At 36.9% G+C, this 72,089-nt stretch overlaps 2 protein-coding genes across 3 annotated transcripts; both read right to left on the bottom strand.

The window, feature by feature from the left end:
* Positions 1–706: 706 nt before the first annotated feature.
* On the bottom strand, positions 707–27,757 carry LOC123563692 (decapping and exoribonuclease protein-like). Its single transcript, XM_045356643.2, has 9 exons — positions 27,259–27,757; positions 22,402–22,468; positions 21,954–22,093; positions 21,077–21,363; positions 20,672–20,767; positions 16,276–16,390; positions 15,202–15,337; positions 14,729–14,823; positions 707–3,256 (listed from the first exon to the last, which is right to left on the bottom strand). Exons 1-9 carry the CDS (start codon positions 27,594–27,596, stop codon positions 3,145–3,147), a joined length of 1,386 nt encoding a protein of 461 aa, XP_045212578.2. The 5' UTR covers positions 27,597–27,757; the 3' UTR covers positions 707–3,144.
* An 8,781-nt stretch (positions 27,758–36,538) lies between these two features.
* On the bottom strand, positions 36,539–51,420 carry LOC123563693 (decapping and exoribonuclease protein-like). 2 transcript variants are annotated; one of them, XM_045356646.2, is made up of 9 exons: positions 50,848–51,415; positions 46,144–46,210; positions 45,722–45,861; positions 45,099–45,319; positions 44,698–44,793; positions 42,304–42,418; positions 40,191–40,326; positions 39,725–39,819; positions 36,539–39,323 (listed from the first exon to the last, which is right to left on the bottom strand). In XM_045356646.2, the coding sequence occupies exons 1-9, from the start codon at positions 51,180–51,182 to the stop codon at positions 39,212–39,214; spliced, it is 1,317 nt and encodes a 438-aa protein (XP_045212581.2). In that variant the 5' UTR covers positions 51,183–51,415; the 3' UTR covers positions 36,539–39,211. The 2 variants fall into 2 exon arrangements, with proteins under 2 accessions (XP_045212581.2, XP_053390820.1); XM_053534845.1 differs by lacking the exon at positions 44,698–44,793 and having other exon boundaries at positions 50,848–51,420.
* Between the last annotated feature and the right edge of the window lie 20,669 nt (positions 51,421–72,089).

Consider the following 72,089-nt stretch of genomic DNA (forward strand, 5'->3'; position numbering starts at 1 on the left):
AATAGAAGAAAACAAGAAAGATGTATGTTTCAAATTTTGGTTAGCTTACTTTAAAAGTAACCAAATATGTAAACAATATGACCTATGTATTGAAAATGACACGTTTCACGTTATTTTTTGGGTATATCAATTCATTCCTGACTAATAAAAAACAAAACCAATAAATACGATTAACAAATAGTTGTGTTGGAATTATTCATTTTAAATAATCACTCTACGAGGTTTGGATATCTACATGAAGGTGTAAAATGTCGTGTAATAAATGCATTATTCATTGCAAATATTTATGCAAAATATAGTAATTTTTCAAATGAATAACTTTCAGTTATTCTAAATGGCGTTTCATAATTTCTTTTATTTGCAAAACAACGTGCTTTTTTCCTAATGCATAGCTGTTTTTTTTTATTTATGCCCTGAAATATCAAGGTCAGTAATAACTGCTTATGACGTTAGCAGAAGCAGATAGTTTAAAGTGTCATACGCAGGAAATTGCATGTGTAGGCTTTTTGTTTAATTTCTAATTACGGGCAAATAATTTCCCATTCCCCGCAAAAATACAAGACAGGGCTTGAAATATGATAATGTATTTATTAAGCATTAACATTTTTTGTACTATATCCCATAGTCTTATCACACTTCTTTTGGAATTATTTGGCAGAATTTGCCTTTGGTGGAAAAGATGGTCAGATTTCATTTTCAATATAAATTGTATTTGGGATATTCTGACCTATAAATGTTAAAATTCATTTTCCGAAAAAAGTTTACCATTGGTTTTTCGACAACACATACTAAGACAATGTAGAGAAGTATATAGGTTTTTCATCTGTTGTCCAAAATAAGTTTCTCTTTATATTGTTTTTTAAGGTGTTTTTTAAGGTTTATGAGGGAAATACAGGTGCAAACTACATGTTCTTTGTACATGTATATACTTTTCCCGGACAGGTGTTGGGGTCTGAAAACGAACAGTCGCAATCACAATGTTAATATCAGGACCATTCCATTTATTTTCCAAAAGACAATTACATGTACTTCAAAATAATAAACAGCATTATACCTTATTTTAATTTTTCAATTTTTTAGACTATCAGATAAATCAGAAAAAAATGCACCTACGAGGTAACCGCGAAATATATAACTGAAAAGAAAATTTTATTGGCTATCAGAAAATGAGCATGAAAAAAGAAGAATCATAAAAGGAACTTTTTTGTACAATGACCTGCTTTTCAATTTAGTATGACAATACATTTGCTATGTAGAGCATCAATATGTCCTATATGACCTTCAGTGTTACCTGCATGCCTATGTTTTACGGTAGCCTAGTGGTAGAGCGTCCACTTTGAGTGCGGGAGGTCGTGGGTTCGATCCCCGGCCGCGTCATACCAAAGACGTACACAATGGTACTAGGGCGCTCAGCCCGGTGTCTGTATAATGTGACTGGGTGGGGTATCATGTCACGTGCCTACGGCGTGCTATTCCAGCGAGGCAGCACTATAAAGTTGGGCATTGTGCTCACTGCTACAAGTAGACACCGTCGTTTACATGACTGAAAAATTGTTGAAAAAGACGTTAAACCCGAACACACATATGTTTCACGTAACCAATAGCGAAATGACACACCTTTTGATAAAATAATATGCTATAATAAAATCAGGATAAAATCACTTGAATCGGATGACTTTAAAAAGAAGCATAATTCACTGTAAAATTGACATTGTTAATAAGCTCAGGAAAGGACATGAATTTGCAGAATCGGAATTTAAAACTATATACAATAGTTGGCTTGTGTTAAATGCATAATTCACACAATTGTAAATACGATAAACAATATAAAAACGGATGGAATACCAACCAGATAGTACATAATATACATGGGTAGTGAATTCTAATGACATGAAATTTTCTAAATGATACAGCTACGTTAGTATTTCACACAATACATATATTTCTATCATATACCGTTCATGATATTATCAATAAATATTCAAATATGTTTGTAGTTTCATGCTTGACAATTCTGATATATAGGCCACAACGCTTTCTTATATTGACGTAATCATTTTCACCTCTACGGCAATTCATTCCCTATATAAACTTTTAAAATTTTCATTAAAGGTACTGGACCCGTAATAGAGTACCTCCTTTTTGAAAAGAATTCAATTCCTACCATAAACCTACCATAAACCTACTTTGACTCCAATTTTCAGGGAGGCGTAGGTTCAAGCCCCATTGAGACCAATTTTTTTCAAAATTTCCTTTTTTTCAAGCAAGTTTTTACTTTTTTCAAGACTAATTATAGATGTATTGTACAAAAGAGGAAAATCTTCATTTTATAAGCGATTTCTTGCTGTTCAAAGTGAGTTACATGCGGTAAAAGTTATCTATTTTGCCTTCATTCTTTAGATTACATATTGTGAAAGAAATGCAGGTAGGTTTCACTTCTGCCCCAAGGTTTTTTTGAATGAGGCGAGCAAAATTCAAAACACAGGATTCGACCTTAGTTTTTCAATCTTGGAGTTAGAATTCTGTCTCATTTAATCTGTTTACTTGAGGCACCCTTGAAAAAAAAGGTATATAACAGTTTTATTTTGTGTTTTATAATCGTTTAACAATAGTTTAATGTTTCTTTTATCAAAATTATGGTGTAATGAATTCCCTGCAAACGTTTTAGATAGCGGCCTTCACATTGAAATTTGTCTCTCTTTGGGCTTGAGGAAATACCATAAATTATACAAGATTTACAAAAAATACGGCACGATAAATGTTATTTAAAATTTGCAACACAGTGCGAAACATGGTCATCTTTAAGAATATACCAAACAAAAGCCATGTGTTAAACATTACTATTAGGGTTCCAATACCTTAAAGCAAACGTGGGAATCTATTTAGTATATGTAGTTTATCATATATTTTTAAAATTCTGAAACTATAAGATAAAAGAATCAAACAACAAAACAACAACAACAACAGCAACACCAACAACCAAAAAACAATAACACAAATCCCGCTACAACAACTACAGTAAAATATTTTTTAAAAGATGTAACTATAAGCTAAATTTCTATTCAAAGTTAACTTAAGCATTAAGGAAAGCTCTGATTATAAACAATCTGAGTTTCGAATGTTAAACACTGAAACGTTATTTTTTTATTTCAAAGCGTCTGTGTACCAGTCAGGAAGGAAATTGTACTCCGAGTCCACTAGCGGTTGACTGCACCGGACTGGTCCACCTGGAGACCACTTTAGTATATGTACTTTTCTGAAAGAGAATTTAATTTTGTTGATAAAATGGCGCTTCTTTCGAAGATTGTTCTGTAACATAAATATGAGTAAACACTTTGCAAGTTTCTACCGCAGTTTTAGAATTGCCAGTTTAAACTTTTATTCCATGTCGGCTGCTGATATGTAGAGTTATTGTCCAATCACACAGAAGACAAAACCCTTAAATAAAATGTACGTGCATAGCTCATATCTGCAAGTGTGGCAAGCAGGAAAATCACGAAAAAAAACCCACATAAAAAATTACATTTACATATTTCAATGCAACTTCATCTAAAACGGAGATGCAACCTCAACCCTTGCATCTCGGTTACACCCATGACTTCTAAAATATATTTCAATGAAAATAGATGCAATTACGACCTTAATATTGTTACGGTCCAGCTATGTTTCAACTCGATTAATGTGCGTATCTGTGGTAACGTGTCAACGGCTGCTGGACTCGTACAGTTGATCTGTTATCAGGACGGACTAATATTCGATCACAATAATTACAAAATACTATATCCTAGTATCTGTAATGATCCTGCGAGCTCGTAGAGGTGATCTTTTACCCAGACAGACAAAGACTTGATCACAAAATTACAGAACACTCAAAATTCAAGCATTTGTAATGGTTCTGTAAAGCTTCTGTAATATTGGTGCAGGTATGCTGAGGGTAGAAGATAAATGCTTAGGCTACTTAAGTGGGTCTGTACCCAGTTACCAATAGAAAGAAGAGCAATACTGTTCCAATTTTACTGATTTTAATAGATGCCTATACTCTGGCTTTACGACTTGATGATTTCCAACATGTACGGAAAATATATTCGTGAACGTATAATTTATGCTTCGAAACGGCGCACACTTCTGACGTTCAAAATCCCCCGTAGAAATAGACGAAGTTTGGTTAATAAATATTATAATAGGCTTTTCTATATAAAGATCGAGTTTGAGTCAGTGACCAGTATTAAATGCGAAAATAATTATAAAATAGATCATCTACGTTTCGAAAAATGCGTATCAAATTCTAGATATTGCAGACCAGTTATGTAGTGTTCTAGCTTTAGTCCAAAGAGGTAAATGGAAAGTCAAACTGGTTTAAGTACCATTTAATTTCGTAAATTACTGTTCTTTAGCCGTAACGTATGCTAGAAAGCTGTTGTAAAAACTGACTGCAGTCGAACATTTCCAGCCCTATTTATACTAAATCTAAGGAAACGAACAAGAACTTGTTCGGAAAATGTTCGACGGTTCGTTTTAGTTGACGTCCAGTGTTCGACGTTCGAAAATCGCTCGATTGACGTTCGGAAACGATCAATTTTTGTACGGACGAACGCTGTCAACCAACCAAACCAACCAGAGAAAATACGATCTCAAGCTAAAACTGAATGAAACTTTGATAGAAAATTACTGTTACAAAGAGAAAAGGCTTTCTTAAAATGATTAATACCATGGGATTTCCACCGAAATAAGTCTTTTGCCGAAACATAGTGATTTACAGTAATGTAAACAGAACACTGGAAGCAGTTGCTAATGACAACGGAAGTTATACAATCCCATCATGCATCAATGATCATGGCTGACGTAAACATGAAACATACATGTGAAATAACAATAAATGCAGCTTTTTGCAAAGTGTGCGCCGTTTACGAGTTAAAAACACTGGTAATCATTAGATATAATAACATATTTCATAACCCTAACTGTTTATAGCGTGACATTAAAGATTGTTGGCAAAATAACCATCATTTGCATCACAACAACAACAATAACAACATGTTACAATACGAAGGCAATGGTAGGGTATATCATTACCCCCCTCTTACAAAGGCAAAGCTCCTGCTGCCTTACCTACAGACTTTAAATTTAAATTAGATTTTCTGACTAGAAAGTTTAAAACAGAGTAAATAACAATTAACACCAACGACTTAAGCACCCGGTAAAAGTTTTCTGTAACATCAATAGCGTCATAACATTCAACTAATGTCATTTCCTCGAAAGGTTTGAAATTCAATACGCAATACACAGTAAGAGTTCAATCAGTTCCAACTTTTGAGTAAACCATACGCGCTGTATAAAAGTTGCTTTAAAATAACCGTGAAATCTCCTTAAAGTCAGAGTTTATTTATTCGCTGTTTAAATAAGTTTATATATCACTGCTCAAATTCATTTAAGTTAAACTAACACTTTTTGACTGTCTGAATTCAAAATTTTTCAGAGTTTTATACGTAAGGTTTCTTTAGGAATTTGATATCAGTTTGTTGTAAATGATGCGCTATTGTTTAATTTAAAGTTTTTTCACAACACTTTTTAAGGGCTTTGCGTTTTCTTTGCCCTTGGTTACTTTAGTATCGGTGGCGCGATCCTGAGGCTGTTGTGCTCGCTCCATCATTGCGATTTTCCTCTCAATCCTCGAGAGCTCGCCAACCACTCTATCAAGGGTCTTGTCCTGGCATCTTATGGCGCGAGTGTTGCTATCTATGGCATCCACTACACGTTTGGTGCCATCGTTTATTGCTGCAACAATGGCGTTCAGAGCAGCATTCATTAGTTTCGTCTCGTCCTCCGTCTTCCTCTTCTTAGGTGCAGGTTCATCTGCAGAGCTTCCTCTTTCTGGCACCACTTGTGCAGACGTTGTGGTCAGTGGTGTTACGTTGCTGGCTTCTTGCATCAGCGGGTCCTCCTGGTTTATATCTATCAGGGTATGTAGAATATGCTCTGTTCCCTTCTCGTCCAGACATGGGGTGTTCAAACTTGCGTTTGGCGTCCTGGTTGGCATGACTGGAGTGTACAGAGCAGGTGCAATGCTTGTAGTTGGAGGCTGGCTCCCCACCCCACTAAAGGCTGGAATGCGCAAGGAAGGTACTACGTTACTGGTTGGAGGCTGGTTCTCCATCCTTTCGAAGACACTTGCAAGGTCCCTTGCATTGATGGTGATCAGATCACTCTCTTTCTGGGATCGTGCTGTGCCCTGTGCACCAAAAGGTTGTTCTGTTGACACAACCGGGTAATCACTCGAGCCAACCAGAGTATTTGATGGCACAGTACAGGTAGCCGGGATATAACTGTGGCCAATATTTGTTGGGCAATTTGATGGCCTCGTTGACGCTGTAACGTTAGGTGAGACCCTACTACGAGAACCAGTGGGACTAAACACCGGTCCCTGCTTAACACCAGCCATCCAACCCGGCAGCACTAAACCATCTGCCGTTGTTACGGTATCATCCTCCTCCTCCTCGAAGAGGCCATCAGTTTCTTCTAGAGGGTCTTCTTGGGAGATCATATGCCTTGCGTGCCACCTGTATGAGTCCTCTCGGCTAATGATGACCATGTCCTTGTCGCTGACGTATATTGGATGCGGTGCCTTTTTCAGGACTTGATTGTAGTCTGGAGTGCCCCTCTTGGATTCTTCATCGCGGTGTCTGGCATATTTCTTGATGTGAGCCAGCAGGGTATCCTTATCTTCGCACCGGAAAGAACATAGTGTGCAGTAGTACGGCACCCGATCCATCGGTATATGGGTTTTCAGAATGTGCCCCACCATCCTACTCTTCCGTTCGATCTTACTGCAGTGGCGGCACCGGTATGCTCGTCCCCTGTTCTGGAATTGTGGTAACATCGTGTTCTGAAATTAGATTGGAAGGGCCTTTTGAATTATATGCATTCTTAACTTAAAGACACCTGGCCACTGACTCTTATAAGTGTTTTAACTACCGCGCACGTGTATCTTGTTCTGCAACGTCTGGCCACGTAGCTAACTTCCACGGATTTGTTCATTCTCGTTAAAATATCGCAATATTTTATACAGTTAAAGGATTTTATACCTTTTAGTTTTTCGTTATACAACAATGCTTTGTACACTTTATCATTTTGCACTGTGAATGTATGAAACCATTTACACCATTTATTTTAGTAGCTTTATTTATGCCATCAGTTTATGAGTCCTTTACATACTCCAGGTTTATATAAATACTCTTACAACCTTCACCTTTCACAGTATTTACATAAGTTTTATCCAAGTTTCCCTTTTTATTGTTTGTAAAAATACATTCCTTTAAAAGAACAAATTTAAGCACAAACACAGTTTACACCATAAGTTTATTCACAATGTTTTTTTATACATAGTCTTCCAAAAATATTCAGAGGCATTATTTACTTTGTAGTATATACATAAAAACTTATAATACAGTTTTACACTTTTACATAGACATTGAATGTCACTGAAAATATCATATTTAGACATGTTTCTGTTTAAGAAAAGTAGCAGTGCGAGCTACCCATGCAGGAGGACTAGTTCCATCATACGCCTTCAGCTTGTCGTGATGAACGGTCCTTGTTGTTCTGTTATCGTCCAGCTGAATAATGAAATTGACAAGAGAGAGCTTTTCCTTGACGACAAAAGGGCCATCGTAAGCCTTCTCTAGTTTCGGAGAAATTCCAGGTCTTCGCGTCTCATGCAGACACCAGAATACATCACCTACTTCGTAGCGGTGGAAAGACAACTTAGCATCATAGATATCTTTGCTTCTTTTTCCACTGGCTGCAAGATGCTTCCTCGCTACATCATGGGCGTGCAGCATTTTGTTTCTCAAATGCCGGACATACTCACTTTCATTTTGGAGTGATGCAGTCACTGCCTCAGGGTGGTTGAACATTAGGTCGGCTGGCAATCGGATTTCGCGGCCAATGCATAAAAGATTTGGCGAAAGACCTGTAGCTTCATTTGGCGTACATCGGTATGCCCCAGCTAAGCATCCTAAGTTAAGGTCCCACTCTTCTTGCTCACCTGCTAGAAACGCCCTAACCATCTTTAGAAGTGTCCGGTTGAACCTTTCGCACTGACCATTTGCCCTCGGATTTCTGGCGCTTGTCCTTGATTTTCTGATATCCAGCATCTTGCAGAGGTCTTTAAACAGCTTGCTTTCAAAAGCGGAGCCCTGGTCGCTATGGATGGAAAGCGGACACCCCCAGTGCGAGACAAAATCATTCAATATCCTTGAGGCACAGGTTTCTGCTGTTTGGTCTGGGACTGCTAACACTTCTACATACTTAGTGAAGTGGTCCGTCAATACAAGAATATACTTATTCCCTCTGGGTGTAATTGGAAACGGGCCGGTGTAGTCAATTGCCAAGATATCCCAAGGAGCACCTGCCTTTAGGGATCCCAATGGAGCTCTCGGATTTCTGGGCGGTTTCTTATCTGCCGCACATGTATCACAGCTTCGAACATATAACTTTATGTCATCTCTCATCTGATGCCAGTGGTAGTGCTGTGATATTTTAGCCTTAGTCTTTCTAACCCCAAGATGGCCGGCAATAACCGGGTTGTGCATCTGGAACATGACCTCATCTTTCAGCTGCTTTGGTACTATAAGCTGTAAGGTCTCACTGCCAGTATCAGCTTTATTGAATAGCCTGTAAATGACATCATCCTTTACTACTAGAGAGTCCCACAGTGTTAGGTAGTACCTGGCAGCATGACTTTTACCAACCATAGTCTCTCTCCCTGGCAATTGCTGTTCCTTCCGTGCATTTATCAGGAAACCTATATCGGGATCATTGTGCTGATAATAGGCTATCTTATCAGGTAGACTGGAGCCCAGCCATGTTTGGACTTTCGGTCGAGTCACAGTGCCACTTCCGGCATTCGATGTGCTTGGCCGCGATTCACTTGTAATTGCCCTTACACTTGAAACATTACCCTCCTCCAGTTCACTTTTTTCCCTGTTTTGTAAGTTCGCCCTCAGCTTGACCTTTGAACTCGAGTGACATGTTGGATGCTCTCTGTACACATTTACGACAAGGCCCACACTTGAGAGGTTCGGTCATGTCCACTTCGTGGCAGGTACAATCTCGGGGCGTCTGACAACGTGACAAAGCGTCGCAATGACCTTGCTTGTTACCTTGTCTGTACTGGATCTCAAAATCATACTGAGCTAGTATCTCTATCCAGCGTGCAATCTTACCGTTTGGCTCGCGAAGGCTGAACAGCCAAACTAAAGCTTGGTGATCGGTGCGGACCAAGAATTTCCTACCGAGAAGGTACTGCCTAAAGTACTGTATAAAGTAGACTACAGCTAGAAGCTCTTTCTCCGTAATGCAGTAATTCCTTTCTGCTTTATTGAGCGCACGGCTGGCGTAAGCTATTACTCTTTCGCGGTCCTGTTGTATCTGTGCCAACACCCCTCCGATACCTACACCTGACGCGTCTACATCTAGAATGAACTCGCCTCCATCGTTCATAGGATAGCCCATTATGTCTGGACTTGTAAGTGCCATCTTTAGGTCGTTGAATGCCTGTTCACATTCCGAGTCCCATTTGAATGTTGCATCTTTCCTGGTGAGCTCTATTAACGGACGGGCACGCCTTGCGAAATTTTTCACAAACCGTCTATAATAGGATCCTGTCGCGACAAACTGTTTAGCTTGCTTGCAAGTTATAGGTCTTGGCCACTGTACTATTTTTGCGACGTTTGTTGGGTCAGGACTCACACCATTTGCAGACACTACATGTCCAAGGAATACCACTCGAGTTTGGAGCATGTTACACTTGTCGGGCCTTAGTTTAAGTCCAGCTTCTTTGATCCTGTTCAAGACTTCATCGACTCTGAGCATGTGTTGTTCAAAGTCAACGCCATATACAATGATGTCGTCTATATAGACCAAGCAGGTGACCCACTGTAGTCCTTGCAACGCAAGCTCCATAGTGCGCTGAAATGTGCTAGCACTATTGTTCAGGCCGAAAGGTAACCGTGTCATTTCGTAGTGTCCAAATTTGCAGCAAAATGCACTTTTTGGTATATCGGCCTTTTTAAGGGGAATCTGAAAGTATCCGCTAGTCAAATCAAAACAACTGAACAGGCTCGATCCAGCAACTGCGTCCAAGCAATCCTGTACCCTGGGTAGTGGAAAACCATCAGGTGTAACAAGGCTGTTGACCTTCCTGTAATCCACGCAAGGCCTGGTAGCTCCTGATTTCTTTTTGACCAACACAATTGGACTTGCCCATGGCGATGTACTTTTCTGGATGACACCCTTTCGGAGCAGTTCTTCAATTGCATTCTTCTCAGTTTCAGCATGGGCAAGCGGAACTCTTCTTGGCCTTTGTTTGATCGGTTGGGCATCACCTGTATTAATAGCATGCTCTGTCAAATCAGTAAGACCTATGTCCCATTCATTTTTAGAGAAGGTGTCCTTGTATTTCACCAGAAGACCAGCCACTGCTCTTTTCTCAACTTCAGATTTATCTTTCGTTGACCTTTCAAAGAGCCCTCTAAGATGGTCAGGGACATCTTCACTAGAAGCTTCGACGCACGTTTCTGAGACAGATGATTCTTTCTTGTTACCGGTATTGATACATCTTATTCTGCACATATTGGCTTCTTCATTTTCATTTTCTTCTTGTACTACCACACTTAACACCCTGTCAATCTTCTCCGCCCTGCCTATTTCTGCATCTTGCCTTAACACTGCATTGACTGAGAAAGGGTTCAGTACCCTGACCTTGCATGTTGCTCCACTATTGATGTTCACCAAAGAGGTTGCCATCATTAATCGGTGACGCTCCTTAAACATATCGGTCGGCTCGATTATGTATTCAGCAAGTTGGTCTTCATCATCAAACTCTGAGCGTGACACAAAGACGTCAACAAGAGCTTCTGACTGACCTGGGATGGTTAGGTTTTCTGCCACAACTACCTTTCGTGCCGCTTCAGGCCTCCCTACTTGAAAGCATGGAATCTCTACCCCATCTAGAACTATTTTATTTTGGCTCAGCAAAATATCCGCTGCCCCGTTTTCACCACATCCTAAGACATCATATCCTAGCAGGACGTCATCCTCAATTTCAGCTACTCTAGCCGCCTTGACGACCTCTAGGGTACCTATTGTCATGGTGAATAAGGCCTCTCCCCAGTCTCTGATTGGCTTTCCATTTGCTCCTCTCAAGCTGGTAGTTTTCTTCAGTTTTGGCCTAACTTCTTCCTTGATTTTGTTATACACTCGCGATGAAATAAGAGTTCTAGAAGCCCCTGTATCAGCCGTGTATACCACCGGAACATCTTCTATTTGTCCTTTAAGATACACCCCGTCATACAAGCGCTTCACCTTGTGGGTACCAAGCCCTGAGCTCTCTTCACCCGACTCTCCATTAATATGTCCTTGGCCTACAACTTCTACTGGGACCTCCCTTTGGCCGCAAGAGTTGGTCCGTTGGAGTTTAAAGGACTCTTCTGCTGCCCTTGATTTCTTTCATTTTGTCGTCTGCTTCCCCCTTCTGATTCTATTCTATCCGGACACTCACGCGCAAAGTGCCCCAACTTGTGACATTGAAAGCACTCAACCTCCTTGCTTCTTCGGTTTTGGTTACTTTGCCTATGGTAGGAGGGTTTGCTTTTCTCTAACTTATCGAGCCTTTGCAAAATTTTTGTAAGGGTATCGTTACTTACACTCTCATCTTTGCCCTCTGGACCTTGGCTATGACTATGGCTTCTATCCTTTTCACATTTTCCTATTTTCTGAAAGTGTGGCTCATTCCTAGCATCTCTCTTTTCGTCACTTTCATAATACTCAGGCTTCTTATGCATGAATGCATCATCATGTGCCCTTCTGGTGCTGTTCCGGTTTCTTCTCATACTTCTTGTCTGTTCCAGGTTCACTACGTGGAATACAGCGGCGTCAATAGTCTCAGGCTCCTTATGATATTCAACCTCGTAACATACCTCATCATCGCGTAAGCCATCTAAAAACCTGCGTACTAGGTCCTCGTCCCTTGTCTTCCTATCGCGAAAACCATGTGCCTTGTCATATAGGACCTTAAGTTCAGCCGCAAACTCCTCGGCCGTTTCCCCTACCCTCTGGTTTCTTTTGCTGAACTTTGCAGCGAAAGATCTAGGTGTTTCTATTACCCTATACCTATTGTGCATTTCACCTACCAACGCCCTATAGTCTGTCAAGATAGTTGGATGAAGCTGCGAAAACACGAACTGAGCCGCTTGGCCGTCAATGCGAGGTAATATTTGATCCAGCCTTTCATCATCCGACCAACCATATCTCTGTGCAATGGCTTCAAATCTGGTTATCCATACTTTCCATTCTTCCTTTCCAGTGAAAGGTGCAATTTTAATGTGACTGCCGTCTCGTTTATTGTGGCCATAGTACCTAGTGTTTGTATCAAAAGGACCTTCATAGCTACGCTGTCTGTTGAGGTACTGTGCTTGTACATTGACCCTTGGATGGAAATCACTAAGCTCATTAAAATTGCGGGTTGTACGGGGTGATGGATGATATCCCGCATACCCATTCTCGCAGGTACCAGTTATACCGGGTGGTGATCGGTGATCACCATTCTGATCACTTCTGTAACCAGTTGCACTGGGTGGCAAACCCTCACTATGCATGCCCCTAACATTACCGGTTGCATAGGGTGGAACTTCGCTAGCATACTGTGAAAATCTCGCATGGTAAGGAATAGTTCCAGAAACAGAGTGCTGCTGTTGGCGGCTTCTATATGTATTAGTTGGCCTCCCTTCGGGAGGAGTATCAGTGGGCCTACAGGTATTTTGACTTACATCTGTTTCCCTGTTTAATTCTCTATGTGTATCTGTACAGCTGGGACTGTAATTATTGTTGTTAGAACTATGTTGTACCCCCTGGGACTGCTTTATACTTTTTAGCTCATTTACTACATCTTTCAAGACACCAGTTATACTACTAAGGACACCATTCATGTCATTGTTTTCAAGACCGGGCATGTCCGGGCAATCGCGTAAAGTGTTGACACCTACGTCTTCCCGTTCGGTCGTCATATATGAATCTACAGACTGGCTATCTTCAGTACCGTCTTGACTACATGCATCCATATCCTTATGATTAAAGAATACTTCCTGTTCACTGTCATTCGCCTCTAGCGTGTTCATCCTCTGAGTTGAAATTAAGACTATCAAAAAACTTGGATTCGTATCTCAGGATCCGATTTTAAATTATCAGATCCCACCGCTGCCACCAAAAATGTTACGGTCCAGCTATGTTTCAACTCGATTAATGTGCGTATCTGTGGTAACGTGTCAACGGCTGCTGGACTCGTACAGTTGATCTGTTATCAGGACGGACTAATATTCGATCACAATAATTACAAAATACTATATCCTAGTATCTGTAATGATCCTGCGAGCTCGTAGAGGTGATCTTTTACCCAGACAGACAAAGACTTGATCACAAAATTACAGAACACTCAAAATTCAAGCATTTGTAATGGTTCTGTAAGCTTCTGTAATATTGGTGCAGGTATGCTGAGGGTAGAAGATAAATGCTTAGGCTACTTAAGTGGGTCTGTACCCAGTTACCAATAGAAAGAAGAGCAATACTGTTCCAATTTTACTGATTTTAATAGATGCCTATACTCTGGCTTTACGACTTGATGATTTCCAACATGTACGGAAAATATATTCGTGAACGTATAATTTATGCTTCGAAACGGCGCACACTTCTGACGTTCAAAATCCCCGTAGAAATAGACGAAGTTTGGTTAATAAATATTATATAGGCTTTTCTATATAAAGATCGAGTTTGAGTCAGTGACCAGTATTAAATGCGAAAATAATTATAAAATAGATCATCTACGTTTCGAAAAATGCGTATCAAATTCTAGATATTGCAGACCAGTTATGTAGTGTTCTAGCTTTAGTCCAAAGAGGTAAATGGAAAGTCAAACTGGTTTAAGTACCATTTAATTTCGTAAATTACTGTTCTTTAGCCGTAACGTATGCTAGAAAGCTGTTGTAAAAACTGACTGCAGTCGAACATTTCCAGCCCTATTTATACTAAATCTAAGGAAACGAACAAGAACTTGTTCGGAAAATGTTCGACGGTTCGTTTTAGTTGACGTCCAGTGTTCGACGTTCGAAAATCGCTCGATTGACGTTCGGAAACGATCAATTTTTGTACGGACGAACGCTGTCAACCAACCAAACCAACCAGAGAAAATACGATCTCAAGCTAAAATTGAATGAAACTTTGATAGAAAATTACTGTTACAAAGAGAAAAGGCTTTCTTAAAATGATTAATACCATGGGATTTCCACCGAAATAAGTCTTTTGCCGAAACATAGTGATTTACAGTAATGTAAACAAAACACTGGAAGCAGTTGCTAATGACAACGGAAGTTATACAATCCCATCATGCATCAATGATCATGGCTGACGTAAACATGAAACATACATGTGAAATAACAATAAATGCAGCTTTCTTGCAAAGTGTGCGCCGTTTACGAGTTAAAACACTGGTAATCATTAGATATAATAACATATTTCATAACCCTAACTGTTTATAGCGTGACATTAAAGATTGTTGGCAAAATAACCATCATTTGCATCACAACAACAACAATAACAACATGTTACAATACGAAGGCAATGGTAGGGTATATCAATATCTTGCAAATTTAAACAAATTGTTACAGAAAAAACTTACTTGTGGTCGTCTGTTGTTATGGCGGATTTGATAAACGACAGAAACTGATCCAAGAAATTGAAGCACACGTTGGGTTTCCATGGATTATATAAATCCTGAAACATACAAGGGATATTCAATAAATACGTAGTACCATAGAATTTGTTGTATCAACTAAGTTTTGAGTGCTAAAATCTGTAATATTATTGACAACTTTATAGTATTAACCTGTTGAATGAAACATGTTTCATGCAGTGAAATTCCGAAATCAATTTCTGAAATTGGTATAGAAGTAATAGCTATTTAGAAATACACCCGAACTTCTGATTAAAAAATTTACTTTTATTGCAGTGTTGTTGACTTTGGAAATCCTGTATAATGATTTTACTCTTTAACCACAATGTTGCGGCTCTTTTTAAGCGAGTTAGTGAGTACTGATAGCATAAATTGTCAAAAGTAATTGTTTAACTAGTTAAATGGATCATTATCATTACCTTTGCAAGGTTTGGCAAGTCTTTAGTTTTGTAGAACTCCAGTCTGTGTACAATTCCTTTATCGTCCCTAAAGCCGCAGACTATTTCTTGCACACCTATGATATAATTCTGTGTCCACCAATTCCTTACCTTGAACCTAAATCAAAAAAAAAAAATGATAAAAACAGTATTACATTTGTAAATTAGGTCTTTGTACTTCTAAAATGCAGATTTCCGTATACAAGATTTTAAATGTTTTTACATCTGTGAATTGTAAAAAATCAGTGACAAATAGCCACATTCTAAGAAAACATATGTATAGGCGATAGGCTTATTCATAAAAACATTTACCCGAAAAGCAGAATAAATAGACACAACGAAAACCAACCATATCAAGAAATACAGAGAGATGCGGATTTGAACGGTCAGTGACAAAACACCACTGGGGAACTAAAACCAATTAAATGCGAATAATCTCTATGATGTTCCAAAAGTACATAACAGTGTCTTTAAACGTAAATGACATATACGTGCTGTCGTTGCGTTTGGTAAATGTGATTAGCATGCCCCCGGGCATATAGCGACTGAACTGTCCGTGTATAAATGTGTCAGAAATCCTTGTATGAAAACGACTAAACTCTTTTAAAAGACATTAGATCAAAATCTTTTGAATATAACATAACACGGTTTGTTGAAAATAAATGTTTTGTTCAATTGTGAAACAAAATAAAGCAATAATGTTTTATGTTACAGTAAAAATATGCAACAAAATGCCTCCAAAACGGTTTGAATTTTAATGAGAGCAGACAGATTTTCTTTTACTAATAATTTATTTTGATATATGAGCCGTGCCATGGGAAAACCAACATAGTGGGTGTGCGACCAGCATGGATCCAGACCAGCCTGCGCATCCGCGCAGTCTGGTCAGGCTCCATGCTGTTCGCTTTTAAAGCCTATTGGAATTGGAGAAACTGTTAGCGAACAGCATGGATCCTGACCAGACTGCGCAGATGCGCAGGCTGGTCTGGATCCATGCTGGTCGCACACCCACTATGTTGGTTTTCCCATGGCGTGGCTCATATTATATCTGCGAACCTCTTAAACGTTTTAACGTGACCTTGATGGACGAATTCCCTATTTGTTTTGAACTGCACGTAGTAGCTTCCTTTTTCTTTATCAGTATTTAGAGCGTCTACTTCACCGGAAAACACTGGAAAGATAAAGTATGCACACTCTACGTAAGGACCATTGATAAGGAAGAAACACAAGTAAAATAACAATCGCAAAGAACAAGAGTAATGAAACCAAGGTAAAAGAGGTAAAAGATATACATATTAAACGGTGTAAAGGTGCAGATTAGGTATAAATTAGATAATTCCCCTCTAAGGCACCAGCTAAAATAAGCTACCAATTATCCGATTGTATGGAACAAACACGATGTAACACAATGACAGTGTTCTCAATAACTTATCTGAAGCGAGAACAAAATTAGTTTAACATTTAATGGTTCGACCAGACAAGCTGGAGCTGGAGTAACTTGCCTGTTCGTTATTCATAAGGCATCAATGATCGAAAAAATGGAAACTACTAAGGCTGTCTACGTTTTAACACGATGAAAGTGAAAATGTTCCAGGCTGGGTTGTTAATGGACGTAGTGGAAAAAAAGCTACCGCCCACGCGCGCTAGACAGAACGTACAGAGCTTAATATCTGCACGTGTTACAAGTACAAAAACAAATTTGAGACATCTGGAGCTGTGTTTGTAATTCGGTTTACATGGAACCTTTAATGACACACAGGCCCGTCCGCTAAGCTCAGTATGGAGAGGAGCGCAGATCTACGGACCGTGGGGTCGTGAGTTTGATCCCTGGGCGAAAAGTGTGTTTTCCGTGGTGATTTTATAAAAGGCAGGGTGCCTGAAATCGTCCTCCACTTCTTATTCATACATGTGAGGAAGTTGAACAGAACAGAAAAGTACTGGTACAGAATCCAGGAACATTGGTTAATGTAACTACCTGCCATTACATAACTGAAATACTGTTGAAAAACGGGGTTAAAAACAAATTAATGATACACGGAGTGCAATTCCATAGAATGGAAAAGCGGTGTATGGTCCCTAGTTAAACATATGGGATTGCCCTAAAAAAGAAAACAATGGGAAGAACTAAACAAACTGGAATTTAGAGAGGAGATCTTCTGAAATGGAGCTTACATATAATAATTACAGATTTCCAAAAGACAAAATATTATATCCAATGGGTGCTTTAACAATACACAAAGGTACAAAAACAGGGGTATTGGAATCACCCAAGCCGAAATGTTCAAGCTGAAAAACTAAACAGTACCAGCATATTTCATTGTATTATCATCATATAATGCACATTTCAATAACATAGTATGAACAATAGTAAGTGCAAAAAGAGTTGGGTAATATGTTCTCACATTTTTAATATCCTCTCCGTCAGTAGAATAGTAATTACCTGTAGAGCGATCAGTCATTAACTATATTTGCCTCGTTTAATAATCCTTTAACTAGTTTAAAACTTATTCCATCAAGAACATACATCTGTTTGATTTTGCACCCCATAGTGTACCTAGTGTGTACGATTAAGTTCAAGATCTTTTGTAAGGATTGTGTTTTATTTTAACAAACTTCGGATGACCTGTGATGACAAAACCTTTTGAAGACTTTCCGTAATTTGTGATAGCGGTAATCTTGTTGTAGCCACATTTTGCGGTATAAAAGATTTATATTAAAGCAAGCAAACAAACTCTTGAACAAGAAATAAGTTGTGATGTAAAATGTAAATTTTAAATCAAATGTATTAGCTTTATTAAGCAGTTACTCTTTTGGGTAAATGTATTTCACTTTTTGTCTGTTCATGCTTATAATGCCATTAAAGTACCAGCACGTATCATTAAAAGCTTCAATCATGCCAAACAAACTGAAACTGAAAATGGATAATTTGATTAAACACCTACTTTTTTATACAATGATATATTTACTGGCGTTATATATAATAATAATAATAATAATAATAATAATAATAATAATAGTTATTATAACAATATTAATAATAATAATAATAATAATAATAATAATAACAGCCTTATTGTAACAACTAGAATGTGTCTGTAGGACACAGGGTGTGCCCCCACTGGTACATTTGTCACAAATAAGGGGCAATAATTCAAGTTTTAAAGTCTTATGGGGGTATAGCCTCAACAAACATATTATGAAAAGGATTCATTATTCTAGGCCATATACTTTTTGAGATATGGGCATCACAAACAAAAAATCCACTATTTTGTCTATTTCCAGGACCATAACTCTGTAATAAGTGCTAAGATTCTCAAGAAGAATGTCAAGTATGCAAGGTCACATCATGATGAAGACTCAAGCAAGGTTTCATGAATTTACATCAAATACTTTTTTAGCTAGGCAGCATAATTAGGTGAAAAAGTACATTTTTGACTATTTCAGAGGCCATAACTTTAATTATAGGGGATGGAGCCAGCCAAAAAATAAGAGGTGTGCATGTTTATATCATGATAAAGACTCATGCAAGTTTTCATTCATTTATATCATATACTTTTTGAGCTAGGTGTGTCACAAGGTGAAAATGTGCGTTTTTAACTATTTAAGGGGCTATAACTCTGCAAATATGGGATGGAGGCAGACAAAAAATAGAAGGTGCGCAAGTTCATATCATGATAATGACTCATGCAAGGTTTAATCAATTTAAATGTAATACTTTTTAGTGAGGCACGTCACAAGGTGAAAGTGTGCATTTTGGACTATTTCAGGGGACATAACTCTGGAACTAAGGGGCGGACCTAGATGAAAAATAGGAGGTGCGCCAGTTCATATCATAATAAAGACTCATGCAAGGTTTAACAAATTAATATTAAATACTTCTTGACCTAGGCGCGTAACAAGGTGAAAATGAGAATTTTTGGCTATTTCAGGGGCCATTACTCTATAAATCGGGGGCGGACCAAGATGAAAAATAGAAGGTGCGCAAGTTCGTATCATGATTAAGACTCATGGGAGGTTTCATGTATCTATATCAAATACTTTTTGAGCTAGGCGTGTCACAAGGTAAAAATGTGCATTCTTTTTACTATTTCAGGGGCCATAACTCTGGAAATAGGGGGTGGAACCACACGAAAAATAAGAGGCACGCAAGTTCATTTCATGGTAAAAACTCATGCAAGGTTTCATCAATTTATATCAAATACTTTTTGAGCTAGGCGCGAACTTCGGACGGACACACGGACGCACGGGCAAGACCAAATCTATATGCCCCACCACTCAAGGGGGCACAAACAGTCATGACCGCACCTCTCCCCTTGAGGTCATTTTACCCCTATTGCCAATACCAGTGCTTAAAGCATCTTGTTCGCCCAGACGAGCTGCATATACAGTTTCACCCGCACCCCTCCCCCCGTTAATGGTGCCACCATGTAATATTTAAGAAAGAAATACTACACACTTCCCTACCCATAGGGCCTTACCAACAAGTGCGTTTATTAAACAAAGCTTGGAAATATAAATGTTGAAATGTAAAACCTTTTAAAACAATGTTGCATTGGACAATCAAAGCATAATCTCGTGCATAAAAGTATAAAAGTAAATCTGTAGTTAGTTATGCATAATTAGCCCAAGTTGATTCACCAATTATAAAGAACTTGAATATTTACGAAATTAGTCTGGGTACAGGCAAGATGTGAAATCACATTTCCATTCAGTAGGACATTGCTTTCGTATATATTTGTGAAGCAAAATCCGTATTATTGGAATGAATTTAAATGTACTCAATTTTTCTCTTTATTTGTAGGTTTTTACATCATATGATATATGTTCTGATTATTATTATGTTTTAGATAGTGAGTTTCCGTTGATTCAGTTCTTTCATATTCCTGTAACTTGATAATCCTATTTAGGACAGTAACTTATTATTGGTGAATCATAGAATCCCATCAGGCTTGCCACTTACGCTGAATTAACATACGAGTATAAACACAATATTGCATACAATAAAGAATGTGAACATTAGCGAAGTCAGAAATATGAAGACAGTAGGTAACATTTTAACATTTTATAGACACCAAGTATAAAAAAGAATTGTGCTACGAGTAGCACGTTAAAATGCTACCACTCTCCACGATTATCTTAATAATGAAACGATCGTCATAGACACATTAAATACTGTTAACACAACAATCATATATTACGTTCCGCAAAAAACATTACACAAAACCATAAACAACAAAAGTTATTCTGTTAGCTCAGAATTGAACAGGAATAAATCATCCGATGATAAGATAGACCCTGCAATGGTTTTAGATCATTCTTAAATCGAGACGTTGCATGATTATTTTCCAAATCAGGCTTTAATATAAATGAAAGAAAATCCAATTAACGTAAGAATCTACACATTATGTTGCAAAATATTTTTACAACACCGTTTCACATATTTTATACTTACCTAGAGAATGATTGTTCAATTGTGTCCTGACAACAGTATAGAATGCTTCACAGTTATTGTATTGTGCGTCTGGATCCGGTACTCCATCTTTGGAATCTATGAAGAACAAATGAAATTAAGGCGGTTCGCTTTGTAAGTGTAACTGTAATCAATATTAAAATTTAAACGGTCCAATGCTGTGCGAGGAGAGATTGCTATACGAGAAAGTCTTAGTTATCAGTATTATTATGCAAATATAAAAAAAAATCTGCTTTCATCGGCACATCAGTCAAAACAAAATTTCTTCCTGAGAAAATGTTCTATCATGCAAAAGATTATTTTTTTCATGTTTCAACACTATTTGACTCTGATAATGCTTATCATAGTAATGTCCTTGCTACCTGTCTTAAGCATTTAAAATCAAACCTGATTTCAGATATTGTTCAAACTTCGAACCCCAGCAACACATTTCGTCATCTGTAATTCTTGCTTCGTCCTGTTTTTTCTGTTCCGTCATTCTTGCTTCGTTCTGTTTTTTCTGTTCCGCCATTTTTGCTTTGTCCTGTTTTTTCTGTTCCGTCTCAATCTCGTTTAGATAATAAGTCCCGTTATGAAGTACAACTGCTATGATCCAGTCTTCCCTTTCCTCATATGGTGTACACATTACTTTTGCTAGTAATCCTCGCCGACAAACAAAATTTGTGTTAAGGGTTCTGGAAAAACGAAGTTTTTCCTACTTACTATAAAACTATTGTAAAATGAGTAAAAAATAACACGATATACACACAACAGATATAACATATCAAGCAGTACATGTATGAACAAAAGACAAATTGCAAAACAGGGAAACATCCTTAGAACGGTCGGTAGCATATATTAAGTGAACTAGAGTTTTGTTTAAATTGTAATTGTATTATAATATTACAGTTACAAACACATATGTTTACTATAAATTTTGCAAGTAACTTCAAAAGGAATGAGCCGCTCCAACGAGAGTTACTTGCCTTTAATCATAACGCAGATTTGTATATAAACAGATCTAATGAACAAATTAGTCTCATTGAGTAGCACTGGGTAAAATTACGTACGATTAATGTACAAGCATTTTCCAACAAACACTTTAAACTTCTTACATATCGTTGCCATATATAGATATACCGTGGGTCGATCGTGAAACCATTGTAACAGTATCAAGAAAAAGAAAAGGGTACAATAGTTTTGCTCACAGCCCTCGATAATTATGTATTAGAAGAAAAATACAATTTGATAAAAAAATCATTTATTTAAATGAACACTTTAGTACCTTGGTTCTCCGTCAGCTGACATATCTGATGGAGCACTTGCTTCTGAATCACCTTCTTTAGAAATCTTCATGTCACTTAACCCAGTTTGTACATCAGCAAGTTCTCGGTCAATCTGACTCTGGTCATCCGAGTGTTGGCTCTAATTATTTGTGCAAATAGAATTTAATGAAATAGAAAAAGAGGAAATAACATGATAAACAAATTCTTGTTAATTTGTACATGAATGACCATTTACATTTTAATGCTGCGTCATATATATTTTATACAATTGTTTTTAAATTGATGAGTCTATCATATACAGTAAACAATATACTTATACATTAACATTTTATTGTCATACGTTCCCGGTTACATACGTATATTCGTTCGTTTCAACTTTATTCTATTTCATTAAGGGTACTTATTTTTCAAATTGTATAATTCGTGTCAATTAAAACTGTAACTTACAAAAGAAGAAGCAGAATTGCCTTTGTCCTTCTTTGGTATATCTCGCCCTGAGGCTCCTTTGTTCGGTCTGAAAAGAATATATTAGCTATAATATGAATATAGAAGGTATAAAACGAACATGCGTCCTTAATTATATCACAAATAACTTACTTTTGCTGAAAACTTTTATCGGATAAACTTTCATACATTTTAATAAACTTGTGTTCGACAATTAATCATTTGATGCATTTAATGTTCCGATAAAGGTACCAGATAAATATGAACTTCTCAGTTGCCTCTTTTTCTGATTAGTTCTGAAATAAAATAATTAAGCATGATGGTTTGCTTTATGTTTTGTTTCTTTGACGAAATTGCTCAAGATATGTTATAGTTTGCCTTTGGAAAGTCTGTAGGTATCATTTGGAATTTTTTAAATAATTAAAGAGACGAGAATCTTTTAAGGACCTTAATAAAGACTTCACTCAGTTTCTAATTTTAATGTTCGTCGTGGTCAGGTTGATGGATCCATCGGTAAAAAAATGGTATCGTGGTGAGAATGTTGATACTAACTCTTTAGAAACATGGATAAACCTGTCTCGATTCTAACATAAAATTTTGCAATTCTAACGAACACCTTCTTCCCCGAAAACATGATTACTTTAACACATCTTAAGAAGGAATCCAGGTATGGTTTAGTTCCGACAGACAAGACAATCAATTAATTTTCAATTGACACATATACTACATAAATGTTTAAGTAACGAAATTAATAGTATTGAAGAATACAAACTGATAAAATCTACCAGAAATTCCTTTGAAAACATGAAATGCAACCAAAGGAACTGAAAACTAACTCGGTTTTATAATATGTAATGAAATGTAGATTCCCATGAAACCACCTAGCATCGGCTTTAACGGAACTCTATTATACAGTTTATAAAATAATTTATTTTGGGCCGACTGTGAAGGAATTCTACAATTTATATTAATCTCTCTATACACCTCATTCTTGATGGAATCCATCACCACTAGGGTATGAATGAAGAGGCCAGTTTTCCTTTCAAATATGAAAAGGTTGAATGGACACTATGATCTGAAAAGACCAGAAAATTTATTAACACTAATGCTGTATTCACATGTATACTAGATCTGAGACATATATGCTATATCATATTATATCACTTCTATGCCGATTGCCTCTCTGATACATAAAGTAGTCGCCTGGCTTTAGTCGTATTAAAAGCATGGAATACAAACGGTATGAAATAATATATAATACTTTAAAAGTACAATGGCTACGAGGATGGAATTCTCGGTACGTTCCTTGTACTGAACACGAAACTCGTATTCAACTAGTCTTAGTATCCATATTTCTAACCTCTGTGGTTGGTTAGCTTTTGGGTTGTTGAAAATTGCTTCGAGACATTTCGCGTCATTGATTGAATTGAACGGTTTTTCCAAACAAGTACATCTTGAAATGTTCAACAGAATTACTCAAGTGTAGTAATCTCTTTTACTTGAGTAGCAATAATCTTGTTTTCCTACGTTTTCCTGAGTCCAGATACTAGCAACTCCAACACCTGATGCGTCCTCTGTAAGTTCGAGTTCTTTCTTTGGGTCATAATAAGAGATCATTGATCAATGCATATTTTAGTTTCACAAAGGCAATTTCTTCTGTTTCTCTCCATTGCCATTTTACTCCTTTCTGAGTCATCTTACGTAATGATTCAGTCAGTGTGGAATAGTCATGAATGAATCTCGATTCATAGTTCGTCATTCCAAGAAAACTTTGTAGTTCTGTCACACTTGTGGGACTGCTGCCTTTTCCAGGTCCGGGGTAATTCCTTGATCAGACAGTATGTATCCATAGAACTTAATCTGGTTTACTTTGAAGATACATTTCTTTCGATTCACAGTCAAAGTTTTCTCTTTCAGGCTCTGAAACACGCTTTAAGGAATATATCATGCATTTCTTCATCTTCTGCATACAGACAAATGTCACCCGCAATGTTCATCACGTGTTGTAACCCATCTAATGCTTTTCTTATTTCATTCTGAAAACATTCGGGCCCTGCTGACACACCAAAGTTTGACTTCTTATATCGCCACAGTACAATGTGTGTAGGGAATGTCGTGACATACTGGATTCCTCTGCAAGGGTTATTTGGTGGAATCAAACACGCAACACAAACATTCTGTCCTAGAACAAAACTAAATTTGCACCATTTTTCGTCAAGATTATCACACATACGGAGGTATTTATGATGAACAAAATGTCACAAGTATTTCGATATTTATGTTAGACCAGTACAAGCTTTAACCAAGAAACATTCAAAACCAAACGATTAAATTTCAAAACTCAGAGCAAAATATATATTCGAAACAATACACAACCAAACTGCAGAAAATCAATTTACACACCTCTAAAACTCAAAACAACTCATCAATACACAAATTGAAACAAGCAATCAAATTATATACTTTAAATTCTCAAAAGAACTAACAATTCCGACCGCCAACAACCAAAGTATCAATTTCAAAACAAAACCACAATTAAACAACCAAACAACCAAAATATTCGCCGAGCAGACCAACAATTATGTACAATGAAACGTACTCCACCAATTTCCAACAAAAGTCTTTCCTTCAAATATCGATCCACCGATTGACTCTAACCAACAATAAACTGCATTTTTATCATGCGACTTTCTATCAAAACTGATAAACTCTCATAAAATTGTGTAACCTTATTTGGCCCATTCTCTCTACTGCAGTGGTTATTTTATCAGCAAGATAAACAATCCATACAGTATAGCGACACGTAAATTGATATGATAAACTTTTGTTGACTAGTTTACAGCATAATATTTACAATTTATGGTTTAGCGCCGTTTCGAAACAAGCAGCGACATATATTACCATGCTGTTGGGCCCGTTAGCCGTATTCAAAGCATGAAATGCAAACGGTGTTGCTTACTGTGGGAAAGAATCAATAATAGTACAACTGTGGACAGGCTTTTGTGCAGGTCTCACTGCACATAAAAACTGCTTTTGGGATAGTCGATAAATTGTGTAAGAAGATCCTTTGAAAGCAAATACTTCAACCAAGCGAAATAATTGCAGAATTTTTGCCGAAGCTGCAAGGTCACATTACAAGGTATCTTACCAAGTAAACCTATGTTTTCCATGTCAATTTTCTGGTTACATCACAATTAAACGCGTTCCTGGATATATCAAAAAGCCTGATATATCTTGTTAACACAGATCCTCGCAGATGAGATTTTTTGATCATTTTTTTTGTTTTATAGCTGTATTTTGATGGTGAAGGCTTTAACTTAGTAATCTTAACAGTCGTTTTTACGTACTAAATAATAGATTGATGTTTCGGAGTGTATTTCAACCTGTATAAATACATGAAAAGAGAGCATCTATTATGTATATTTAGAAAATCGCGACTTTCACAATGAATTTCCGAACAATGAATAAGTAATGACACACGCTTCAACATGATTATAACAGTATTTCTCGTTACAAGTCGATGAATATTTCACACTTACTCTTATACTGCAGTTTATGATATATCTTTTATCGTGATACTTACTCCGGGCCCCATCTCGGAAATGGTAGCGGACTCCACCCTTCTATTTAAAGGGTAAAACACTTGTTTATAATCATAATGTATGTGTACAGATATGTTATGCATTAGAAAACGACTGCAGACGCTCTTGGATAATTTTAAACGACATGATAATTTCTGTTTTTCTACACCTTTTAGAAATTCTTTTGATACAAGACTTGTAAGATTTTGACTGAAACGAGATCACAGACGCCATGATCTGACCATGGGAACCATTACAGGAATTTAAAGAATAGAGAAAAGTGGAAACTTCACAGGTCGCTCAACACGACAGAAACGAAAATGTTGCAGGCTCGGTTTGATTGAGCCTGTTCACGGACGGTAGTGGACATGCATGCTACCGTCCACGCCCTCTAGCCCCGGGTTGAGCAGAACTCAACATTTACACATGCTAAAAGTACAAAAAGTAATTTAGAGACATCCGCAGATGTATTCAAACGGCGGTGAATATGAACTTAATGATACCTTTGAGGCTTATTCATAAAGACGCGTTGTCCAATAATAAAGGTTTGCTCACGAGAACAATGGGTAGAACTAAACAAACTGGAATTTAGGAAGGGGATCACAGGTTATGGAGCATGCGTATCACAGGAACTGTCAAAAGACAAAACTTAAAAAGCAGGCACCATATCCAAGGGGTGATTAAACAATAACCAATGCTATGAAAGCTGGTGTATTGGAACCACCCGGGCCGAAATGGTCATGTTGATAAACTAAACAGTACCAATAACACGACATAAAAGTCGTGCTGAACGATCTGAGAAGATCGAAATATAACAGCCCTGATTGAATGTACGGGGAGACTTTTTACGGCCGCCACACGGCACAAACAACGCTGCTGTGATGATAAAATAGAGAAAAGTGGAAACTTCACAGGTCGCTCAACACGACAAAAACGAAAATGTTGCAGGCTCGGTTTGATTGAGCCTGTTCATGGAGGTAATGGACATGCATGCTACCACATATTACCAAGGAAATTGTGATCCTACTGAAAAGAAAACAACTTTTGACGGCGGCTATATTACATGATACTAGTATTATCATTGTTATTCTACAGCGTATAGTAAGCTGTACCTTTGGATGTTGTTTATCCTTCTGAATTTCTGCACGTTTATTTTTCTTTGTTGTTTTGATGTTAGATACTGTCATCCTGTTTAGATGCCTAAAAGTCAAATATAAAGGAGAACCTGCTTAAGCGAATAAAATTCATAGAAAATTAAACAATAATAGTGTATACATACCCTTTTGTGCACTTTCTTCCTTTTGTTGGAAATTTTTCTAGGTTTTCAACAATCCAATGTAGAATATTAAGGATATGAGACTCCCTTCCCTTCTCATTTTTTATCATTGTATCGTATCCTTTACGTAAGTCGAAATTCACTCGTTTTGGATTTGGAGGTTTGATGAAATACCTCATAGACTTTTTAGAGTTCTCAAACTCCGTCTTGATGTCTAACGAAAACGACCCTATTTCAACAGGAGTTTCGAACTTTGGAGAACCAATGCCGAAGTTGCCATTTGTTTCAAAACGTGCTGGCACATTTTCTGTAGCCGAACCATGTTGACGATTTCCGCTCATTTTAAATATAATGTTGTAGTCCTTAAACTATTTTGGTATTTTCCTTGCATATGTTGAACTTCCTCCGAATTTTACAGTCAAACAGAAAGAAAAATGTTTTTGTATTCGAGTGAATGCAACGATATAAAGTAAACTATAAAGCGTCTCTATAGTGTTGAATGTCTCCGCTTGTCTAGGTATTTTGAACAAAATCAATACACGGTTATTTTAAACAAAAACAATACACGGTTATGTCATTTTCGAAAAATGTGTTTTTCAAAAGACATTAAATATTCAGTAGTACTGACAGGTGAAAAAATACAAGATGGAATTACGGACATGGCTACATTTTAACCAAACTGTTCGAGGAATGTACAGAGTAATTAATCTATCATACCAAGTATGTTATATTCATAACCAAAGCTAATTTCCGATTATGATAAATAAACTTAACAAAACGGTTACTGGACATTTCAGTTGAGACATATTTCATATGTTCGTCGTCCGTCCGTCCACACTTTTCACATCACATTACATTTCCCAGGGGCGTAACTGTACACCAGATATAAGCAGCATAGCTACGAACCAGTGGGTAGGTGACATAGGGGGGTCTCTATCTCCTGGTGGATTGGGTTTTTAGGGCATCCCTTTAAAAATGCTGAATCTTTTTCGGCAAGAGATGCGTTCTCTTGCTATATTCCAGGGTTAAAGTATTTTGCTTATCACATTTGTACAACATATTACAAAGATAATCATTTGAATTCATAGTTTATTACACCGCTCATGCATACTGGCAGTGATCATGGCAGTGTCTAAAATTGCAACTGGAGCAGCCCGGATATTTTGAGGAATATAACCATTTTTCCTGTAGAGTTTTATGTAACTGTACTATGGAAAGTATGTGCTTTAGTAGCTCGATCACTCTGGCATGAAACACTATGCATGTCATTCTGTGATATATTCTATTGTGCAACTGCACGCCACCCGCGCAGGCATATTGCGCATCACCAAAGAGACCTAACAATGTGTCTGTTAGCGTAACTGCATCTGAACTTTTACCTATTTCCAACTGCTACACGTGAGATAATCGCATATTCGAACCATGTGCAACTAGATTTTTGTTTGTACCGTTTTTGAAATCCTCTTCAATGTTTGATTTAATTCATGACTTCTGCATTCGCATTTTGACAGGCTTTTCACAAATGAATCTACACACACACATAGGAAATATTTTAACACTGATTCATACTGCATAATTTGCTAAATGGTATTTCGGTATCCAGATTTAGATATAGATTGATAAATTTAATTGCAACCATTAATAGATCTTTACTATCACACCAAGAGTATTATATTTAGCGTAACTTGTTTTCTTACCCGAGACACCGGCTGATCATTTTTGTTCTCTTAATGCTCTCTTGATTTACCAATAAAGCACATGTCATTTGAAACTTAAACAGCAGAGTGAGACAGGTGTCCTGTTTTGGTGCATTGAAACAAAATTTTTCGACACGCACAAATTGAGTACATAGAAGTTCAATGGACATAGTGTTATGTTGGTATGTTTGTAGAAAACGAACCTATAAATGGTTAAACTTTTCCCGTTAAATGACTTCTTCTTATTAACTACTTGATTGATATTCATCAAACTTGGTCTGTTGCATCGTTATAAGGTTCTTTCCCTATTTTGTTCGATTGGGTCCGCGTCAACCGTTTTAGGGTTCGGAACAGTTAAAAATAGAAATATCTTTGAAAAAATCTTCTTCTTTAGAATCGCATAGTAGATATTCAGCAAGCTTGATCTGTAGCACCATTTGTTCAAATGATGGAGTTAAGCCCTTTTAGGGGCCATTACAGATACCTTTAGGTAACATGTTTTGCGAATAGCTCTTCATCGATCTTTGTCTTAAATATCATCAAAAGGCGCTCTCCTACTTTGTTCTAATAGATCAGTTTCCCCTTTTTGGGCCCGCTAGAACTAAAATTAGAAACAAATTCTTCTCTTGGACTGCTTGATGGTACTTTAGTCAACTTAATCTGTACCATCGTTGAAAAATGATACGTTCCAAAATTTTTTATGAGGCCGCTTTGTCCTATTAAGGGGTCGCTAGAGCTAAAAATAGAAATACATTTTATAGACTTCTGCTCACGTACGCATAGACGGATCTTTTCCAAATTTGGCCCGTGGGATTTTAAGAGCTATTCTTATGTTTGTTCAAATGGGGACGCTTGGCTTCTTTCAGGGGCTAGTAGAGTTTAGAATTGAAATACCTGTGAATGACTTAGCCTCAAGTGAAGCCTGATAGATCTTAATCTAACTTGATCTATAATGTCCTTTCCCTCTCTTAGGGCTGCTAGAACTAAAAATAGATATACTTTTAAACAACTTCCTCTCATGAACTACTTAATGGATCTTCAGTAAATTGGTCTGTACCATTGGAAGGTCTGCTCCCAAATTTGTTCAAATGGGGGCACAAGATCCCGCTTAGGGGCCGCTAGAGCTACAAAAAGAAATATCTATAAACGACTTCTTCACATTAATATCTGAATAGTTCTTTACCAAACTTGGCTTGTAGCATTATTATAAGGTCTTCTGCCCAATTTGTTCAAATGGGAAAGCTTGGTCCCTTGTAAGGGCCGCTCAGGCTTAAATGGAAATATATCTGTGACTCGTTCTAATAGCATACTAACCAGTTTCTCTAATCTTCATTCTAACATGTGTCAGCTATCACGTCTTCATACTAGACACTGATTAAATGTACTATCACTATGAGCTAGGTATATAGATTTTGCTTTATCTGTTTGTCCTTCTGTATTGTTTCTCAATATGTACATCTATTATGTACTGTACAAACAATAAGGAATGTTACATTTATATATTTTCCCCATGAGTTTATTTTTAATCCAGAGATAAAATCTTAAATGTCCGTAATGCTTAAACATTTTATCTTTATCTATTTTAGGAAACAGCTTTTCAATTAGTTTTTATGCGTATTTACATGGTTAGAGAGATACTACTTTACAATATGCACATGAACTGTTATATTTTTAGCCATAAAAGAAAATAGTAAAAGGCTATACGAGGACTTGGTCAAGTAAGAGGAGAATATGTGTCAGACAGCCATTTAACTCGGTCGGTAGAGTAGTCGCCCTGTAAGCGAGGGTACTCGGGTTCGAGCCCCGGACTGACTGCACATTTTTCTCACCCTTTGACATTTGGCGCCAAATGGGGGACCGTGGCATGCTTGCTTGGTAAGTCTTACGACGCTTGCAATGTTATGTACCTCTGGAATTCGAGGACGAAGGGTCCCGGGTTCTCGAGCGCAGGACTGACTGCATATTTTTCTCACCCTGTGACACAATAAGTCATTTTAGTATATTCATCAATGTTAAAAAAAAATCCAAATATCTACAAGTGACAACAAGTATTTTTCTCTGCAACCAGTTGTTTATGGTGCTAAGGTGCGTGAGAGGTGCTGCACATTTCATTACCTTTCACAAACAGACTCAGTCAAACCGTGCCAGCTATTACTTTGCTTGGTTGCATTCTGTACTTCCAAAGAATCTTTTAACAGCTTTTACGTATTAATGATTTTCGTGATTGTCCTGCTCCCCAGACTCGCAGATATGCGATATGCATGTATATTTGTATTTGAGTGTATTGTCTACGGTGTGATTGGCCAGCTACTCTACATAACAGCAGCGAACATGGAATCAATGTTAAAACCGGCAATTTTAAAACTGGGGTAGAAGTTTGCATAGTGTTTATACTTATGCATTTATTTCACAGAACATACCTTACAAGAAGCGTCTTTTGATCAACATAATTAAGTCTGTTTCAGAAAAGTTCATTTACTAAAGTGGTCCCAATGTGAACAAGTCGGGTGCAGTCAACCGGAAGTGGACTCGGAATACAGATTCCTTCCAGACTGGTACAAGATGTTGTGAAATAAAAAATGTATTAATGTTTAACATTCGATTCTCAGAATGTTTAAATTCAGAGTAGCTCTTTTTAATGCTAATAGTCTTTTAGCTTATATTTATCTTGAAAGAAAATGCCCTAGAGTTTTTTGTAAACCTTTTAGTGTTATGAATTATATAACAGACCTACATACACTAGATAAACTAAAAGTGGATTTCTCGTATGTTTATGGTTTCTCTAAAGAATATCTGGCTAAAGTCCCACCCACGTTCCCCTTTAAATGTAGACTTTTAAAAGTTCATTTTATATTTTAATTATTAAATATAAAGAAAAGATATAACATAACCTTTTATGCATCAGACCATTCATGAATATTATTGTTTAATACCAACAAACAAGGAGTAATAAATATTTTTAACAATTTTACTTTGAAACTCAGAAATATATTATTCACAATACTCTTTTCAATGAAATTATTTTGAAGAATATATAGTTGTCAACAGAGATAAAGAACGGGTATGAAAAATGTTACTACCAAATTAAAATGTTTTTTTTCTATGTGCTTGATTAAAAAAGTAAGGATTAATTAGAAGTCTGCTCATAAAATGTAATGAAATGTAAAGCACCCCACATGCCCCATTAGAAATGACTTGAGGAAATATAGTACACAGTCCAGTTTCGAGGAGATATTTACAGTCACGACAGTTAGTGAGTGAGTTGGGTTTTACGGCGGATCGACACAAAATGATCATATATCGCCGAGAAGAAGTCATATTGCAAACGCCAACTGTAAAGCATAAACATTGATGTAAGAATGTAAAGCATACCTAAAACATCCATGTAAAATGTAAAGAACACTATGAATAATGTAAAACATATCTAAAAAACATCCATGTAAAAATGTAAAGCATATCTAAAATTAGTTATGTAAAAATGTATATGAGTGTGTGTTAAAATATCAGCTGCAAACATAGTAATATTGCAAAATGTAAATAAAAATATGAAATGTTAGATTTTTTATATATCCATATCTGCTTTAGAAACGATAAAATATTTCCGACTGAAACGTTTTCAAGTAACTCTTTCAAAGATTGAACATCATAATATGTACAACGTTGTGTAGCAAAATCCACACAGTCGATTAGAATATGTTTAAAAGTTAGCAGTGTTGATATGGTACACATTCAGGTTGATCTTCTTTATTCAAAAGATAAGAATGAGTCAAATGGGTATGACCTATTCGACAGCGAGAAAGAACAACTTCCTCCCTGCGAACGGATCTGTTCCATTGGTGCCATTCCCCTAGAGTAGGTTTAATATCATGAAGTTTTTGAATGAAGGTTCCATGGCGATTGCCATTTAGATCAAATGTATTTGTTTATATTGGGCCTAAAATCGGTATGTGGAAATTTCAAATTAGATAGTGATAATAAAAGAGATTTCTTTGCTGCAATATCAACATCCTCGTCATGCAAGGATCCAGAGGGGGTGGGGGTCCAGGGGTCCGGACCCCCACGGGAAAATCATAAAAATAGGAAAGAAGAGAAGAAAGGAAAAAAGGTTTTTTGAAAAGGCAACTTTAGGACTGCATTCAAAGTGTATGTGGCAACTGCTACATACGACCCTGACGTAATTCATATTTATGTTAATCATAGCAAAGAAACTAAGAATTTTACCTTTAAGAAAACTTAATTTTATAATTTTTCCCACACTTTACAGGTTAGTTCTTAAAACTGTGAAAATAAGGAGTATATTGTATATAAAATTGCAGCGGAAAAGGTGTCCTTAAATGCTCCTAAAATGCCCCAGAATGCAGGAAATGAAGCGCTGGATTTCAAAATTTTCCAGGGGGGAATCCAACAAAATATGAGAGACTATTTTAAAGATAGTTCATGAAACCTGAGAAGAATATTTTGAATGAATGGATTTTTCATTTTTCGGTTATGAATTTACTGTAAAACAGAAAGCGAGTCGGAAAAAATAATTTTTTTTTTCGTCACTATTTTTTTATATAAAATTTAGAGCTAAATCAATAGCTTTGGCCTCGGCTGAAAATATTGTTGCATTATTTGGCAAACATTATTTTGAAAATTTTTGATTGATGAAGGAGGCTGACAGCAGCACAGCGAACCTTTGATTCATCTTTTGAACCGTCTGTGTAAATTGCAAAATAGTGTTTACAAAGGCTGAAACAAACCCTGAAATATTCAAGTCCAAATATCATGAAATCAAATCAACTTACAAGGACAGTCACGACAGGGTACGTACAGACTGTGTAAAGACAGCTATTGCAATAACCTCAAATAATAGAATGCATAAAGGACTCGATTTGATTTAAAGCAAGCGAGACGCATGTTTTGCACTTTTTTTGGTTACTTTAAAAGTAACCGAAATATGTAAACTTCAATATTGTAAAGACACGTTTCAAATTTATCTTTTTGTTGCCTGGCTAATAACACAAAATCTGAACCATTATGAGTTAACTATGTGCCTTGATCCATGTAAGTGATACGAAAATGTTATTGTTTTCTGTCTGAAACAACTTAAATAAATCTAGTATTTTTCTGTCTGAAAACAACTTTAATAAATCTAGTATTATTTTTTCTTATTTTTTTCCAACAAAACCAAATGGTGCCGCTCTTATATCGTTTGCACACCGATTAATCACTTTAAACAAAAATTTGACGAAAATTTAGATACACAACAAAATGTATAATGTCTTTTAACAAATTTCATGCAGATTCTAATACAAAAATGTCGTTAACTTTTCCTATCAATTACACTCTAACAATCTAAAATGACGTTTTCCCTAGTTTCTTTTATTTGCGATACAACTTAGGTTCAAATGTCGATACTCTCAACATAATAGTTTTATTCTTGCACTGAAATGTCAAGGTCAGTAATGTTTATGAATTTATCCTTAAACAGATAGTTAAGTGTCACACACTGACAAACGCATGTGTGTGTTTAGCTTTAAGATCGCACCGGCCTCCCATATAAACAAAGAATCGGCTGAAAAAATGTAAAAAATAAAAGGATTTGTTGTCAAATAATGTATTTATTTAATAGTAGAATGTCTTTCTCTATATCTCATTTCTTGGTGTTGATAGTCTATAATTTTCTTCTTTTGGGATCACTTTGCCAGAAGTTAGATCTATATGTTTTGTGCGGGACACATTGGTCAAATTTCATTTCAAATATAATTTATGCTGACACTTGATAATGCTTTTGGGATATTCTGACTTGAAAACCCAAGTTCATTTGTTGAAACTAATTTTTCGAAAATAGTTTTATATCGATTTTCCGAAAATGCAAACTAAGTAAAAAATCTGAATATAGGAAAAGCCTGTGTACATGTAGGACAATCGATATATTCATGCGCGAGTTAATATGATATTTGATCTTGTTGTTGCATTGTCTGATTTTGAAATAACGAAAGGCCTCCGAAACGTTACAGAATCGGGAGTTTCAAAAATGCTTCTGCCATGAATTTCCTTTTTGTGCTGTGAAAATTTAGATATCAAATTTACAATTAAGATCCTTTCAACGCAATCAAGCGAAATGAGCATTTAATGGGCGGCAAATTAATGACCAAAAAACCTTGCATCCAAGTCGATATTTCTGTTGACCAATATTAATTTTTTGAAATGTATAAAGCTGGTAATAGTAGTGATTTCAATGTGATTTCAATGAACTGAGCTTTTGTATTCGTGGGCAAATATCTTGATTATGGACTTATAGTGACATATATCATATGCAGATGTGATTAAAACCGGATTCTTGATGGGTAGGTGTGTTTGAGAGAATACAAAGGTAGAAAACAGATTCGCACCAACCCCACCCACAAACCATAACAAACCGTAAACGGATCAATATATGAACGATATCCATTTATTCACCAGAATATGATACTTATATAATGTAACAAGATGCATGGAAGAGGTAAATCAAAACGAAAGCGATACAAATCCTCTCCAAAACATCCTCATAGTGTATTCTTAAAGAGACACAAAAGTCAAACTCAAACCCAAATATATTTCGAGTCAGAGAGTGAAGCTTGTAGTGATTCATTCTATACACCGGCCACCTCGGAAATATCAGACTCAGAACCAGAATCAGAAAGCAGAACTCACAGTACCACTATGTGTTCTAAACAAGACTTAGAGGAGGTTGTGGCAAGGCTCAAAATTGATCTAATACACAATCTAAAAGCTGAATTCGGGCTTATAGTAGAAGCCAGAACTAAAGCATAACGAGAAGAGGTATCGCAACTACGAGAGGAGGTAAATCAGTTACGTAATTGTGTGAAAACGGCTAACAATGCCATATTATTATTATTATTATTATTATTAATATACCAGATTTATATAGCGCCCTTTTCATGATCAATTTCACGTTCAAAGGCGCTTTACATAGTTCAAATGAAGCCACACAGCGCGCATAAATTCACCCTCTACTAGTACAGACACAGGGCGATCTGACCAGAGGGACAGAGTGAGACAAAGCCCCCACGACAGAGAGATCAGAAATCAGATACAGGCTTGTCCGGCTAACTTAGCCTAGCTCGTTGCGAATAGACAGCCTAGTTCTTTAACGTGCCCAGTGTATAGCACTGATACACGCAAGGATTGCCTGGGTTCCTGACCAGTACACCTCCAGTTGGGTGGGAAACGCTGAAAAGCGTTTCTGAAAATTCCCGAGTAGCTGGCGGGGATAGAATCCCCGACCTCAGGACTGGAAGGCCAGTTTTTCAAACCACTGAGCTATCCGTCAACCCATTAGGTATATATATATATATGCTGTTACTTAAAGACACTGATTCTGGTATGCAAGGTATGTGGCTTATGGTCTGCGAATTGGCGGTAAGTGCCAATATACAAGAATGGACTATAGACAAACTTGCTTCTGTTTATCACAATAAGCTACCGTATAGCTACTGTGAAATTGCATGTGATATTTTTCACCTTTATAGAAAACCAGTTTTCACCTTTATAATGAATTCAGAAAGACTGATTAAATTAGGGCAAAAGAAACAACGTAATAGATAAAACAGTATTTTTATTTGGTGATAAATCAGTTTTTATTACAATAATGTCTCGACTGTTGGATTTCTATTAGAAATAAAAGCAAATGCATTCAGACATCTTTTATAAATAATAAATCATTGTGTATTTTGAACAGTGATATTTCATTATTGCTGGATTTCATTATAAATAAAAGAAAATGTATTTACGCAAGGGAGCTATATATTCCCAAATGCATTTTAAATATATAAATTCCTTCTGTCTATATTTCTTTTTTATTCATAAAAAATGCAACAGAATTCTTCTTCAATTTCTAATAAAATCCAGCAATGATAATTTTTTCTTGTTTTATTAAAAGATCATAATAATTGAATAAAAACTGATTTCTCTTATTAAGTTTTAAATAATTTTTTTCTTCTTTAATAGATAAAGGCGAGAGCTTTCTAAAACGGTGAGAATCGCTTTCCTGTACAGTTATAATTTAATTGCTCAGAACATTACCCAACATGACTGTCTGAGCAGTTATGAGTAGTATATTGTCATGTAAAATAATTTTGCCTATATTCTGAAAAAGCTGCATTTCAGTCAATGAAATGCAAAACACAGGAAATAACGAATTACCTTTACATATCAATAAAATTTATGATCCTGTGACATAGACTACATGTCAAGTCTACATGGGTTTTACGGACCTTATCAGACTGGACCAGACAGGATCCTGTTTATTTGGGATTAAAATGTCTGGCATTTGGTGGGTGGGGGTGGTGTGGGGGAGGGGGTCACTTATATGGGAGACTTTCTTTGCCTTTAAAGACCCATCACATCCTAATCACCTACTTTTTCCTCCAACATGAACTTCGTAAAAATCATTTATTTAATATTTAATAGTATAATACAGCTATCTATGGACAATTTAGTTGCTTCTTGGATAAATTCATCCGCAAACTTATTCAGCTATTCTGTTTTCGGTATGTCTTTAAAAACTTACATAAATAGCTATCTTAGATCTACCTGTAGAATTGAAGTGTGTTCTAAACTCAGCTTAATAACCAAATACTACAAATATTGCTAAATTCAATCAATAAAATGTAAAGCTATCAAACACATAATCTTGGCCTGATATATATCACTGTCAGTTTGTAAAAATATACCTGTATTTCGCAATTTTCTCATGCAAATAATGTAAAATTACCATCATGTAAATAGGGCGTCTTTAATAATGACTTTTGGATGTTCTGACTTACAAATATTAAAACAGATTTTCCGAAAATAAGGTAACTTTGGTTTTCCGAAAAGATATACTATGTAGATTGCTTCCCTTGTGTGAAGAGAGCTAATGAAAAGTCTCTATACAATGGTCTTCTTCACAGTTACTTCATCTGTTTTTCAAAGAAAGTATCTTTTATATATTGTTTTCAAAGTTCCTGATGTAAATATAGGAATATACTTTTCCTGGACTAGTGATTTAGGTCTGAGAACACAACGATTCTTTTAAGACCATTTCTTTCATTAACTTCATACACAGTACAAAACGTAATTTGAACAATTTTATACCGTTAGATGAATCAGAAAAATGTATTTGCACCTACAAGGTAACCGCAGAAAAAAGGCAGAGAAAAGGATATGTTGTTGGCTGTCAGAAAATGAGCATAAAAATGCTGAATCTTACGCAGAAACGGTTTTCACTCGGCTGTCGTTTTTGATAACACCTTACAGATAACGTAGATATGACACTAGACAAGATCTTTTTACTGCATATCAATCCATAAGTAAAACATTGTTTAGAGCAAGATTTTAGTGTACAATTTGCGCACAGATGTCATTTAATACAATGTTTGATAATTTTAAGAAAATAAAAATTGTTTCCGAGGCTCTTTTAAATGCTGAGTTAAATGTAAACAAGAGAACAGTGACACACCTTCGGTTCTATTTAAACGATATGCTTCATTTTAACAATATTATGATAAAATAATTTGAAACAGATGACTTAAGAAAAAAGCATAAATCACTGTAAAAGCGGCATTCTTCATCTGCTCAAAACAAGACAATGATTTGAAGAAACAATATAACTACTGAAACACAATTAATGACTTGTTTTAGACATAATTCACACAATTACACATACAATAACCATATATAAAAAGTACAAGAGTAACAGCCATAAAGGAAAACATCAGAGTATATAATATATATAATATACATGTGTAGTGAATTCTAAAGACATGAAGTTTTCTAAATAGTACAGCTGCAACATAAGTTCACTTAAGACATATTTTAACACATACCGTTACCAATAAATATTTACAATATATTTGTTGTTTCATGCTTGACAAGTCTGATATATAGGTCACAACACAAAGACTGCATTCTATGCTCGATTATAGTATAATTATTTTCACCTCTACTACAATACATTCCTAACATGAACTTTTAACATTCTACATCGAAAGAGTATCCTTTAGAGAAAATATAAAAATATGAGAAATCCACTTCTAGTTTATCGTGTGTATGTAGGTCTATTTATTTTCAAAATTCCAAAACTCAAAATAATAAAGTCAACTGGTATAATAACTCTAAAGCAGTTTTCAAGAAACTGTCAGCTAAAGGACTATTGAAAAACTAACTTTAGCATCTAGAAGAACTCTGATTAAGAACACTCTGAGAATCGAATGTTAAACAATAACACCTTTTTATTTCACAGCGTCTGTGTACCACTCTGGAAGAAAATTGTATTCCGAGTCCACTAGCGGTTGACTGCACCTGACTGGTTCGCCTGGAGACCACTTTAGTGTATGAACTATTCTGAAAGAGAATTTAATTATGTTGATGAAACGACGCTTCTTGCATGGTATATTCTGTGAATTAAATACAGAAAAGTAAACACCATCTAACCTTCTACCCCAGTTTTAAAATTTTCGTTTAAAACATTGATTTCATGTTGGCTGCTGTTATGTAGAATACCTGGTCAATCACACAGATATTATATATATCCATGTCGCATATCTGCGAGTCTGACGAGTAGGAAAATCATGAAAAGCATTAAAACGTAAAATCTATTAAAAGATCCTTTGAAAGCACAGACTGCAACCAAGCAAAGTAATAGCAGACTCGGTTTGATTGAGTATGTTCATGAAAAGTAATGAAATGTGCAACACCTCTCACGTCCCCTAGCACCTCAAACAACTGATTGCTGAAAATCTTACCTTTTGTCATCTGTAGTTATTGTGGATTTGATAAACGAAAGGAACTGGTCCAAGAAATTGAGGCACACGTTTGGTTTCCATGGATTATATAAATCCTGAAATACAGCAGCATATATCTTTTATAACAAGTAAGTTTACGAGTTTTGAATTGAGTGTTGAAATATGTAAGACTATTAAAATTTTAGTATTAACCTGTTGAAAGAAATATATTTCATGCAGCAAACTCCTGAAATTATTTCTGTAATTGGTATTGAAGTAAGGTGTTTGCAAAAGTGTGTTTGTAAAAACACATCCGATCTTTTCTATTAACAAATTACAATAACCATTGTCACAATTTCGTTGACTTTAGAAATCCCGTAAAATGACTTTACTCTTAAAAACCACTGCGGTGGTTCTCTTTAAGTAAGAACAGATAGCAAATACAGTCAAAAGTAATACTTTAATTAGCTCACTGGATCATTTTTACCTCTGCAAGGTTTGGTAAGTCGTTAGTATTGTAGAATTCCAGTTTGTGTACAACTCCGTTTTCGTCCCTAAAGCCACAGACTATTTCTTGCACGCCCATGATATAACTCTGTGACCACCACTTCTTTATCTTTAACCTAAATCAAATAAAACTGAAGTGCATTTGTAAATTACGAGTTTGTTTTTATATTTCTAAAATGTAGAATTCCGTGTGGAAGTTATTCAATGTTTCCACTTCTGTGAATTGTAGAAAAAACGATGACAAAGATTTCATAGAAATAGCCACGTTCCAAAAACGCAGTCTTTCTGAAATATCTGTATAGACGATATGCTTATTTACAAAAACACATGTCCGAAAAACAAAATAAATAGACACCAACTTTAGGAAATACAGAGAGACATTACTTTGAACGATCAGTGACAAAAATATCAACTTGGGAACTAGAAGTGGTTAAACGCGAGCACAGTTTCACTCTTTACCCTTATCATAATCCAAAATAGTTCCGTTTGGAAAACTCCATTTCCAAGCAATGAAGTTTTTTTATCTTTCATTGTAAATAAGATATCCAACTGTAAATCGCTCCAGTAATGCAAAAAGGTACGAAGTTCTGATAATTAAAGACGGTTATCACATTTTACATTACTAGGACTTAGTGTTGCAATATTGATTGTGATTATCTATTTCTAGCTGTCGGATAATATGCACTTAATCATATTCGGTTTGAAAATCAATGGAATCTTATGTAGTCACAATCTAAACATTTTTTTAGAATTTTATATATTCAAAGCAATACACAAATTTCAATATTCTACACATGTTTGTACATTGCTGAACAAGATGAGACTGGTATCTTAATCTTATTATTTGACAGAAAAATATTGAAATCGTCATTGCTTACAGAGTATAGAAAAAAAGTAATACAAGAATTAGGAAAGGAGAATAGAAGAGTGGTGGCTTTTATGTGAATTTCTAATTTGAGCGTTGTTAATGTGTTTCGAAACGAGTATTTATATGTATATATTCTCTGTGAAATATTTATATCGCTCCATTTAGCATTATGTGTAGCCAGTTTATTCTTAGTTTGCTATTTTCAGTTTGTTTTCCTTGTTTTATTTCTGATAGGAAATTTGCAATATGTGGCCACAATCAAAACATAACATATAACAAATTTGTTCCTTGGATGCACTGTAAAGAAAAACTTCTCAACACCTGAATAAATCATAACACGTTTTTCTAATCGTAAATCAGAGGTAGAAACTCCAAAGTTTGCCCAACATGACAAAAATTACAATGTTGCAAGCTCGCTTTGATTGAGCTGTTCGTGAACAGTAGTCGAAATCTATGCTGCCGTCCATGCCCTCTAGGCATTGATTGAGCAGAACGAGACATCCGCAACTGTGTCCATTCGGCGGTGTACATGGAATCTTCAGGTATGTGTGATTCCCGGCTAAGATAATGCGCTTGCTTAGAGCAAGTAATTGGCAGACAACTACGAGAAAACAATGGGCAAAACTAAACAAACTAGAATTTAGAAAGGGGATCTGAGGTTATGGAGCCTGCAAATCACAGAAACTATCAAAAGACAATATTAAAATGTAGGCACCATATCCAAGGGGTGATTAGACAAGACAATACCAAAAGCTATGAAAGCGGGAGTACTGGAACCGACGGAAGTCGAAATGTTCAAGCTGAAATTCTAAACAGTACCACTCACATAACATAAATGTCGTGTGGAACGAAATAAAATCGTTCTGACTGAATGTGCGGGGAGACGTTTTTACGGCCGCCACCCGGCACAAACAATGCTGCTGTGATAATGAAACTGAACTGAAAACTCGAACACGATAAAATGAAAATGTAAGTCACATTGCTATTGGCACTGATGACAGTAGATCAGAGGCTTTAAAAGATATTAGATCAAACTCATTTGAACACAATAAAAAACGGGTTGTTCAAAATAAATGTTTTGTTCATTTGAGAAACAAAATAAAGTAATAGTGTTTTTATATTATAGTAAAATACGCAAGGAAAATGCCTAACAACGATATGAATTTTTAAGATGACATATATTTTTTTTACTAATGATTTATTTTGATATCTCATATCTGCAAACCTCTTAAACGTTTTCTCGTGTCCTGGATGGGTGATTTCCCTATTTGTTTTGAACTCCACGTAGTAGCTACCTTTTTCTTTATCAACATTTAGAGCGTCAACTTCGCCGAAAAACACTGGAAAAATAAAGTATACACTAAATACTATGTACTTAGAGACCTTTGACAAGAAAGAAACACAAGTGGAATAATTATCTTCTTAAGTCGCAAAAACTAGGATTAAACAGTACAAAAGAGTTACATAAGGTCTGTTTAGTGAAGATACATTTCCGAAATAAAACAAAATATATCATTAAAATTTCTAACTGCATGTAGCACTACAAACGCAACAAGTGCCACATACAACAATACCAGAATGACAATGTAATGGCAAAAGTGTAGCAGAAGGATCTGCTATCAAAAAACATTATTATTATTACTATGAATTTAAGGTAGAAGGTGGTTAAAGTAACAGTTAGTAACAGTATAAATTAAACAATTCCCCTCTGAGGCACCATCTAACATAAACTACCAGTTACACGATGAAAGTAAAACAAACACGAGGTATCGGAACAACAATGTACCCCAAATCCATTTTTAAAGGTTTGATCAGTCAAGTTGCTTCACCGATTATTTGTAAGGCATCAAAGATAGAAAAGTTTGAAACTTTATAGGTGGCGCAATACGATAAAGTTAAAATATTGTAGAGCCTGTTCATGAACGGCAGCGGAAATTCATGTTACCGTCGCCCTCTAGCAACTTAACATTTGTACATGCCACAATTAGCTGAATCAAGTAAGAGATATCTGCAGCTGTGTTCACACGGCGTTGTACACTGAACCATATAAGATACACAAAGTGCAATGGGAAAAAGTGACGTAAGGTATTGAAATCACCCTACCCGAAATGTTCACACTAGAAACTAAACAGTACCAGCATATTCTATTGCATCATCATCATGAAATGCACAGTTCAGTAACATAGTATGAACAACAGTAAATGCAAAAGGGTTGGTAAACAAATGACAATATTATGAATATCCATCCCTTAAGTAGTAATTTACTATAGAAGGTACCGTCACCCATATGCATTTTGCTTTACGGTATTTTGCCTCAATAAACCTTTTAACAGTTTTAAAATTGTTCTATGGAAATAATGCGTATGTTTAATTTTGCATCCCCCTTATCTTGTGCGTAAGATTAAGTTAATATATGTTTTAAGGTTTGTGTTTTACTTTGTTACACTTCCGGATGACCTGTGATGACAAAATCTAGTGAAGACCCTCCTTAGTGCTAGCGGCAACTTTGTTGTAACACATTTTTGTGCTATAAAAAAAATTCTGTTACTGCAGTTTGTGTTCCAATTGCCAAATCTAATTAACATGTTTGTCAAATAAACTTCAATGCTTCGCAACCTTAAACAGTTGTCCACAAAGTAAACTTCAAAATTAGTGTTTGACATCTAATAATCGACAGTACTTGCAAAACAATGAAAATAGTCTTCTTAATTTAGGGATTTTTGTACAGATTTTGTTTCTTAATTAAAGCTATTGTTTTTTCATTGATATGATTATGAGGTAAGTTTAAAAGCTTTGTTTTGAAAGAAAACGGTGTACCACATATTGTGTACTAATAAAGTATTTAGATATCAAAATACGAGCCATACAAGCGCCCTTGTCAAGTCTACGAGAGCCAGATACATCCAAACCAAGCTGTTGTTACAATTACTTCCACCTGCTGTTAAATAAACTGTTAATTCTTACTAAGCAAGTACTGTTTATTTACCATGTCAAAAATATCAGTTAGATCAGTCCAGGTATGGGCAAAATGCGGATTTTGATTTTAACCCAGTCATGCTAACTCAATACGGATTTTGATTTCGTATCTATTCACAAAATAAAATTTGCATTTTATGAAGATATTTATGGGAATATAAGTATATGCAATCGCTTAATTTTTACTATTAATCTCAATAACAAAATAACTAACCTATATTGAATAACTGAAAGTATAGATCTATTTTTTGCTAATTTTTAGATTGTATGAAACATATTCAGATTCTCATTATGTTTTTGGATAGTATTGTTCCATTGCTACAGTTATTTCAAATACTAATAGATTGACAATTAAGTTTATTTCAGGACAGTAACTTATCATTTGCGAATCAGAGGATTCCATCAGGCTGGGGCTGGTCAGTTTGGCGGAATGTTGAACTGCCGATCCCAAAGTAATAGGGGTTTTCTACTGACAAAATCATCCTACGAAGAAAATTCTTAAATCTGGACGGTGTGTGATCATTTGAGAAATTAAGCTTTGATTCTAATGAAGTAATATCCAGTTATAACGCTTAAATATACATATTACGACTATATTGCAATATATTCTCACAGCTCTGTTTTTTTTTCTTTTTAACATTACCTAGAGAATGATTGTTCAGTTGTGCTTCAACAACTGTGTAGAATGCTTCACAGTTATTGTATTGTGCGTCTGGATCCGGTACTCCATCTTTTGAATCTTTAAACACAAGATATATGATTCTTAAGCTGAATATAAGCTTATATATAGTAAACGGTCCAATGTTGTACAAAGAGAGATTTTTATAAGAGAAAGTCGTAGTTAACAGTATCATTTTGCAAATATATCAAATAATGATTTCATCATAACTTGCTCTCTACTCCTTTGAAACAAAATTTCTCCCGGGGATAATATTCTATCATGCAAAAGATTTTTTTTCCATAATCATATTACTTTGACCCTGATAAAGCTCAGTTTGTTTTAAGTAATGACGTGTTATCACTTTGAAGCATTTTAAACCAAACCTGATGTAAGATATTGTTCAAACTTCCAACCCCAGGCACACATTTCGTCATTTTTGATTCTTTCTTCGTTCTCTTTTCTCTCTTCAGTCTCAACCTCGTCCAAATAATAAGTCCCGTTATGAAGTGTCACAGCTATGAGCCAATTTTCCATTTTCTCGTATGGTGTACACATTATTTTTGCCAGTAATCCTCGCCGACAAACAAAATCTGTGTTAAGGTTTCTGGAAATACGAAGTTTTTCCAAGTAACTATAAAAGAGTTGTAAATGGTTAAAAATAACACGATTTACTGACATCATACATAACATATCAAACAGTATATATATGAAACAAAGTCTAGTTGCAAAATAATAACATAGCCTAGGAACAGTCCGTAGCCTACGTAGTAAACTGAAGTTTATTTACACTAATGAATATGTTTATAGTAAGTTTTGCAGAAATTTTAAAATAATGAACAGCTCCAACGCAAGTTACTTGCCCAAAATCATGCCTCATATTTGCATATAAACAGAATTCTTTAATTGATGCATAGAAACAAATAAGTTTTATTGAATAGCATTGGATACAACGGTTTCTTTGTAGACTATATGTCCAATTCCGCTGTTTAAGTGAACCCTTTAGTACCTTAGTTTTCCGACGGCTGACATATTTGCTGGAGCACATCTTTTTAAATCATCTTCTTTAGAAATCATCATTTTACTTAACCCAGTTTGTACATCAGTTAGTTCTTTGTCACCCTTACTCTTGCCTTTCGAATGTTGGCTCTGGTCATTTGTGCAATTAGAATTTAATGAAAGTCTCATATCAATTTGTACATGAATTATCATTTACATTTTTAATGCTACAGCATATACTTATGTTTTATATGGTATGTTTGTAAATTGATAAGCCTATAATGTGCAGTAAACAATATTCGTAAATATGAACAAGATTTGTCGTACGTCTCCGGTTACATTCATTCGTTTAAGCTTTATTTTATCGCATTTAAAGTGAAAATAATTATTTTCCATGTTGTGTAATTCATGTCATTTAAAATTGTAACTTACCAAAGAAGAAGCAGAATTTTTTTGGTCCTTCTTTGGTCTGTCTCGCCCTGAAACTCCAAAATTCTGCCTGAAAAGAAAGCATTTACTAGTGGTATGAAACGAACACCCTAGAAAATATAAATAAATTCACTTTTGGTGAAATCTTTTACCAAACAAATTTCCAAAATACCTTTGAATAAGCCTGTATTGGACAGATATGCATACTTTTTGACGTTTCAATAAAGGGAATTGCATGATTGCCTTTTTTCCTTCTGATTAATTAAGAAATAACGAGTGTATTAACACTTATCTATGCACGATGGTTTTATGTCCGGCGTAATAATTTCACGAGGGCGCAGCACGAGTGAAATTATTTGTACGACGTATTACCGCCCGAGTGTATATAAAGTGTTAAAATACGGTTTTGGTATAAACTATTTCGGTTCTAGTATGCCCTTCATCTAAAACAGTAGATAAAATAGTAGTAACGCTCTTTCTTGGTCCCAACAAAAACACTGACGCCACCGCACGTTAACGTGACGTCATTCTAGCGTAAGCGTGTTCTAACAGAGAAAAGCATATTAGAACTCGAAAATCAAATAATATTAAGCGTAATTTTTATTACCAAGAATGAAATAAGTTGGAAACCAAAATTCACAAGTAACAGGTATTGAATACGGGAGGTTAATGATATTTTATAGACCATTTTACCCAAGCCACGGTAACTATGCAAATTCCACGGATGTTTTGATTTTAACGCGCATGCGCTCTTTACGTGTGGCAAAAAAACTTTCAACGATAAGAAAACCTACATAAAATCACTATTTTATTACGAATTGTTTTGCCGCTATAAGGTTGATTTCAGTCAAGTAATTTATTATACAGTATGCTTTGCTTAAAGACATGTATGTTTTTTAATCATATCTTACCTGAAAAGCCTGCTTTATTCATATTTTCGTCAGAAAAGAACAAGCATTTCCAGTCCATTTCCACACTTCATACACACATAAAACTTGTTTCTCACATTTAAAAAATGTTATATTTTTCATTATATCTAGCTATTTTCTCACAGCTTCAAATAGTTGTTGTATACATGTTTCTCCGGCCTGGATTATATCTACATACTTAGGGGTCGTGGCTCCATGTCACTGAGGTTGCTGTTTTAAGTGATCTACCAGAAATCGTTACGTAACTTTTATGCAAATGACATGATAAAACATAGGACACCGGATCCTTTCAGAGGTGTCCCCTAATTAGAGCGGATCATAAAATTTACTGAAGCATATAAGGTGGCTTTGATGTGATGTACTTTACAAAAGCATCCGGTCATCAATTAATGCCATAAGAACGCACCCGGATTAATATATCACGTGGCGGAGCCGTTTTGTGAATCAAAAATAAACATTTTACGAGGTACCTGGTATTTTAAGTTCAATAAGAATAACTTTAATGGACATTTTCATCTAAAACTATAAAAGTGTATAGTTACAAAAAAAAATCTAAGTTCGTATTCAGTTATAAAAAGAATTATGTTTGTTGTAGATTTATTACAGAATTTTCTAAAATCTGATAGACGCTGTATGATACCATAACTATTTATGTTAGGGTCTCGAAAATTGTTTTATTTATTAAGTAAATAGTGTATACCACTTTAAAGCATTAAAGCATAGAAGGAAAAACGAATGAAACTTAAGAAACTTGAGTGTTCTAATAACAACCGTGCCTAATATATTGTTAGTCGCCATTTGCGATTTTTTTAGTAGAAATATGTATTTTATTTGATTTGTCCCCCCTTGGCGTGACTATTTAAGTAAGGAAGCGATTTTTCTTTCTGAGCTAAGCGGGCGGGTTATTAGCTTATGTATAGCTGAGTTATTTATATTCAGATTATATAGGGGTCTATAATTGGCGCCATTATGTTTATAGTAAAAAGGCGTTCATATTCAATATATGCTCGTATATTTGACAGATTCGGATCGTACATGACCACAAAAGGTGTTTGATTCAGTTGTTTTGTGTTTGTACTGTAGCAGTTCTTCCCTTGAAAATGCACGTGCTTTTTTGGTAGCAGCGAGAATGGAATCTGAGTATTAGCCTCTTTTTACAAGGGGTTTTGATAACTCCTCTGTCCTTTTCTGATACGTTTCTGTGTCTGAACAGTTTGGCGGATTTGCAGTGCCTGACTATAGGGAATGTTTTTGCAATAGTGTTTTCGATGACAGCTTGTGGTGAGAAGATACTGGTGTGTGTCGGTAGGATTTTAATACAGGCGAAAAACAATGTTGTTATCTTCAAGTTTTGATACAGTGTCGAGAAACACGTGTTTTTCATTTGAATCCCCGCTGGTGAACTTTATAGACGGATGAAAGTTCAATTGTCAAGGAATGTTTGTAGGGATTCCCGACGATGAGCCCATTGCATTTCTACATTGTCTTTGAAGCGTAACAAAAGATGTGGTTTCAATGTGGCCGTCGAAAGTAACTGCCTTTCAAGACGGCCCATGAATATGTTTGCGTATGATGGTGCCATTTTTGTTCCCAACGCTGTACCTTGAATTTGAATGTAATGTTTGTCATTGAACACAAAATTGTTACATTTGAGAACAAGTGTGAGTAATTCCAATAGCATTTCGATAGGGGGAATTTTAACACTTTTGTTGTTCCATACTTCTTTGCCATACTTCTTTGCATGCAGCAATACCGTCTTCATGTGGTATGTTTGTGCACAATGACGTGGCATACATTGAGACCAGTAAAGTGTCGCTAGGGACCTGTTGAGAATCAAACTGCACGTAGGACGGTAAGCTACGTACATGTGCTCTGAGATGCATATTAATGATTTCTGAGAATCGTTCTGTAGTGTGTCCATTGCTGAACCGATTGGACGGCCAGGATTTACCGCTTAGTAAATTTTTGGAAGAATTACAATTATATTATTATTATTATACCAGATTTATATAGCGCCCTTGTCATGGTAAACACGTTCAAATGCACTTTACATATTGCAGGACGCAGCCACACAGGGCGCGAAATTCATCCACTGCAAGAACAGACACAGAGCGATCTGACCAGAGGGACAGAGTGAGATAAAGCCTCAAGAACAGACAGAGAGAACGTTTTAGATACAGACGTGTCCGGCTAACTTAGCCTATCTCTTTGCGAATAGACAGTCTGGTTCTTTGACGTGCCCGTTGTATAGCACCGATACACGCGAAGCCGTCTTTCCTGGGAAGAACCAGTGCAGGCCTCTAGTTAGGTGGGAGACACTCATGAGGATGTCAGAAATTTACCATGCCTGGACCGGGATAAAATCTACCTGCCTTGGGATTTGGTACCAATAGATATTCTAAATTATCTTCACTAATAAAGCCCCCGCCGAACAGTTTGTCGAGTAATTTTGAGACATCCAAAGCAAATATTTTTAATGACTGTAACCGATGCCTGACGTGATCTTACGGAATTCTGTTGATCGATTGTTCATTTAGCAATTATTTATCGAACTATACAGGCGGAATTTACGCTGTTATTGTATTGTTTTGATTTATGCTACCCTTGAAAAAGGCTTTTATAAAAGCCAAAAGCGCTCGGGTTTATAATTAAACTTTTGAGACTGAACATATACTCTCTCTCTCTCTCTCTCTCTCTCTCTCTCTCTTTCGGCGAACTCTAATGAAAATGGCGCAAAAATGTCAGACGAGTCTAAGACAGATAATTTAGGCTGGTCAGTCATCACGGTATTGTATCTGTGCTGAAAATGTATAAAAATGTTTACTTTAACCCAGTGTCGAACTCCGGACCTTGGGTATCATACCTAGCGGCCTAACGCATTGCTCTAATACAGTACTTCGTTCATCGAATTTCAGTTTGAGATACTAATCCATATCGTCTATGCGGGATTTGCCTAAACTGGTAAATAATATGGTCGATTGCGTTCGTTTATCGTTCGATTACTGTATGTATATTGTTGTGCGACTTTCACAATGAATTTTCGAAAACTGAATGATTCATGGCACATGAATCAACATGATTTTAACAAGAATATGTATTTTTCAAAAAATTGCTACTTTCACAATGAATTTTCGGAAAATAAAGAATTGATTTGCACATGCTTCAACACGATTATAATAGTATTTATATATGAATAGATAACCTCGTTACGAATAGACGATTATTTCATGACTTACCTTAAACTGCAGTTTCGCGGCCTGGTCTCGGAAGGGATAGCAGACACAATCCTGCTATTTGGGGGCTAAAAGCAGTTACGATTGTAATACATTGAAAAATGGCTGTAAACGCTCTAGAATAATTTTGAATGACATATAATTTCTGTCATACTACATCTTATAGAAAGCCTTATGATACAGGATTTGAAAGACTTTATCTATAACGAGGTAACAGTCGCCATAATCTGACAAACGGGGGCCTTTAAAAGCGGTATTTAAAGGAAAACCAAATTACAAAGAATTAAAATAGCATTTTTTTTGACGGCAGTAATTTTGCATTATGCTGATATTATTACTGTTATATAACAATGTATATATAGAAAGGCCGCTGCATCCTTTGAAAGTGGCTTAACCTGTCGGGGGATTTGTCCTGGTTTTGTTTTTGGCGTTGGTGAATACCGTCCAGTTCGGATGCCTGAATATCAAACAGAAACTGGTTCAGTTAGTAATTAGCATTGGAAAGGAAACAAAATTTCACAATAATTATCTATGTGCATAAATACCCTTTTGTTTCTCCTCTTCCTTTTATCGGAAATTTTTCAACGTTTTCAACAATCCAACGTAGGACATCAAGCTTCCTTCCCTGCTCATTTTTTATCATTGTATCGTATCCTTTACGTAAATCAAAATTCACTTCTCCTGGATTTGAAGGTTTGATGAAATACCTCATAGACTTTTGAGAGTTCTCAAATTCCCTGTTTATGTCTAACGAAAACGACCCTATTTCAACGGGAGTTTTGAAATGTGGGGAAGCACCGTCGAACGTGCGGTGATCTTCTGTTTCAAATAATGCTAGCTCGGTTTCAGTAGCCGAGCCACGAAGCCGATTTGTGCTCATTTTAAATGAAGTATTGTATAGAAATACGTCCTTTATTATTCAATTATTCAGTATTTTCCTTGTATCTCACTTCGAATTATACAGTCATATAAAAAGCAGCTTGGTAAACTATACAAATCTATTTACCGCCTTTGAAATGTTATAACAAAGTCAATACACGGTTATATTAAAACTGCGTTTATAAATCGTTCTATTTTTCACTTTTTGTAGAGACAAAACGTAAGTATAAAATCATAAAAGGTAATGTCAAACAGTAATCTAGATATGGAACAGGTATACAGCTCATATTACGGATAATCTGAAAAAAATCTTTTTTTCAAACCGTCACTTTTGTTCATAAATAAATCTATATTTAGAACGCTTTTCATTTTTGTATTTTGTGTAATGTCGTTTTGTCTTAAGTAGCAATAGCATGTTTACAGTTATGTTCATTTATATGCAAAACGACTGTCGTTATTTAATATAAACACTCTTAGTTCATTTAGTTTTATAATAAAACCAGACAACGTCGTTAAAGAATTTATCTTTATACTAGTGCAGCTGTGACACAATGTAGAAAAATACCATATATCTTAGAATGGGATAAAAAAAACTAATACATCGTGAATTATTAACAGTCATAATAATTTTTATACAAGACTTATCGAAATATATATATATATGTACATTTATTATAAACAAACATTAAAACAATGGTATTCACAAATCTTTGACATTATCTGCGACGAAATATTTCATTTTTGTATAAAAACCTTAGCTTCCCGCCAGTAAAAGGGATGTACTTGGTAGGTTGAAATAAATCGTGCGTGTTTTCCCGAATAATTGTTCAAAGTTTAACTGGAAGCGATAAATTTCATATACACAGAAACGACTTTAAACATTTTTTATTCATCAGCAGCGTTATTATGATATGATATTCTTATTATGTCATTATATTGCTACTAACAAGGCACTGACGTATGCTAATAATTTTGTAGTTAGTTATGGGGTATAATGAAGAGGAAACATTTATGAAAATGCATAAACATTATGGCATTATTCACTTGTTCATAATGTCTTCATGGACATGTATCAAGTGGTGGTTTAGTGACAGTAAACAAGTCAGCCATTTATATATGAAACTATATATCGGCGGCCAAGAAGTTAAGACTGTTGATTTCGAATCACTCGCTGCTTAAATCTATTGGTTCGATCCTCGATCCTGTTCCATCTTTGTGTAAGCAGCCAACAAATTGGCTGATGGGAGGTCAGTGGTTCAACTCATTCAGCGGTCTGAGGTTCATTAATTGAACAAAAAGGTGAGGTTAACAAGTCTTACCATTGTTATTCTTATTATGATATATTACCATTTTTAACAAAAAACGGGCACGTTTTGACGAATAAGGATATCCATGATAATTCTATTTTTTCAGCTTATTCCTTGAACATAGCCAGTTAATCCGAGGCTGCTGTTATTTTGCTTGCCTGCAGTCTGTGCTTCAAAAGCATCTTGGCGACTTGTTGAATATCATGCCATACACACGTGATATGGTATCCCACCTAATCACATTATACCGGTACCGGGATGACCGATGCTAACATTGTCCTGTTCATGCTGAGAACCAAGCGCGGCAGCTACTGGTGCCACATTTTTACGTCTTTGGTATAACGCGGTCAGGGATCCTACCCACGGCCTCCCACACTCAAAGCGGACACTCTTGAGCCTACGTACCGAGGCGGTATAACGATAATAATATAACCTGCTTCAACCCACTCGTGAAACATAAGAAAATGTCTCACTTCTCGATGATGTATATTCGACACTCGCGAAACAGCTAAAACAATATTTTTATTTTATAGTCATTCTAGCATAAAACTGCTGTTATTGTCACTTTTCGGTGGTGTTTTAACAGGAGAGAAAATGGGTGTTAACAGAGAGATTCTCGCGCTCGCGTGCTGTTATAAAACCTTTTTATATATGCGCGTTTCGTGGCAAACCCTAAATGTAATTCGGCCCCAAAACGGATAATTCTAAAGGAAATGACTCAACGTGAAACCCTCCCCCCCCCCCCCCCCCCCCCCAAAAAAAAACAAAAAACAACAGACTTTACCGCGTATTTAATCGAAATTTAATGACAAAGGGAAATATATTCATTTACCGGTTTTTACGCGTTTTATGCTACAATAGCGTTAGCGAAGGTTCTTTTCTGATAATAACATCTTCAGAATCCCTCTGGAATCGTTGGTACCAACCTATTCATCGAGATTCTGCAGATGTTATAACACGAAAAAACATGCGTTATCAATACATTGATGGAAAAAAGTAAAACTATATCGCGCATTTTAACTTGACTTAAGATCTTTTAAACTTGTTTAAAGTTCCAATACAATACTTCAATTTGTTTCAGGGATGTTTATCTTTTTTCCAAATTTACTCATAATAAGTTAATAAAGGGATTAAACTTGTCAAAAGACAGAGCCATAGAACTTAGTGTGCAAACTTACATTATATTCTTAAATGTTTATGTGAAAATTTAATCAAATGCATGTAGAGGTTTCAAAAATATTGAAAAAAGACAATTTTAGGAAAATTTACGAGTAACAAGAGCTGTCTCCGTAGGATGACACATGCCCCCGATGGCACTTTGGATGAATAGTTATGGCCGATGTTAGAGTTTAGGACCTTTGACCTACGGAGCTGGGTCTTGCGCGCGACACATCGTCTTACTGTGTCACACATTCATGCATAGTTATTCTAAAATCCATGCATGAATGACGAAGATATGGACCGGACATGCCCATCAATGCACTATCATGAAAAATGATCTTTAACGTCTAAGTGTGACCTTGACCTTTGAGCTACGAACCTGGGTCTTGCGCGTGACACGTCGTCTTACTGTGGTACACATTCATGCCAAGTTATTTGAAAATCCATCCATCGATGACAAAGATATGGACCGGACACGCCCATCAATGCATTATCCTTTAACGTCTAAGTGTGACCTTGACCTTTGAGCTACGAACCTGGGTCTTGCGCGTGACACGTCGTCTTACTGTGGTACACATTCATGCCAAGTTATTTGAAAATCCATCCATCGATGACAAAGATATGGACCGGACACGCCCATCAATGCACTATCCTTTAACGTCTAAGTGTGACCTTGACCTTTGAGCTACGGACCTGAGTCTTGCGCACTGCACGTCGTCTTACTGTGGTACACATTCATGCCAAGTTATTTGAAAATCCATCCATCGATGACAAAGATATGGACCGGACACGCCCATCAATGCACTATCCTTTAACGTCTAAGTGTGACCTTGACCTTTGAGCTACGGACCTGGGTCTTGCGCACTGCACGTCGTCTTACTGTGGTACACATTCATGCCAAGTTATTTGAAATTCCATCCATCGATGACAATGATATGGACCGGACACGCCCATCAATGCACTATCCTTTAACGTCTAAGTGTGACCTTGACCTTTGAGCTACGGACCTGGGTCTTGCGCACTGCACGTCGTCTTACTGTACTCTTCATGCCAAGTTATTTGAAAATCCATCCATCGATGACAAAGATATGGATCGGACACGAAAATTGCGACAGACCGACAGACTGACAGACCGACAGACGGTTCAAAAACTATATGCCTCCCTTCGGGAGCATAAAAATGGCAGACAAAAGACAGAGTATAGGATCTTGTATATGAACTGTCATATAATCCTACAGACACGTAGTATGTTTCAACTTGTTTGGTTTCCCAAAAAAGGGGCGGGACGGAAAGGGACAGCACCACCTCATCCTATAGAAAGTTTGGTGGAGATATAAAAACGTACACTGTTGTTGTGGGTGGATGGTGTGTTTGGGATGGGAGTAAAGCGGCTGGTTTGTAACGGGGTGCTAGAATGTAAAATCAAGTATAGTAAATCAAATGTTTTTGTGGGTTGGGATGTAATTGTTTGGTAGGTTGGCTGGTTGGGCTTAAAGTCGCACCGACACAATTATAGGTTATATGGCGACTTTCCTGATTTGATGGTCCCAAGTGTCCCTCCGTGCATTATTTCATCACGAGCGGGCACCTGGGTAGAACCACCGACATTCCGTAAGTCAGCTGGATGGCTTCCTCACATGAAGAATTCAACGCCCCGAGTGAGGCTCGAACCCACATCGATGAGGGGCAAGTGATTGTTTGTTTGGGGGAGTGGGTAATGTTTGGAAGGGGATTAGACAAAATATCAAGAACGGCATGAAACTTAAAGTTAAATGAAAGGATTGCTTTGTGTGTTGGGGTCGCGGAGGGATGGGGCGTGTAATGTGATGGGCTACTGAACTACAATATCAAGAAATACAAAAGAAACTAGATAGACAATGAAAATGTGGGTCAGGGTTATACAGGGTTATTTGATAGGGCGTGGTTGTGACATTATACTTGGAGACTATCAACAAGAATAAAAAAAATTTGGGGTGTGTGGGATGTGTGTTTGGGTAGTTAATCATATAGTGACATCAAAGATACCTTTTCTAGAAATGCTTTAGAATATATCTGGAAATTAATAGTTCAGAAATTACTTATTTTACAACCAAAATCTTTTTTTCATTCGGACAACAAGAAAAGAATTTATGTTTAATAGGGATAACGCGCGTTATTTTCTTTTGGGGCAAAAACATTTGCAGAATCCAGGTATTAAATGGTGAATGAAATTAACATGCGCTGAAGCTACTTCAGCATAAAACATGTGAAAAGCTATAAAAAGACTATAATATCCATCATAGTACGTGAATGTCATCTAACATATATTTTATAAGCACTTTACTTTGCAGATGTAATGATATAATTATATTGTAGTAATATAAGAAATGCGTGTGCCGGTTGCACGGAGTGCTGTGATTTGTAATATTCCGCAAACATACTATGCTACATTTATTAATATTTCTTATCCTCATTCCATCGAGCCATACCAATCTTTTTCCAACTTTTATATTTTTTGTGTTAAGGATTGTGGGTAAGACAAATCATTAGCGGGCGGTGTGCTCATAAGTGATTTTAATGATGATATTATGATTGTCTTATGATCATTCATAGTATTATCATATTGTCATTGATGTTCATTATATTTGTTCTTTGTATGCACCCACCCCTATTAAGTGTATCGTTTTATATCAATACACTTGAAACTTGAAACTTTAAAATAGGCTATTTAGAATTGTTCCATACAATGCAGCTTGCAGTGATATATCTGGTGGGAAGAAAAATAAGTAAAGAATGAAGGGCTGTTAGGATCATTAAATTATCTATCTCAACGTTAGCAAAAAATCGTTTTTCGAAAATGATATTACTACGGTGGCATGTGGGTGACATGTGAATTGTATTTATTGCTAAAAAAATCATGCAAAGCGGTTCATGCATTTATGTTTAGCTCTATATAAATGAAATAATCGCAAACGGCGTGATTAAAGCAACAATAGCAACAAACAAACAACATTAATAACAAAGAGCAACAACAAAACGAACAAAGAAAGAAACTTGTTGAAAACATTAAAGTGAACTGTGATACTCTTTGGAAGAAAAAATTACATTTCGGAAGTTTACTACAGCAACTTTTCAAGTAATCAAGAACATTAATTCCAGATAGTGTTACTTATCATTCGAAATATTGAGACACTATATCGTTATTTCGAATCGATGTAACTCATTGCAGTGTTGGAGCGGTCTTCTGCGCATGCCCGGAAATGATTATCAGTTGTAGCGCACGGCAAACATATGCATATTTTGGCATGTCCGCACACATTTAGTGTATAAAATGCATAATATACTGACTAAAGGTTATAGGGGTTAGTATCACCGTGGTTACAAAATATATACATTTAACATATTTTTCGTTCAAATTTAGTTAATCCGGTATATACCGTAGTCTGTAATTTATACCGGCGCTCCAAGTCTGCAAAGAGTCCCATTCATTTCGAATTACTCTCTTACTAACCCGAAATAATGACTTCGAATCTTGCCTCCGTATCCTCAGATTTTGAACATCCGTCCGTCTGTCTGTCGAATGTCAAAAAGATTGCTATGGCTATTTCTCCTAAACTTGTGTTTACTTACTCTTGAATAGAAAATATATATTTTAAATGCATCTGCCTACACATTTATATAGGTTACGTGTATGTACCCAGCATGCAGGGACTTGAACAATGGTCAAAGCGTAACATAGACATCTACAGTTTCTTCGTGGTTTAAACTTTAGCCAGGTCCTATACATGTATGTCAATGTACAGTATGGGTATATCTTCTGGTCGTAGGGTTTCGACCAAGGTAGAATACTTTCAAGTTTGGTCAAAATAATGAAATATTATATGATCGAACACTATCCGATCACGTTCTATGAACTGCACTCAAGTACTCCATCGTGGTCTCAAGCGACAGCAAGGTCTTATGAACAAAAATATATATTTAAGAATAAAAAAACACGGCCTATTTGGTCATTTCGCGATTGTTTGATAAAAGAAAATGCACGGGCAGATTTGGTGGGATTCGCAATTTTATTTTATTTGCAATAGATAAACACAAAATTCACATGTCACCTTTATACCACCGTACATGGCACTATATTGATTTTGTTTCAAACGAGACAAGTGAACACATGCAACATATAGAGCGGCTAAAAAGTCTGCCACAGTTTACGCAATATTATGTTGGAGTTCTCTTGATTTCAAATATACATATGAAAAATTACAAAGTGTGACTGTAAAATTCGAAAAGGGTCTACATATAGAAAGGAAATAATAAAAAATTAAAGGAAATACTTTTTATGTTGAATACAATAACATTTTTAAAATGAGCGCAAATCGGCAGAATGGCCAGGCTACTGAGCTATCACTGTTTGAAACAAATGATCTCCGTACGTTCGACGATGCTTTTCCAGATTTTCAAACTCCGGAAGAAATTGGGTCGTTTTCACTAGACATCAACAGGGAGTTTGAGAATTCTAAAAAGTATATGAAGTATTTCGTCAAACCTCCAGACCCAAGCAGAGTAAATTTTGACTTACGTAAAGGATATGATACGATGATAAAAAATAAAAAGAAAAATGAGTTTCATATTCTGCGTTGGATTGTGGAAAACTTGGAAAAGTTTCCATTAAAAAGAAGAGAAGACACAAAAGGGTATTTATGTACATGAATAATTATTGTGAAATTTTGTTTTCTTTTCGATTCTTATTACTAACTTAATCAGTTTCTCCTTAATACTAGTAGTCAGGCATCCGATCTGGACGATAGTGTCCAACGCAAAAAATAAAACTAGGACAGATGTCCAACTCAAAGGATGCAGCGGCCTTTCTATATATTGTTATATAGCAGTAATAATATCAGCATCATATTAAATTACTGCCGTCAAAAGTTGCTGTCGTTTTCAATTCTTTGCAATTTGGGTTTTCTTTAAATTCTGCTTCTAAAGCACCCTCGCCGCCCTCGATATGCAGATCATGGCAGCTATTACCTCGTTACAGACAAAGTCTTTCAAGTCTTGTATTATAAGGCTTTCTATAAGATGTAGTATGACAGAAATTACATGTCATTTAAAATTACTCTAGAGCGTTTACAGCTAATTCCTAATGCATAACAATCTCTACGGCTTTTAGCCCTAAAATTGCAGGACTGTGTCTACTACCTCTTCCGAGAGCAGGCCGCGGTGCTGCAATTTAAGAGTAGTAACGAAATAATCAATTATTTGTAATGAGATTATTTATTAATACTGTAAAAATCATGTTAAAGCATGTGCCATCAATCATTCGTTTTTCAAAAATTCATTATGAAAGTCGCATATTTTTGAAAATACGTAACTGAATGCATTCTTCATGTTAAAATCATGTTAAAGCATGTGCCGTCAGTCATTCAGTTTTCGAAAATTCATTGTGAAATTCGCAGTGTTTTGAAAATACATAACTGAATGCATTCTTCATGTTATAAGCATGTCAAAGCATGTGCCATCAATCATTTAGTTTTCGAATATTCATTTTGAAACTCGCATTTTTTTTTAAAAATACATAACTGAATGCATTCTCCATGTTAAAATCATGTTAAAGCATGTGCCGTCAATCATTCAGTTTTCGAAAATTCATTGCGAAACTCGCAAATTTTTGAAAATACATAACTGAATGCATTCTTCATGTTAAAATCATGTCAAAGCATGTGCCGTCAATCATTCCGTTTTCGAAAATTCATTGTGAAAGTCGCACAACGATATATTTATATATATGAAAAGTGTGCATTCAATCGTTGTGCGACTATATATACGTCTAAAATGATTCATTAATTAAATTCATAAACACCAAACGAATACCATTTAAGAAAAACTGCCTTTTAGATTACTAAATAACTAAGTTCCACTACCGAAATACAGCAGCTTTAGCTGCTATAAAATCAAAGAAATGGACAGAGTTGTGTATCAGCGGCGAGTTGCTCTCAACATGTTGCAGTTTCTGCAATGTTTAGGAATACTACTCGGTAACGCGTAACAGTAGTATAATTTTGAGGTAACCAGGAAATCGACATGGAACATAGCGGTGTCATTGGTACCGTGTAATGTGACCTACTCTGTGTAGTTATGCATGTCCAGCTTGGTATGGAGTTGATTTCTTGTTTCTTATCCATCTTTCGGTGTACCGGTGTAACGGTCAGTTTTTTCCCCAGTCAGTTCTTTCCCCGGGGAAAAAACTGACTAGTTAGTTTCTTCCCCGGGGGAAAGAATTGACTAGTCAGTTTTTTCCCCGGGGAAGAAACTGACTGGTCAGTTCTTTCCCCCCCCTAGTCAATTTTTCCCCCCAGTCGCAACTGGTTACTCTTGATCATTCTTATGGGGGGAAAACTAACTAGTCAATTCTTTCCCCCCTCATCAATTTTCCTGGCTAGTAAATTATTTCCCCTGTTAGTGAACTGGAACTGGTTATTCTTGGTTATTCTTAACTAGCCTGTTTTTCATTTCCGATAGTCGGTTTTCATTTAAATTTCATATAAAATAAGAAATATGTTTCATATTTTGTGTAAATTAAAGAAATGTTTTTAAATGAACTTATTTTAATTTCCGTTGTATTTTTTTATTTGCCTTTTTCCTGTTTCAATTTCTTCTAAGGTAAGGAAATTACTGCTGATCAGTTCTTTTCCCACGTAGCCAGTACTTGACCAGTAAGGTGGGGGAAGTAAATTGACCAGTCAGTTCTTTTCCCCCTAGCCTGTACTTGCTCTGTTAGGTGGGGGAAGAAATTGACCGGTCAGTTCTATCCCCCCTCGCCAGTACTTGACCTGTCAGGTGGGGAAATGAAATTGACCAGTCAGTTCTTTCCCTGTTAGCCAGTACTTGCTTTGTCAGGTGGGGGAAGAAATTGACCGGTCACTTCTTTCCCCCTTAGCCAGTACTTGCTCTGTTAAGTGGGAAGAAATCGACCAGTCAGTTCTTTCCCCCCTATCAAATACTTGATACTGTTCAGTTCTTTCCCCTCTAGTCAGTACTTGCTAGAAAGAACTGACCGTTTCTTCCCCCTCTAGCCAGTACTTGCTCTGTTAGGTGGGCGAAGAAAATGTCTGGTCAGTTCTTTCCCCCCTAGCCAGTACTTGACTTGTCAGGTGGGGAGAAGAAATTGACTGGTCAGTTCTTTCCCCGCTAGCCAGTACTTGCTCTGTTTGGTGGGAGAAGAAATTGACTGGTCAGTTCTTCCCCCCAAGCAAGTACTTGACCTGTCAGGGGGTGGAGGGGAAGAAATTAACCAGTCAGTTCTTTCCCCCCTACCCAGTACTTGACCTGTCGGGTGGGGAAATGAATTTGACCAGTCAGTTCTTTCCCCCCTAGCCAGTACTTGACCTATCAGGAGGGAGAAAAAATAGACAAGTTAGTTATTTCCCCCTAGCCAGTGCTTGACCTGTCAGGTGGGGGAAGAAATTGACCAGTCAGTTCTTTCCCCCTAGCCAGTACTTGTTTTGTCAGGTGGGGGAAGAAATTGACCAGTCAGTTCTTTTCCCCCTAGCCAGTGCTTGACCTGTCAGGTGGGGGAAGAAATTGACTAATCAGTTCTTTCCCCCCTAGGGGGGAAAGAACTGACCGGTCAATTTCTTCTCCCCACACTACAGGTCAAGTACTAACTATATATAGGGGGGAAAGAACTGACCAGTCAATTTCTTCCCCCACTTAACAGGTCAAGTATATGCTAGGGGGGAAAGAACTGACTTGTCAATTTCTTCCCCCACCTGATAGGTCAAGTATATGCAAGGGGGGAAAGAACTGACCAGTCAATTTCTTCTCCCCACCCGACAGGTCAAGTACTGGCTAGGAGGGGAAAGAACTGACCGGTCAATTTCTTCCCCCACCTGATATGTCAAGTATATGTTAGGGGGAAAGAACTGACTGGTCAATTTCTTCCCCCACCTGACAGCTCAAGTACTGGCTTGGGGGGAAAGAACTGACTAGTCAATTTCTTCCCCCACCCGACAGTTCAAGTATAATGCCAGGGGACAAAGAATTGACTAGTCAATTTCTTCCCCCACCTGATAGGTCAAGTATATGCAAGGGGGGAAAGAACTGACTAGTCAATTTCTTCTCCCCACCCGACAGGTCAAGTATATGCAAGGGGGGAAAGAACTGACTAGTCAATTTCTTCCCCCGCCTAGGTGAAATATATGCTAGGGGGGAAAGAACTGACTGGTCAATTTCGTCCCCCACCTGATAGGTCAAGTATATGCAAGGGGGGAAAGAACTGACCAGTCAATTTCTTCTCCCCACCCGACAGGTCAAGTATATGCAAGGGGGGAAAGAACTGACCGGTCAATTTCTTTCCCCACCTGACAGCTCAAGTACTGGCTTGTGGGGAAAGAACTGACTAGTCAGTTTCTTCCCCCACCCGACAGTTCAAGTATAATGCCAGGGGAGAAAGAACTGACTAGTCAATTTCTTCCCCCACCTGATAGGTCAAGTATATGCAAGGGGGGAAAGAACTGACCGGTCAATTTCTTCTCCCCACCCGACAGGTCAAGTATATGCAAGGGGGGAAAGAACTGACTAGTCAATTTCTTCCCCCGCCTGATAGGTGAAATATATGCTAGGGGGGAAAGAACTGACCAGTCAATTTCTTCTCCCCACCCGACAGGTCAAGTATATGCAAGGGGGGAAAGAACTGACTGGTCAATTTCTTCCCCCACCTGACAGCTCAAGTACTGGCTTGGGGGGAAAGAACTGACTAGTCAATTTCTTCCCCCACCTGACAGTTCAATTATAATGCCAGGGGAGAAAGAACTGACTAGTCAATTTCTTCCCCCACCTGATAGGTCAAGTATATGCAAGGGGGAAAGAACTGACTAGTCAATTTCTTCTCCCCACCCGACAGGTCAAGTACTGGCTAGGAGGGGAAAGAACTGACCGGTCAATTTCTTCCCCCACCTGATAGGTGAAGTATATGCAAGGGGGAAAGAACTGACTAGTCAATTTCTTCCCCCGCCTGATAGGTGAAATATATGCTAGGGGGGAAAGAACTGACTGGTCAATTTCTTCCCCCACCTGATAGGTCAAGTATATGCTAGGAGGGAAAGAACTGACCGGTCAATTTCTTCTCCCCACCTGATAGGTCAAGTATATGCAAGGGGGGAAAGAACTGACTAGTCAATTTCTTCCCCGCCTGATAGGTGAAATATATGCTAGGGGGGAAAGAACTGACTGGTCAATTTCGTCCCCCACCTGATAGGTCAAGTATATGCAAGGGGGGAAAGAACTGACCAGTCAATTTCTTCTCCCCACCCGGCAGGTCAAGTATATGCAAGGGGGGAAAGAACTGACTGGTCAATTTCTTCTCCCCACCTGACAGGTCAAGTACTGGCTAGGGGGGAAAGAACTGACTGGTCAATTTCTTCTCCCCACACCACAGGTCAAGTACTAACTATATATAGGGGGGAAAGAACTGACTAGTCAATTTCTTCCCCCACCTGACAGGTCAAGTACTAGCTAGGGGGGAAAGAACTAACTAGTCAATTTCTTCCCCGAACTGACAGGTCAAGTATATGTTGGGGGGAAAGAACTGACCGGTCAATTTCTTCCCCCACCTGATATGTCAAGTATATGTTAGGGGGAAAGAACTCACTGGTCAATTTCTTCCCCCACCTGACAGGTCAAGTATAATGCTAGGGGAGAAAGAACTGACTAGTCAATTTTTTCCCCAACCTGATAGATCAGTTATATGCTACAAATGTAGGGGGGAAAGAACTGACTAGTCAATTTCTTCCCCCACCTCATAGGTCAAGTATATGCAAGGGGGGAAAGAACTGACTAGTCAATTTCTTCTCCCCACCTGATAGGTCAAGTTTATGGGGGGGGGGGGGGGGGGGGGGGGGGGAAAGAACTGACTAGTCAATTTCTTCCCCCCACCCGACAGGTCAAGTATATGCAAGGAGGGAAAGAACTGACTAGTCAATTTCTTCTCCCCACCTGACAGGTCAAGTTTATGCTAGGAGGGAAAGAACTGACCGGTCAATTTCTTCTCCCCAACCGACAGGTCAAGTATATGCAAGGGGGGAAAGAACTGACTAGTCAATTTCTTCCCCCACCTGATAGGTGAAATATATACTAGGGGGGAAAGAACTGACTGGTCAATTTCTTCCCCCACCTGATAGGTCAAGTATATGCTAGGAGGGAAAGAACTGACCGGTCAATTTCTTCTCCCCACCCGACAGGTCAAGTATATGCAAGGGGGTAAAGAACTGACTAGTCAATTTCTTCCCCCACCTGATAGGTGAAATATATGCTAGGGGGGAAAGAACTGACTGGTCAATTTCTTCTCCCCACCCGACAGGTCAAGTACTGGCTAGGAGGGGAAATAACTGACCGGTCAATTTCTTCCCCCACCTGATATGTCAAGTATATGTTAGGGGGAAAGAACTGACTGGTCAATTTCTTCCCCCACCTGACAGCTCAAGTACTGGCTTGGGGGGAAAGAACTGACTAGTCAATTTCTTCCCCCACCCGACAGTTCAAGTATAATGCCAGGGGACAAAGAACTGACTAGTCAATTTCTTCCCCCACCTGATAGGTCAAGTATATGCAAGCGGGGAAAGAACTGACTAGTCAATTTCTTCTCCCCACCCGACAGGTCAAGTATATGCAAGGGGGGAAAGAACTGACTAGTCAATTTCTTCCCCCGCCTAGGTGAAATATATGCTAGGGGGGAAAGAACTGACTGGTCAATTTCGTCCCCCACCTGATAGGTCAAGTATATGCAAGGGGGGAAAGAACTGACCAGTCAATTTCTTCTCCCCACCCGACAGGTCAAGTATATGCAAGGGGGGAAAGAACTGACTGGTCAATTTTTTTCCCCACCTGACAGCTCAAGTACTGGCTTGGGGGGAAAGAACTGACTAGTCAATTTCTTCCCCCACCTGATAGTTCAAGTATAATGCCAGGGGAGAAAGAACTGACTAGTCAATTTCTTCCCCCACCTGATAGGTCAAGTATATGCAAGGGGGGAAAGAACTGACCGGTCAATTTCTTCTCCCCACCCAACAGGTCAAGTATATGCAAGGGGGGAAAGAACTGACTAGTCAATTTCTTCCCCCGCCTGATAGGTGAAATATATGCTAGGGGGGAAAGAACTGACTGGTCAATTTCGTCCCCCACCTGATAGGTCAAGTATATGCAAGGGGGGAAAGAACTGACCAGTCAATTTCTTCTCCCCACCCGACAGGTCAAGTATATGCAAGGGGGGAAAGAACTGACTGGTCAATTTCTTCCCCCACCTGACAGCTCAAGTACTGGCTTGAGGGGAAAGAACTGACTAGTCAATTTCTTCCCCCACCTGACAGTTCAAGTATAATGCCAGGGGAGAAAGAACTGACTAGTCAATTTCTTCCCCCACCTGATAGGTCAAGTATATGCAAGGGGGGAAAGAACTGACTAGTCAATTTCTTCTCCCCACCCGACAGGTCAAGTACTGGCTAGGAGGGGAAAGAACTGACCGGTCAATTTCTTCCCCCACCTGATAGGTGAAGTATATGCAAGGGGGGAAAGAACTGACTAGTCAATTTCTTCCCCCGCCTGATAGGTGAAATATATGCTAGGGGGGAAAGAACTGACTGGTCAATTTCTTCCCCCACCTGATAGGTCAAGTATATGCTAGGAGGGAAAGAACTGACCGGTCAATTTCTTCTCCCCACCCAACAGGTCAAGTATATGCAAGGGGGGAAAGAACTGACTAGTCAATTTCTTCCCCCGCCTGATAGGTGAAATATATGCTAGGGGGGAAAGAACTGACTGGTCAATTTCGTCCCCCACCTGATAGGTCAAGTATATGCAAGGGGGGGGGGGAAGAACTGACCCTTCAATTTCTTCTCCCCACCCGGCAGGTCAAGTATATGCAAGGGGGGAAAGAACTGACTGGTCAATTTCTTCTCCCCACCTGACAGGTCAAGTACTGGCTAGGGGGGAAAGAACTGACTGGTCAATTTCTTCTCCCCACACCACAGGTCAAGTACTAACTATATATAGGGGGGAAAGAACTGACTAGTCAATTTCTTCCCCCACCTGACAGGTCAAGTACTGGCTAGGGGGGAAAGAACTAACTAGTCAATTTCTTCCCCGAACTGACAGGTCAAGTATATGTTGGGGGGAAAGAACTGACCGGTCAATTTCTTACCCCACCTGATATGTCAAGTATATGTTAGGGGGAAAGAACTCACTGGTCAATTTCTTCCCCCACCGGACGGGTCAAGTACTGGCTTGGGGGGAAAGAACTGACTAGTCAATTTCTTCCCCCACCTGACAGGTCAAGTATAATGCTAGGGGAGAAAGAACTGACTAGTCAATTTTTTCTCCAACCTGATAGATCAGGTATATGCTACAAATATAGGGGGGAAAGAACTGACTAGTCAATTTCTTCCCCCACCTCATAGGTCAAGTATATGCAAGGGGGGAAAGAACTGACTAGTCAATTTCTTCTCCCCACCTGATAGGTCAAGTTTATGCTAGGGGGGAAAGAACTGACTAGTCAATTTCTTCTCCCCACCCGACAGGTCAAGTATATGCAAGGGGGGAAAGAACTGACTAGTCAATTTCTTCTCCCCACCTGATAGGTCAAGTTTATGCTAGGAGGGAAAGAACTGACCGGTCAATTTCTTCTCCCCACCCGACAGGTCAAGTATATGCAAGGGGGGAAAGAACTGACTGGTCAATTTCGTCCCCCACCTGATAGGTGAAATATATGCTAGGGGGGAAAGAACTGACTGGTCAATTTCGTCCCCCACCTGATAGGTCAAGTATATGCAAGGTGGGAAAGAACTGACCCTTCAATTTCTTCTCCCCACCCGACAGGTCAAGTATATGCAAGGGGGGAAAGAACTGACCAATCAATTTCTTCTCCCCACCCGACAGGTCAAGTACTGGCTAGGGGGGAAAGAACTGACCGGTCTATTTCTTCTCCCCACACCACAGGTCAAGTACTAACTATATATAGGGGGGGGGGAAAGAACTGACTAGTCAATTTCTTCCCCCACCTGACAGGTCAAGTACTGGCTAGGGGGGAAAGAACTGACTAGTCAATTTCTTCCCCCACCCGACAGGTCAAGTATATGTTGGGGGGAAAGAACTGACCAGTCAAATTCTTCCCTGCACCTGACAGATATTAAATAGTAATGGCAATCAAACAGAAGTTAAAAAATTTGATTTGACAAAAAAAAAACATTGATTAAAGTTACAATAAAGAAACGTACAGGTTTATTCAAATGAAAAACAATACCTGTTTCATCTGAAATTTAAATGGAAAATGAATAGACACTTGTATCCCAAATAACAATACCGAAAGAATCCAGTACTTGAAGGGAAAACTAGGGGGAAAGAACTTACTAGTCAGTTTTTTCCCTGGGGAAAAATCTGACTAACTAGTCAGTTTCTTTCCCTATCAGAAAACTTATTCCAAGGGGGGGGGGGGGAAACTGACTAGGGGGGGGGGGGGGGGAAGAAACTGACTAGTCAGTTTTTTCCCCGGGGGAAAGAATTGACTAGTCAGTTTTTTCCCCGGGGAAAGAACTGACTGGGGGAAAAACTGGGCTGTTACACCGGTACTAATGTTTCCTACACAAACTGGTCATCATATATCAGTCACTGACTTTCACCGTTGTATCACTAGTGTGTTTGGAGTAATGTCTTGATTTGAATAACAATATAGTAATGGCCTTCATCATGTTTTGATATTATATGATACGATGATAAAAATGAAAAGGAAAAGGAGTTTCATGCCCTGCGTTGGATTGTGGAAAACTTGGAAAAGTTTCCATTAAAAGGAAGAGAAGATACAAAATAACATTTATACAAGCATATTCTTATTGCGAAATACGCGTTGAGTCTAGTCTGTCTACTTTAATGCTGTGCAACATTGTGCTTCTTTATTGGTTGGTTTGTTTGTTCCCTTGTATTTGCTTTGTCTATGTGCGTGCGTGCGTGCGTGCGTGTGTGTGTGTGCGCGCGCGCGCGTTGGTTTTAGGTATTCGAATTGGACGACAACATATATCACCTTATTTAAGGCTTTAAACTATTAGGCTGCTTTAAGCCCATAGGTACTTTATTACAACGAAATAACATAGCAGAGTTAAGCTTCATTGCTTTCCTTTCTTAATGAACATTATTTGCTTAAGCAATTTGGTTCTCATTTCTATTCGACTGGATTCAAGAATTTTCGATTTGTCATAGATAAGTTCCTACTTTACACCGGATAACAACATTCTTTTGAGTCTAGATAATTAACTTAATATCAACATACATTTTCATTCATGATCAATACTTCCAATGTTTCCATCTATGGAACACCGCAACTGTCTTTAATATGTCGGACATTTCATGTTATCATACCAGAGTGTGGTCAAAACAGTGTTTTATTACGTTACAAACTATGTTACCATGTCAAAGTATTATTTGATGTTAATATACATAAACATGTGGGACAATGTACCCTTTGAATAGTTGTTGGCCTCTGTTATATAACTTCAAAATCTGGATCTGTTACAGGAAGCAGTTACATGACCAGTACATCATGTTACTATTTGAAAATCAGACATTTAGCACATTAAATATGTACAGATCCTCAGCTTAAAAGTCAAAGAATTTGACAATACGCATTTATCATTTGGCTACAAACCTTAAATATTTACCATTCTGCATTTAACATTTACTACCCATATCTGGTACGTAGCATTTAGAATAAACTATAATAATATAAATACCGAGAAACCACTCTCTAATCTTGGTTTAGTCATACTTTATTTCTAGCACATACTCTTTTAATGTTAATAATTTCATTCTTTATGTTAAGACTAAATTTGTCCCAATTTAGACAATTTACAATACATTCTCTTCACGGACTTTGATGACTGACTTGTAAACACGATGAATTATACATTAAATAGCACGCGATAACTGTTTGTGTTAAAAGATGATAAAAGTTTTCCATTATGGCTTGTTCTTGTACTTATTAGTACAACATTTTAGATAAACATATATAATATATATGTATTCTGTATTTTCTCTCTTATAATAAAACGAAATAACCTTTAAAAAGAAAACATAACCTAAATGTACTTTATCCAGGGACAGCATGATTTTAACTGGGCAAGACATATAAACTGAATGAAAATAGCAATATTTACACTATTTCAACCAATGTAGTTTTACCAAAGTCAAAAGTAGAGATAGTGTAAATGCGCTCATGGTCAGTTTTTAACGAGAATTTGCAAGAATTCTCTCTCTTAATTATTGACTGTGTTAAAGCAATTCCCTTCAAATTGGATTGCCTCCCATACATTAGCTGAAGTCTTGTCATTCGTGACCCAAGTCAATAATTCTTTGTCATGGATTTTGCATTGATATAAAATTTTGCTTTAGGTAATACACGGAAATTAAGCTCAAATGTTACTCCATAGAAAGCAACAAGTAGCCAGTTTTTGATATAAATCATGTTGTTTTATAGATTCATATAGAAATATTACTTTTGTAAAGATATAAAACATTTCTGTAAAAAACCATTATGTTAGCTTATGATATTACGAAATTGGTGTTGTCATGTAACAGAAAATGAAAACATTAAAATAAATTTCTTTTCTTTTCTTTAGAAACTTTGAATCCCGCTAAAATTGAAATCCGAAAGTTACTTCATAAACGAGCTTTCCCACAAAAACATGTAAAATAGTTTTCCTCGAGAAAAACGAAACTTGTGTGAAGATACATGTATTCCCATTTTGTCTGATTGTTCTTGTCCATATAACGGTACTTTTGTTTAACTTTCATGCCTAGAAGTTTACTCTTTAAAACATGATAGAATAAAGTAATAAAAAAAGCATTACTGTATATGACAGGCAATGGCAAAGAAAAACCCGAGCAATTTAACAAACTTAAAAAACATACATGTTACTAAAAACACACACACACACACACACACACACGATTTATTAACTGGCCTTGATCCAAGTTTTTTTTTTTATGAAATAGTGTAATTTGCCAGTTAGGCGGTCATTGAAAGCTGGTGAGATGGGGGAGAGAGAATGTGTACATTTATTTAAACAAAAGACACAGCATGGTTTCCACAAAAGACACAGCATGGTTTCCACGATGTGCAAAGAAAGGGTGAAATTAACAGACGTTAATATCATGTCTATTTTAGAAATGAAAACCAAGCTTGAAAAAAATTGACATGCTTTCCATGAGTTTAGTTATGAATCAAGTCTCTGATTTTTCTTATCAGCATTGTGGCCGGTTGCAAGACAACTATAAGCTAGAGTTAAGCGAGAGTTATTGTGATCCGCCGATCAAAGGGGTTGCATGAAACGCCTTCTTAACCGTTACAATTCTTGGCCAAGATATGGCTGGGTTGCACGACGGTAATGATTTCTCAGTGGACACTTCTTGTACAAACCTGGTTGTTAGTAGGTTTATCGCCGAGTCAAAGCATATTTCAATTTATATACATGGTTTGTTTTCAATTGTATATGAGGTAAATTAAAGTATGTATGTGTTTGATTACCTGGATATGTTTGAGAAACTTTATATAGAGTTTAGATATAACAATATTATAACAATGATGTAACTATCTCCGTCAAAGCCCCCTCTTTCTGAAACAATATTTTCGCATTGTTACATTTGCTTTCTATCATCTTATTATTCTCTGCAAGCTCTATAAAAACTTCTTTCCCACAAGGAGAAAATAAAACGCCCTTTTGCCTAGGCATCTTGAGTTACTTGTATTAACAAGAATTATATTGAATTAATGTTATTTGAGCCTCGCCATGAGAAAACCAACATAGTGGCTTTGCGGCCAGCATCCGCGCAGTCTGGTCAGGATCCATGCTGTTTGCTTTCAAAGCCTATTGCAATTAGAGAAACCGTTAGCGAACATGTTGTTTTTCTCATGGCGCGGTTCTTTTGTTTCCAAATGAGCGTGAATGTTGAATAATTCGGTTAACAATAATAATTATAAATGTATTATCTTATTATCCAAATCTGGAACATGTATATTATTTTATTGGACATATTTTCCTTTTTGCACATTTTAATTGTCGTGAATTAATCTTTTCGACGCATGGTAATTCTTTTAAAACATAGTTATTGTGATACTTATAACTTGTGTATATTATGTTTTTTTAAGACTTCTTTAATTTGAGACCTGTTTGTCGAAGAAAATTTAAGTAATTCTGATAGGTGTATTTTTGTATAAATGTATAATTATAAATTGACTGCATGATTGTGTAGATGTGTGAATGTATGAAATTTAACTGAAGGCCATACTAGAAATAAGTTGTATAATTTTTGTATTTGTACACTAAGGATGTAACCTCCAGAAAATAAAATTAGTATTATCATTACTATTAATTTTATAATGCTATACCGTGTATACACATACGCCCACTATACATGTGAATGCTTAAATAAACATAAATCGCCGATCATCCATTACTTAATTGAGTAAGACTTGAAATTTTCATGCGCAACCCATTTGACTATGGGATAATCTGGAGATTATAGGTAGATAACTCAACCCGCCGCTCAGCGTTGATCCGCGAGTTATCGGACGATCTGTCCTGCAACCGGCCATAAGTATGTAACCTTCAGAAAATAAAGTTAGTATTATTATTACTAATAATTTTATAATGCTATACCGTGTATACACATACACCCACTATACATGTGAACGCTTAAATAAACATGATTCGCCGATCATCCATTACTCAACTGAGTAAGTCTTGAAATTTTCATGCGCAACCCATTTAACTCTGGGATAATCTGGAGATTATAGGTAGATAATTCAAATCGTCGCTCAGCGTTGATCCGCGAGTTATTGGACGATCTGTCCTGCAACCGGCCATATGTGTATCATATGATTTATGTTGATTCATATTGTTCTCATAAACAGTTTGGTGAAAAAATCAAAGCTCTGTTCTATTTTGTTCTTTTCATTTCTTTTTTCTATTTTTTGACTAATTAGACAATTATGAACGTTATTATTTCAAAAGACTATATTGAATCGTACGTCAGTTGTTGGTATATGCAGTTCGTAAATTAACACGGTTTAAGTTACATCCAGTATATCAGAACTTTAAGAAATCCACAAGTATTTTTTTTATTTCTTGATACACTTTGAAGTAAAATGGAAGCAAGAAGCTTTTACCCTGTTACACTTATAATTATATTATTGTATTGTTTATAAAGTCACGAATACCTACATATGTGATAATAAATTGTCATGCTTTGGAAATTATAATTTATTTGCCTCTAAAGTAAAAGAAATTGAAAAGTTTCGTGTTTTTCACTATATGTTCAATATAAGCGATGGCGATTCTTTTAAAACAAAATTGGAAGCAAGAAGATGTTCAGTTAGAATAAATATTTTCACATTGAATTGAAGAGAAGAAATTGAAGTTTACTGT

The sequence above is a fragment of the Mercenaria mercenaria genome, chromosome 2 (assembly GCF_021730395.1).
Source record: "Mercenaria mercenaria strain notata chromosome 2, MADL_Memer_1, whole genome shotgun sequence".
NCBI lineage: Eukaryota > Metazoa > Mollusca > Bivalvia > Venerida > Veneridae > Mercenaria > Mercenaria mercenaria.

Coding starts and splice junctions, on each gene's coding strand:
- LOC123563692 (XM_045356643.2), bottom strand. CDS start 27,596: ATGAGCGGAAATCGTCAACATGGTTCGGCTACAGAAAATGTGCCAGCA. Junction 22,094..22,401: donor GCAATTCTGCTTCTTCTTTT/GTAAGTTACAGT, acceptor ACAAATAATTAG/AGCCAACACTCGGATGACCA. Junction 14,824..15,201: donor ACTTGCCAAACCTTGCAAAG/GTAATGATAATG, acceptor TGTATGTTTCAG/GATTTATATAATCCATGGAA.
- LOC123563693 (XM_045356646.2), bottom strand. CDS start 51,182: ATGAGCACAAATCGGCTTCGTGGCTCGGCTACTGAAACCGAGCTAGCA. Junction 45,862..46,143: donor AAAATTCTGCTTCTTCTTTG/GTAAGTTACAAT, acceptor ACAAATGACCAG/AGCCAACATTCGAAAGGCAA. Junction 42,419..44,697: donor ACTGAACAATCATTCTCTAG/GTAATGTTAAAA, acceptor TTATTTTTCCAG/TGTTTTTCGGCGAAGTTGAC.